The following is a 70899-nucleotide window of genomic DNA, read 5'->3' on the forward strand; positions in this document are numbered from 1 at the left end:
CAACTAACTAAATATTAAAGGATAAAATTAAAAAAAACAATTTAAAAAAAACCTAAAAAAGACCGAAGTCAACTTAAGCTAATCTTTAAAATTGGTGACCCAAGTTATGAGGCTGAGACTAACCCCATAGAAACCAAACCTGAAAAAATCATGAAGTCAAATTCCTAATCAACAAAATTTTGAGGGATGAGATTGGAAAAAATCTCAATTAAAAAATGATAAAAAAAACAAAACAAATAGCAATTAAAAAAATAATGATCAAAATTGACATAAGAATAAAATGAAACAAAACATTTAGGGATGAAATTGGAAAAAAAAAATTAAATAAAAAAAGATAAAAAATAGCAAAAATAATGAAGAGCAAATTTAATTGAGTGTGTTGTAAGGCTTTTAATGCCACTGCAGAAGCTTCAGCTTGGTCGTCAAAAGACTTCTTATGTGTCGCTTGAATACTGTAGACGCCGTCCGCCATCAAGTACGTATGTTGAACACACTAGCCTATTTTCTTTACATGTTTATCTCAGTCCAAATACTTGTTTTATTTTTAATTTTGGTCTCTTAACACGTAATTATTTTATATTAGCTAAATTTTGTTTTATTTTCCAAAACGGAGCTTCAACTACGCACCAAGAACGTCTTTTAATATACAAACTGCTAAGTTAAATTTTAAATAAATTAAAGTAAAGGGATCAAATTAAAAAAAAAAGTTGATGGATCGAAATAAAAAAAATAACATGAATTTCTCTCTTGACCTTGAAAAAAAAACATGAGTGAATATTTCTTTTAGTTTTAAATTTGGTTACGAAGAACAAATTATTTTAAATTAATTAAATAAAAATTTATTTTATAAAATAAAAAATTAATCGAGGAACAAAACATTTTTTTCGATGCCTCAAAAGTTTTGTATACACACGTGAAAAACAAATCATCAAGAAATCGTAGAAAATCCTAGGAAAAAGAAAAGAAAGCCGGTGTTCGAACAGTGGATTCCCTCACAGATGTAGGGCAGGGCCCAAATTTACTTGGAGTACAAACTGTTAGATCAGATAAGGAAAAAAATTTAAAAGGTTCTCTGATTCTCTCTGTCCCATGTAACATATTATTCTGCATCTGCCTGCGTACGCGGGTTTCTGATAATCAGAGTGAGAAAAAGAAAAAAAGAAAGTATTTCTCACCAAAACATCAATGGCTGAACCTGAATCAAAACAAACCCATCTCAGGTACGATTTTTTCAATTCCCCGATCATTATTAATACACCTTTTTAATGGGATAGATGTTACGCTATACCCTCAATTTATGTCATAAAGAAACTCATCGATCCATGCCTACTGTCGACATTGATGACAGCACCCCATCAAAGGAAGAGATTGAGGCTCTTGTTCAAACCAAGATTTACTCAGAAAATAATCATGACGAGAGGCATCGACAACAACCCACTTGCTTCATTACCATTTATATATTACAACTCAATGTTAGATGTTCTTTTATGGGCTCGGATTCTTTCTTATTGTTATGTGGCCTTCTCCTTTTCTTTCAGGCATCAATCTTCAAGATTGGAGAAAGCAGGTGCTTTACTTGATTTCTTTTTGTTGTATTGTCATGGTTCTTATACTTACAATGGATTAAGATGTTATGATGGTTGTGATCTATTGAGGAAGTTCAGCTTATGACCTGTGTACTTATGGTTTGTGTCATTCGGAATTGGACAGTGGCATTAGGCTAAATGACCAACTGCACAAACCTTTTTAGGCTAACTTTTGATTCCTAACATGGGAGGAGTCTAATTCTTATTGTTTTCTAGTAAAAAAAAAAAATTGTTAATCATCACTTGTTATTTCTATTCATATACTGTCTTAGTATGTTCTCACTTTTTCTTCTTTTTATTTTTTATTGAGCCGTATTGAAGCCATGTCAGTCTCAAGGACATAGAGTGGTGAACTTTTGAATGTTTTGGGTGGTAGTAAATGTTAGGTATTTGGATTAGAGGAGGTAGAGATGTTGCTGTTTGTGGCCGTTTTTTCTCTCCGTTGTTGCAGGGGCTCTGATACCAAAACATGTCAGAAAGTTTTTGGTTCTCCTCACTTGACAGTGAGCACTGAGCAGCATCTGTCATATTATACACTGAAGTAGATAACCTTTGGAATGCTACAAGGAAAGCTAGATACTAGATAGCGATAAGCAATAACAATTACAGAAGAACTTGTCAATCTTTTCTGCTGGTACTAACCTGATAAAGATGATAACACACTTGAGGTTTAGGATAGGTACTTGAGGTTTAGGATAGGTAACATATATAGGAGTCTGATATGGCTTCTGACATGAGCTGTATTGTTGTATCTGAAGTTGGAGTCTGACATGGCTTCAATATGGCTAAATAATTTTGAATCAAACCACTTATTTTGCATATATGCTGTTCCTGTATTAGCAGAGAATGATGTCAAGGCAAAGGCACCCAATCTAATTGAAAGAGCAAAGGAAGAGATTGAAGCAATCATTCACCATGGCAAGTCACCAGTCCATCATCATATAGAAACTCATGGAAGGAATGATGACATTGATGATAGTACCCCAATTGATCAAGTCAAAGGTCCAAGCGTTTTCCAACGAGCAAAGGAAGAAGTCGAAGCCCTTGTTCAAACAATCCATCGTAAGAAAGAATCCAGCAATTCTGTGTCTTCTCCGAAGAAGGAAGGTGGTTTTGGAGCTTGTATTGGGAAAGGGTTGGAAAAAATTTGCTCCTTTAACTGGGGTAGTAAGAGAGATTAATTTAATACTTCTGCAGAGCAAAATTTTCATATTTGTTTGTTTTCTGAGAATGTACTACAGCATAGGAAAAATAGAACACAGTTATTGATCAGTAAGAACTCATACCATGGTTGATTATGGAAATTCACTGGATTCATTTTTCCATTTCATTGCTGTGTATTTTATCTATTGAATGTCTAGTAACACAGATTTTCTTGTTTACATTTGGCAAGATTCATGAGTACAGTTTCTGTTTCTGATGGGAAAGCTCCGATATTCTATTTTAATTTTACAAGAAACATTTTGGTTTGATCATTGTTAGCTTTTTTTCCCCATTGACTAGGTGGGTCTGAGCTCAAGACTTAAAGGGGAGGGGGGCCATGCATGCCACTAAACCCGATAATTCTTGTTGAGTTGCTGCGTCTCAGGAAAGTTGGCGAACCATTTTATTCTCTGATAGATAGGAAATAGAATTCTGCTTTTGCACTCCTGTCTCCCCATAATTCTTCCAATTTCCCGTAAGGGATTGAAGTGTAGATTCTATTAGTCAGGTATTCAAGAGAAATCTTACAAAATGAAGATTTAGTCAACTTCAGTGCCCCCCTCATCAGGCTATTATCCTATGACAAAACCTATGCAGTGTAAGCTTCCACCCCTCGTAATTCATGCCATATATTTGAGTAACTAGTAGAGAGAGCTTTTGATGAAGTGGAATGTTTAAGCATGAAGCAGTGGACTTTTCTTAATTCCTCTGTTTTTTCTAGAGCGGTACTGGTGTAGGACATGAACTTTCCAGTCGCATAGTTGAACTCTTCTACTCCTAATTTGTGAAGCCTTCCATAATCTCAGTTGTCTTGTGGCCGACACTCATTTATGTAATCATGTTTAGCCGGCAAAACCATCGTTTTCTTTTATGACCACTTTGCCTACAGATGCCTGTCAGTTAAGTTGAAAATAACTCAAATCATGAAAGCAGAGTCAATTAAGGCAAGAAGAAAACATGAGATGACAGTAGAGCCATCATCATGGCTACCTTATTTTCTGACACTGGAAGCGCGGGAGTTGGAAAATTCTTGACACGGGCTCAGCTGTAGTCTGTCATCAGAAATTGGAAGTTGTGTCTCATCTTGCCCTCTTAGGTAGTGAATGATTGGTCAGGCCAACAAAGACAAATTAATGACAAAATATATGTCCAGGGACGAAGTCTTGTAATGAAAGACACGTAAGATCAGAATCAAAAGCAGTAGTGGCAAAGGCCTCTCCCCAAGTAGTTGTAAGAAAATATATTCTATTTCTTAATTATTTGGATTCAAGTTTTGAGAGATTTATTTACTTTTGTTTTTTTCTGAATACATTATGTTGGTTTAAGAATAGGATTTAACCTTAATTAATTAATGTATGTACGACTTGTTTAAATGAATAAGAAGGAGAGCAGGGCAGGTGACGAAAGCAGAAAACGGACAAAAACATATTTCAACCATGCAATAGCCAATAGTAGTAGCTCCAGCAACAGAAGGACCACTACAAAGTCATTTGGCTGTTAAACACCCCCAGTCGTTTGATTAGGATTAGATCAACGATCAGTATGGAATAAGTTGAGCTGAAACAAGAAAAGAGATTGATGAGGGTCTGATCCTGATGTACGGGAAAAAATCCAGAATCCTTAACTCAAATCATGATTCATGACAACACCCACACAAAAAAAAGAGCTTACTGTGTACCATGTATCTTCTCTCCATGTCTCTTTGTTTACCCTCTTCTCGTCACCCGTGTTCTTAGCTGATCATGGTGCCCAGCTTACCCCCCGCTCTCTCTGCATGTATCTCTTTTAACCTATTGTTTAGTCTTTGATTGATTGAATCAAGTACCGATAGTTTTTGTCCTCTAAAGTTGTTTCCAATTTTTGAATGAAAACTCTGTTTCTCTACACTGACTTCTCATATAGAAAGTTGGCTTCTTTTTGTCTCAAACAGGTTCAATCTGCTCCAATTTTCAATCTTTAAAATCCAAGTTCTATAGTTTCTGGTTTTCTTTCAGTTGTTGATGGATAATAGGATTGGTTTCTCTGATTCTAACGAGATCAGCAATGGAAGTAGCACTTGCTGCATAGAAACTCCCTCAACTTCAAAGCCTTTTACAAACCCAGAAATTGTAGCTCTTCAACAACTATCAGGAAACCTTGAAGCCATCTTTGACTCCCAAGATTTTGACTACTTTGCTGATGCCAAAATCACAAGCTCCAATTACAACCGTGAAGTCCCAGTTCACAGGTGCATTTTATCTGCGAGAAGTCCTTTTTTCAAGAGTGTTTTCTCGAGTCCTGTGGCTAAAGACAGAAGTGGGGTAGCAAAGTTTGAATTGAAGGAATTGGCTAAGGACTATGATGTTGGATTTGATTCACTTATGACAGTCTTGGGTTATTTATATTGTGGGAAAGTGAGGCCTTGGCCTAAAGATGTTTGTGCTTGTGTGGATGATGATTGTTCCCATATTGCTTGCCGGCCTGCAGTTGATCTCCTGACTGAGGTTCTTTATGCCTCTTTTACATTCCAGGTTAATGAGTTGGTGGCTCTTTATCAGGTAAGAGTTAAGAGACTGATTCTGAATTTACTTTCGAACTTTGTTTTATAGTTGTTGCTCAGTGTTTTTCATGTAGCAGTTTCTAAGTGTGTTTGTGTAGTAGTTGTTGAATTCTTCTTCTTCTTCTTCTTCTTCTTCTTGCCAAATACTGCCAACATCACCTTCAAATAGGTGGCAAGAAAGTACTATGGATTGATTTGAAGAAATTAAAATGGCCAAGGACGTTTTCTTTTTCTGAGCATTATTCTTGGAAAAATGCAACTGTCTGTGTGTTTTGCTTAGTGTATTTGGATCTTCCAAAGCTGCACATAATTTAAGACCATAGGCACTGGAAGGGCCATCATCATGTTTCCAAGTTGATCATTGATAGCCCATCAGTTCTGATCATATTGGCATGGTGCTATCAGCTGTACTTAATTCTCATGGAAGGAAATGAATCTCATTTTGAAATTTAATGATATTAGGATGGATATTTATGGTACCAGATACCTTTGAATTTAGTCGAGTTTAAAATGATTAACATGATAGAGTTACATTCCTTTCCAAAGGAACCGGCGATTGCTATTACAGAAGATATAAATGAATGAAACCTGTATGGTTTCTGCTAATGGAATACAATTACGGAATCCAATTACATTTTACTCAGTTTCATCTCTTAATTTTAGTTTGGCTATTTTGTTTGATTGCAGAGGCACCTATTAGACATTCTTGACAAGGTTTCAACTGATGACATCTTGGTGATTCTAGCAGTTGCAAACATATGTGGTGAAGCTTGTGAGAGATTGCTAACAAGATGCGTTGAGATTATTGTGAAATCAAATGTTGATATTGTTACTCTGGATAAAGCCTTGCCGCAATACATTGTGAAGAAAATCATGGATTCTCGTTTGGAACTTGGTTTGAATGTGCCTGAGAACAGTAACTTACTAGATAAACATGTAAAGAGAATACATCGGGCTCTGGACTCGGATGATGTTGAGCTAGTTAGAATGCTACTGAAAGAGGCACATACTAATCTAGATGATGCGCATGCACTCCACTATGCTGTTTCATACTGTGATGCAAAGACTACAACTGAGATTCTTGATCTTGGATTAGCTGATGTTAACTGCAGAAATTCAAGGGGTTACACCGTGCTGCATGTCGCTGCAATGCGGAAAGATCCTAAGATTATAGTATCTCTCTTAACGAAGGGAGCTCGGCTGTCAGATCTTACTTTAGATGGTAGGAAGGCTCTGCAGATATCAAAACGACTTACAAGGGCCATGGATTATCATAAGTCAACAGAGGAAGGAAAAGCTTCTCCCAAGGAGCGCTTGTGTATAGAAATATTGGAACAAGCAGAAAGGAGGGATCCATTACTTGGAGAGGCTTCTCTTTCTCTTGCTATGGCTGGTGATGACCTGCGAATGAAATTGTTGTACCTCGAAAATAGAGGTAATTTTCATTATATTCATATTTCTTCCTTTAAAGTATTATGCCTTGATTATATCTGTCTTGTTACAATCAATATGATCATTTCTTTTTAGTTTTAACCCTTTCAATTGTATTTTGATAGTTTCACGACATGAAACTTGTGTGTTGAACATTTGCCTAGAATATACTATATTAACCTGAAGTTCATGTAACTTATTTCTGAAGTGGAAAAGAAAAACTGGCATCCATTACATATGAGAGCTTTGGAAAGTCATAAAAGACAAATACACAGGAAAGAATTTTCTTTTTTTCCTGCAAGTGAAACATTATTCACATGCTCATTGCGATAATTTTCTATTCTCTCTCACTGGTTCAACCTCAGCTCATTGATTGGATTTGGAATTACTTAGCTATTGCCACTCATGCTTGTTCATCTGGTTGCTCTTTCCTAACTGACAATTGGAGGCGTTGTAAAACTTGATCGTTATACCATTCACTGCAGGATTTGTTATCCTTTAGCTATCTGTTTGCAAACTAATGGTACGATGACACACCTAGTGTCTGTCTTATATTGTACAGCATAAAAACATTGTCTCGTGTCGGCATCCTTTTTCATATTCCATCTAATACATTTCTATCACCATGGAATCTACAATGTGAACGATTTACAGGGACTTATAATCCACTCTTCATATTTATGTCTTCATTTTGTGATTACAAAATTTATTCTGTCTCTTGAAATCTTAGCTTGTACCTTCCTGCGGTTTCTTGTCAAGCATATCCAGTTCTACTTGTTCTTTAGCCAGCCACTTTTGTGGAGTTAAATTCTCTTTACACATCAAGCCTTTCTGCCAGAATGAAATGCTTAAGCCAAAAAACTTTTTAAGTTGAATTGTCTGATGAGATGTGCTTTTGGCGTCTATTGTCTATAGTTTATTGCAAAGAGCATTTGATCATTCTGATTGACTTTTTGTGATTTAACTTTTGAGTACTAAGGATCTGTTTTTTTGTGGTTAAAAAATCTTATGGAAGCTGTGCAATAAGTTTTCTGTTGAATATACGTGGTGCTGCTACTAGATTCATATCTCCAGTCAGAATGCTTGCTTTAATTTTCATTATTCCATGTTAATATTTAGCTTTATATAGTCAGATGCTATCAGTGCTAAAATTCATCTGCTTATTGGTTTGGGAAATATAACAATCGTTTTTCCGTAATTTTTTTGTTTTCTTGCTAATAAAGTTGTTCTTCCCTTTTCTTTCGTGGGAAATAAATCTTTGTTTTAGATTTGCATATTTTAGTTGATGATCCTTGGGGGATGATGGTAATCAGTTATCTATCTTGAAATGGTAGTAAATCCTGTTTCCGTTGCTTAATGACTACGATGAATGAAAGCGAAACGCAGAATATGAAGATTAATGTTATTGTTCTTTCAGTTGGACTGGCAAAACTCCTTTTTCCCATGGAAGCAAAAGTTGCAATGGATATTGCTCAGGTTGATGGTACTTCTGAGTTTCCATTAGCTGGCATCAGGCCCAGCATCTTGTCTGGGGCACAAAGAGGAGCTGTGGACTTGAACGAGGCACCTTTCAGAATGCACGAGGAGCATCTAAATAGGATGAGAGCACTCTCTAGAACAGGTTCTAATGCTTACACATATATGAATTGAAACTGCTTTTCCTTCAATACTTGAGTTAGCATTGCTGAAGGACCTTGACTGCCCTAATTCAATTGGCTAATGCACTGTTCCATCCACACACCACAGGAGCAAAAGCTGGAAACCATGCCATTTGCTTTGTATTCGAACTTCAAGTTTATCTTTCCATGCAGTTCTAGATTGACATCTCATAGTTGATCAATTTTCTGTTAACAGTGGAACTTGGGAAACGGTTTTTCCCACGTTGCTCAGACGTACTCAACAAGATCATGGATGCTGATGACCTATCACAGATAGCTTATTTAGGGAATGAAACTTCAGAGGAACGACTTGTGAAGAGACAGAGACACCTTGAACTCCAGGATGCTCTAAGCAAGGCATTCAATGAAGATAAACAAGAGTTCGACAGGTCTGTCATATCATCTTCATCATCCACCAAGTCAATTGGCACGGCGAGGTCTAATGGGAAGCTTATTGACATGGGTGGTGGTCATTAGGCCCAATCCTGTTCTCCTGTATGATATGGTTTTAATGTTTACCTTGATAATAATAACCTTGAATTCTGTATCTTCTGAATTGTAAACACACATCATGGGTTGGTTATCCAGAAAGAAAGGGAAATAGTTTTTAGTTTCTCGCTCTCGAACTTGGTAGAAACACTAAACAGCTTATTTCCTAATTAACAACCAGTCAAGCTTGTCTTGATTTGCTTCTTTTTTAGAGCAGCGAGATCCCTCCTTGCACCACATTAGTGCCATCTTGAACATGCTACAAGACTCAACTATAGGTATCAAGATTCTTTATGTCCAAACACATTACACTTCACACAAATATTTTAGGAAGTAGGATAAGGCCGCAAGATTATCCACTCTGTTAGATGTTTAGGGAACTTCTCAATCTTGTCTTGTAATAGTGTATCGACAGAAATTCAGGAAACAAAACCATTTAATTTGCTAACTTACATGGATTATCGAAAGCCTACAAGGAGGATTAGGTAAAGGAATTTCAACTTACGATGGTATAGAAATCCCCCCCCCCCCCCCAGCAATGTATCTGAATCATACTCTCATAAATACAAGCTTCAGCCACATAATGTTGTTGAAAGTAAATTAAGATACCATAACAAGTCAGTAACCAGCGAACAGAAAGTTAATTACTATACTATAAAAAGCATTCCTTCTATGAGAACTTCGATGCAGGGCATAACTATGGTGCGTCTTCTATAGTTCTATGTAATGTGGTAGAAATATTTACAATCTGCAGGATTGGACTCTGGTAAGAAAGACGTGAACATTTGTGAACACTAGCATCTCAAATATTGGGTTGAGAAGTTGCTTTAATCTGCAGGAATTCAAATGAAAGGGTCACTTCATCTTTAACTCTCTCACCCCACGTAGATGAAGCAGCACCATCTTTTAAGAAGTCTAGAGGCATGTCAACAATCTGTACATGTGCATAAAGACATGATGTAAACATAGATTGCCAAGCATATTGCGTTTAAGAGCATTAACAGAAGATTAGATGTATATACCAACCATTACAATCTGGGAATTGATCCAACACAACCAGCTGTATGCCCTACTAACTCGGTTGCAAATCCACCCCACATTCGTGGCATCCCAATCAAATCCTCTAATTCAAGGTAGAGTTTTGAGTCATTGACATCTACCTCCTCATCAACCAAATCCTCAATCACCGAACCATCATCCAGTAGCTTCTCTGACATTAGATTATAAGCAGAGGACATATCTTGAGTACTTTTTTCGCACATTATATTTGCATTATGATCTTGAAGTATCGGACAGCAAAACCCATCACTCATTGGAGCTGGAAATACTTTCAACATTTGGCAGGTCTCCACATCCTCAGTTAAAATCTCAGTAATTTCGGTCTGCATTGTGGCCAGTTGTTCCTGAGCATGGTTTTTAAAATGGACGCTTTGGTTGGTATCCACGGCAGCAGGAAAGCTTTCAGGGAGATGGGTTTGAAGCAGTCGTCTTTTCTTGCAAAATTCAATCCCATCTACCTTCCCTTTTTGCTTTCTCTTCTGGATTAGTTGTTGAATAAATCCAGGATTTCTGGCAGCTTTGGTAAAGAAAATAAACATCTGCAATTGCTTGCACTCTGCAGCTTGAATGCGTTCTTCAACAGCACTCAGTTGAGTTTGCGACTCCTGCTGCTTCTGTCTAATTTTCAAGATTTCCAACCTTAAAACATCCTGATCATCCTTCAGATTTTCAAGTTCAGCTTCCAAACGAGGTTTTGTTGAATCATTGACGCCAGTAACTGCTCCGCTCTGCTGTTTGTTATACCTGCTTCTTCTCTTGATGGTCTTTAGCAAATGCTTCTTGGCACCGTGAAACCCTTCATTTGCAAACTCCCATCTATCCGGATCAATCTTTCTAAAGCCCTGTCAACGTTTTTGCACCAATACACACACACACAATATGAAACAAATTAAATTCACAACCATAATGTTTAAAAAAAGAAAGAAGAAAAAACAGCATCATGTGGTCCATTGATGTAGTGGGACACAAAAAGATTATGAAAAACAACCACAGTACTAGGCAGATAAACAATTAGTGTATTAATTAGCATGAAAAAAGAAACTAAAATGAATTAACTCACGTAGGTATTTAGCTGGCGAATGAAGCTGGAGAAATTACTGTGCTTGAAATACTTTGGAAGCAGATTTTTAGAGAATTCATGAGAGTCCCAAACAACAAAACTATCGCGATTCTTGCCCCACGACACTGTTTCATCCGTTTCCGGATCCCCCACCATCTCAAATGTCTTCTTCAGAAACGGAGGTGGACCTGCCTCATGTAAACCCTCCATGGGTTTAGGTAAATCCACAGAGGAACACGAAGACGACGATATCCCATTGTTATTTTTATTATTACCGCCACCGCCTCCTCCCTTCAACTCATTGAGACTATCTACACCATCATCATCTTCTTCTTTGACCGTGACTGCTGTTGCTTTGATTCTTTTCTCCTCCTCTACCTCCAGTACTGCTGCTGCTTTCTGCATTTCTCTTGTATTCATTGATGATGATGATGATGGAGATGAAGTCCCGCCGCCTCCACCGCAACAAGCGGTGTCGTGTAAAGGGGACATATTACTCTCTTGACCCACTTTATGATCTTTCTCCGATTTTATTGCATTTGTCAATGAATGATCATCATCCAAAATGAGTTTTGGTAACATAGCTGTTGCAGAAAATGATGCAGAAGAAACACCGGCAAGAGCGTAGCCGAAAAAATCGCCACCGTCTGGAACCACCATTTTCAAAGACTCGGTGGAGCTTAGAGAAAGAGACCGTACTTATAAATGCAACGGGTGTGTGTGATAGTGAGGTGGCACTGTGTCCATTCAAGGATAGAAGTAAACGACACGTGCCACCTTCACCTTTATTTTTGAGATTGTCTTTTATTTTTAACAATTTCTTCCACAAATAAATTTTTAAGACTGGTTTCAAGAATTTAACGACAACATCGACAATACAACTAGAGTTTAGCAGTAAGTTAATTTTAAAAAAATAAATTAATATTTTTTAATATTTCTTTATTGTTTAATATACTGATATAAAAAATTATAATATTTTAATACTTAAAAAAACATTTTAAAAAAATAAACTTTACTGTATTTTCAAAAATGCTCTGATAAGCAGGTGAAAATGACTCAGGAGGCAGAGATTTTTGTTTCTTCATGCTTTGAGCGATGAACCTAGTAGTACTCTTTTTTATGACAATGCAGTCGGCCCAAGGTGAAATTCTCATAAATTAATATATAAATTGAAAAAAAAACTCTGATCATAAATTTTATATATATATATATATATATATATATATATATATATATATATATCAGCGACAAAACACAATGTGTGCAAGCCATTCCGTTTTCTGTCATTTGGAATCACACTTCCTTTTTCATGCTACCGACAGTCACAGAAACTCACCACCGTCACCGAAAAATAAAAGGAAAGCCTCATTTCTTAATTTAGTCTCCAAAGAATTAGATTTGTTCAATTAAGTCCCACTTCTAGCTCTAAAAACTAAAAACAGTAAGTTGAGCCTCTCGGTGAGTGGAGTTACATTTCTTAACCGTCGGATTACCTCGTGCTAAATCTCAAAGGCCACGATCACTCGGCTAAACGGTTACTTATTGCATGAGCTCCACTTGTCAAGTCAAAAACCTAAGATGTGTCAGGTGAAATGTGTTGAACGCCTACACTGTTGTTGCGGTTCACTAAACGACAAAACAGAGATGCCGTTTTGGTAACAGGAGGAGGAGGGGGGGATAATCTTCTGCGACCGTACAAGTGGAGCTTGTAAGCAAAGAAAGGACATTGATGGTTGGGCTTTAAACAGAGAAATGACGCGGAAAGATCATGGGCTCAGGATTTATTAGGGGTGAACAAAAAAACTGAAAAACCGATTAAACCGAGAAAATCAAGAAAAAAATAACTGAAAAAACCGAATCGAAAAAAAAAACTGATTAAACCGATTAAAATTTTTGTAAAAATTTTCGGTTCGGTTCGGTTTCGGTTTCAGAAACCTGAAACCGGAAAAACCCAAACCGAACCGAACCGGTTCGGTTTAAGGGGTACTATAGTATAAATACAAAAAAAAAACGTGTTATCTTTCTTAACCCTAGCCGTCCTTCTCCTTGCTCCTGAGCCGCTCCCTCAACTCACAATTCACAATTTCACATCTGTAACGAAATCAATCCATCTTCATCTACAGGACCACAACCAGCCACATCCCCATCTTCAAACGCCAGTCAGCCACATCCCTCTCGTCCCTCCCTCACACGGTCACACCCAACCTTGAATCGTAGGACACATAGTCACACACCACACCGGCACACCGAACCTCCAGAGTCCAACTCCAGATTTAGCAAAAAAGACACAAAAAGAAAAAGCAGGAAGGTATTCGTCATTTGTTGTGGGGGGTTTGTAAAGCACTCCACTCCATGTTTTTGAAACGCTGCAGCTGCAATTCCTTCACTAGCTAGATCTACTTGTTTGGCTTTGGACATTCCTTCCACTTGAATCCACAGAGAGGAGAGGAAGCTTGGAGTTTTGCTAAGGAAGTTGCATTTGTTTCTGGATCCAAGCGCCATCATTTGAATCCAAGGATACATGTTTCGCTTTATCTTTTTCTTCGCTTTTAGCATGTAAATTTCTAGTTTTTTTTTTTATAAATTAAATTCGATCATTCTTACAGTAGGATGTCTTGTTGTTGTGGTGGTTAATTGAGAAGTAGGCTTGTTTAGCTTAAAAATGGAGGAACCACTAGGTGACGAGGGGGCTAGAAAGGCCCCGACTTCAGAGAGACAGGTTTTCCGGTTTTTCTATTAAAAAAACCGAACTGAACCGAACCGGAACCGGTCGGTTCGAACCGGTTTCGGTTTGAATTTTTAAGTTTTTTAAAATTTGATTTTGGTTAGTTTTTTAGTTAAAAACCGAACCGAACCGGTTTTGCTCACCCCTAGGATTTATTATTTGAATCAAATTTATGTAGAGTTTGTCTTACATGGAGCTTGTGTTTATTTAAAAAAAAAAAACAAAGAAAAAAAAGGTATTGGTGGGGAATGTTTGAGATTGTAGTAGCGGTAGCGGTTCAAAGTGCTTTTCGTTTAGAAATACATTAAAATAAAAAAAAATTTAAAAAAATCACTTTTTACATTAGCACATCAAAACAATCTGAAAATATAAAATAAATTTTTATTTTAAACAAAAATAAATTTCAAAGTTTTTGGGAACGCGGTTTGCACCACGTTCCCAAACACTCCTTAGTTGTGCACTAGTTGTGACCTGTTCCATGGGGTCGGGTTTTTTTTTATAAAAATAATTTATGTTAAGTGTGTGAACATGTTTTAAAACATGAATAAAAATTTGCAACTCACATCATATATTTAACTAAATTAAATAAGTTGGTTTTAATTTAATTTGATGATATAAAAATTAGGCGGTAACAACAATAAATGGACCAAATTTTTTAAAAAAAGATTTGATCATGATAACTTTAGAAAAAAAATATTTTTCCAAGGAGAAACAAATAATGTATCTCAATTCTTAGCCTATTAAATACGGAAGGACAAAATTAGATAAAAAAAACAAAAAAAACTTGATTCAACTAGAGTTAAAATAACAAACTAATAACCCGGGTAAAAAAGGGTCGAGCCAACCCAGATTAAGCCATCAAACTCGTTGCACAGATCATGAGATTAAGATAACCCGATGTAAAAAAATAAAGAAAATCACAAAGCTTGTTTAAAAAAATATATTGAATGATGAAAGTTGAAAAGAAAATATGTGGAAAAAAAAATCAAATGTGGAATACAAGGTTGTTAAAAACGCATTTTTACCACGGCACGGAAAATATAAAATAAACTCGAATCGTAAAAACGGATCGTAAAATCGTAAAATCATAAGGAATTTTAAAATACATTAAAAAAATAAAAATTCATGCTTCAAATAAAATTTCATACATAGTTCAAGCATCTTAAAATACAAGCTCTTAAGTGAAATGATTATCACTTCATAGAGTTCAAATACATGCAATCAAAAGCATAGTTGACAGAGACGGAGATGGATACCTACAAATCCCAAACCTTGCTGAACTTCATGGTTCACCTAGCTAAGAAGATAATCAAACTCATCTGAGCTCTCCTAAAAAACAACATATCCAGAACCTTTACCCCTCCTCATTCCCACTAGTCTGATCATTACTATAGTTGATTTCAAATGTACACATGAATGACAAACCATCTGATCCACGACTGCTCAATTGTGATGACATGCTGACCTCGCTAGTTAGATCACTATCAGTCATTTGGCCAAGGTCGACAAAACTGCAAAAATCAGATTGACAACCAAGGAACTTAATTCCAAAATCCAATGTTTTCTGCTCTTTTTCCCCCATTTGATATTAGCTATTTAGATAAGAATAGTAACTGGAGTTTGACTTCAGATGTCACCAATAAAAAAGTTTAAATGAACGAGAGATACCTGACCTTTCTTCTGATGGAAATTCTGCTAGCAAACAGATATCAAGCCTTTATTCTAATACCTGCTTTGTAGGAATGATACTGCCAACAAGCACCAAAATACTTTACATAAATCTTAACAGGTATAAATATAGAGTAAGCGTGATAAATGCAAAAATAAAAAAAAAATACTACTTTGAACTGTAACATCTGCCATATGAGTCACTTGCAGCAGCCAAACCTTCCCTGTTTTTGACAGGGCATCATACAGAGATTGAATCTTGATGTCATTGAAAAGTAAATGGGCAAAATTTCCAAGTTGCTCAACCTCATGCCTCATAAAGATTTAGAATAAACTTACTATTTGAACGCTTCATGTTCCTGCAAAACTTACTGCCACAGCTCAGCCAAAACAAAAGGAATCAATTTGAATAAAACTACCTCCGCCCTTTTTTCTCATCACCAAGTTGAGAGCAAAGTTGTGCAACAAGCTTTTCATCTGTGTTGTTGCATGCATAAACATTGATGGGAATCAATCATATATCAAGCAACATATGGCAAAAGAAAAATCAATTACTTACCTTTGAAACCTTAAATATAAGATACCAATGGATCCTAGGAACAAAAACAAATAGCAGGTGTTGTGTAAAAGAATCAAAATGGTCTGGCACTTTTTGGTATTATGGGCATGAATCGCATGATTTAGAAATATACCCATAAAGGGAAGAAAAAGTTCTCACTGGAAATTGAGAAAAAGTAACAAAAATGGTATAATGGGCATGAATCGCATGACTCCCAGGCTCCCCCCTAATTAGTTTCCTAACTAAGAAAACTAATTCAGAAGCTCCATATACAAAAAAAAAAAAAACCTTAAGGTTGCAGATCACTTACCAGTAGGTAGATTGTACAAAAGTGGAATCTGGAAATTGGTAAATGGTAAGTTACGAAAAGATGGAAATTGGAGAGATGGAACACTGGATCTGGATGGTGAGTTACTTAAATGTTGCAGAGATGGTTTGTTTTGAATTTGGAAATTAAAAGTTCGGATTTTGGAACACTAGAACTGAAGGACTTTGAGAAAGAGAGGCGGCTGGCGCGATACTTTTTGGTACAGTTACTGCAGTGCAGTAAGCAGTATATATATTCCTTTTAAACTCGTAAAACAGGGTGTAAAATCGTGATTTTACACGATTTCAATCGATTTCAGCGTTTTCATACGATTTTACTGCGATTTTATGGCTTTTCGAGTTTCCAGACCGATCCAACACGTCAAGTGTATATTAACTCGTAAAATCATACGATTTTACGAGTTGAATCGCGATTTTGATAACTTTGGTGGAATATTTGGAAAAACTTGTGATCTGGGTCATTAGACTTGAAGGACTATATCTAGAAAAATCATAAAGCTTTCCCGACCAATCAAATGTTGAGGATATTAACATGCTGCTTGAAGCATTCTTTGTATATGTTATGAATTGTTTGCATGAAACATGTTAGGAACTATTAGGATGTTGTTGCATAAATATTATTGATTGTTATCATGCTTCATAACAATGTTTGAAATGTGTTCATATATACACTTTAATGAATCATTTGTTTATAATTGAACTATCTAAACTATTTTTATATTAATTCATCCTTATTATGTTTTGTCACAAATCAAACAAATGAGGAGATTGTAAATATTGATATGATTGGCTTTGATTAATAAAGAATTATTTGTGCTGATAAAGATGAATTTGTTTAGAGTATTAGTTTATTCAAATTAGATAAAGATTTAGTCAAGTTGATCTTATAAGTTATAACGTGATTATTTCTGTAATTATCTAGTTTGTTTAGATAAATTATATAAGAAGTTCATATAAGGTTTATCAAAAGAAAATATGAGGCATAACATTTTATTTATAGAAAAACCTAATAACCTTATAAATTATAAAATATCACTTTTCCCATTGAAAATTACCACATATATTATTTTAGAACAATTTTTAAAAATTTATTTAATCAAGTCTCTATTTGATTTTTCTAAGTCTAGAATTGTAATCTCCTGTATTAATTGCATTCTACCCCTTAATTTCTAATATTTTTTTTGCAATTAAATCACACTTGATTAATCATCTTAGTTTAGTTTTTTTTATCAGTGGTTCTTATATTGTGTGATCCATTAAGTTCCCTAATATATTAGTTTAAATATAAATTACAATCCTAAATAAAAATAGAATTAAATAATTTAATTTATTATCAATTCAATAAAAAAAATTTATATTTAGGTAAAAAATAAATTTAAGAAAAAATCATTAAATCCAGTTGAGTCTATAACTCAGGTCGCAGGTTTGACGAGTTAATCTATAAAGTCCAGGTCGATATAATATTTTGTTTAAATATTTTTCTAAAAAACAAATGTCAGATTGACAATTTTTTAAGCATTTGGTTTAATGTGAATTTGTTTTCATGATGTTTTTTTTGTATTAATTTGTTCTAATTCTATTTTTACATGATTGTTACAGTCTCTTGATCCAGGTTGCAATTATAGCGAGTTAACATGGGTTGATCCGGACCACTTCAGTATGTCACCATATCAATATTTGTTTTTTAAGTCATTTTGTAGATTTTTTGTTCTTTTAATTTCTTTTCTTTTAGTCTCATCCTTTAGCTTTTTTAAAATAAAAAGAATTATCCTATTTCTATCCTATAATTAGGTAAGAAATAAATTAAAAAGAAAAAAAAAATTGTTGGATTCCATTAGGGGTGAGCAAAAAAACCGGAAAACCGATTAAACCGAGAAAACCGGAAAAAAAATAACTGAAAAAACCGAACCGAAAAAAAAAAACCGATTAAACCGATTAAATTTTTGAAAAAACCGGCCGGTTCGGTTCGGTTTCGGTTTTATAAACAAAAAACCGAAAAAACCGAACCGAGCCAAACCGAGCCAAAACCAAGAAAACCGAGCCAAAACCGGAAAAACCGAGCCAAACCAGTTTGAACCGGTTTTTTCCCTAAAAAACCCGAACCGAACCGAAACCGGTCGGTTTGACCCGGTTTCGGTTTTTTTTTTCAAAAAAAAAAATTCGGTTTGGTTACTTTTTTTGATAAAAACCGAACCGAACCGAAAATGATCACCCCTAGATTCCATGACCCTAATCATAGGCTTGGCGGGTAGGTCATGAAATCCAGGTTGATCAAATATATTGTCGTCTCATAAAAAAACAAAAGATGCGACACTGATTTTTTTTTAAGTGTTGGTGTATTTTAAATTGGTCTTCATGATATGTTTTGTTTTGGCTTCTGTAGGATTAATTGGTTTCGATTAGGTTTCTATTATGGTTTTTCTGTTATCATCTTGATTTTTTTAAAAAAATCTAAACCATGTTATTATCGGTCATCGAGTTTTCCTAGTTTAATAACATTAAAAAAATCCCACAATCTTGACATTTTTTATGTGTGTGTGGCAAAATACATTGATTTAAAGAGAGATATTGAAACTTGGGTTTCCAAGATTACAACTAATATGGTGTCTTCTCAGAGACAATATAATGATAAATGTTTTATTCATTACACTAAAAAGAGAATGTTTAATTACTATCTCTAAACAAAAAAGACAACGATGATAGAAATAGAAGAGACATGTTTCTATGCACCTCTTACTCTAAAAGCACAAACATTCTCTTCAAAACTATTATAAAAACATATTTATTTTATATCTTTTCTTTTGTTTCTCCAAATAAACACGTTTATATATATATATATATATATATATATATATATATATATATATATATAACCAAACACAACTAGAGATAGCATAAGACACTTTCATTCTTGTTCTTGTTAATGTACATGCCATATAACTAATCGGTTGGTTACATGTGGCATTTAACTTTGTTCATGTAAATATATTTAATTTATTTAATTTTGTAGGTTATTTTTTAGAATAAATTAAATAGTTAACAAATGAGGAAATTATGTGGCTAACTCTTTGGCAAAAAATGCTTATTTATCCTTAACATTCATTGGATATTTGATTAATAAATCTAGAATAAAGATAAGTTATTGGGACAAAAAAATATTTTGCAAAAGAAATTATAAAGTTGTTTTAATCATTGAATCTCTATTGCATCAAAGCATTGTTCCTAAAATATTCATGATTAATACTTTATTAAAATTGGATATTAATTAGAGTTGTTAAGAATAATACATATTATCAATGTTATCAAAATCTCATTTTGACTCGTAAAATCGTACGATTTTACTAGTCAAAACATATAAAACGTGTTAAATCGGGTTAAAAACTCAAAAACCAGTAAAATCGATCAAACTCGGTCAAACTCGCTCAAAATTGGTCTGATTCGTAAAATCGGACCGATTTCACGATTTCACCGTGAAAATCAAATAAGGTGCCGAGTGTTGAGTTAGCACTCCCCTTTTCCCCATAAGTCCCCAGTCTTCTTGTTTTTGTTATATACAGAGTCGCATCTTATATTTATCATCCCCAATCTTCTTGTTTCTGGTCCAAGTCTTTACAGTGAGATTGGCAAGAAGGCCAGAGGTGCAAACCCCATTTCTTTCTTTTCTTCTTGTTTTTGTTATATACAAAGTCGCATGTATATTTATTTGGAGGGTTTTTCCATTTTTGTTGATGGGTTTTAATAGATCTCTTGTACAAGAACTACCAGACTGACCACAAGTTCACTCTAAACACCTCCTCTCCTACTAGTGCTGTAAGTTGTTTCCTTTTTCCTTTTTTTTTTATCTCTATTCCTTCCTCTCGTTCATTTTACCCAGTTTTTTTTGTCTCATTCTTCTGCTTCTCATTGTTTTTTTTTTAATTTTTCATAACCCTTTTGTTTATAATGCCCACATTGTGTTAATGTTTCAATTGTTAGGGTAGAAGATATAATTATGGGGGAGAAGTGGGTTTTCTTTAATTTCCTCAATGTTGGGTTTTTATTCTGTATTATTTATGCACCAGGAAACTAAATGCTAGACAATAGACATTGTAAATCTTGGTCATTAGTTTTTGAACGCTCTGCTAAACCAAGCCAGGTATCTTTAGTCAGATTGGATTGGAGGTCTTGTTCTTACACTTGTAAATCTTGATTGTGTTACTGGGATGTCTCAGTTTATAGAAGAAAATTCGTAGTAATTCATTTGCTATGGGTGGATTTCGAATGTGGGTTGTCATGGATTAGTATTTTATCTTTAAATTTTGGTATCTTCACCCTATTTTAATTTTTTGACTTTTTTTCTCATTATTTTGCAGACTATCACATCCTCTAGAATAAAGAAAGGTGACTTGCTTGTTGTTGATGTCAATACTCAGCTGAAAATGAAACTTAGTTTTATGATTTTTTATACGAGAGAATTGAATTGAGTTTTTAGAATTGACAATGAAGGATGCTAGTGTTTGGAACCCCCAACCTGTCTTGTTCCTCTTCCTGGAGGATATAAACGCCCAATTGAGTGGCCTGCAAGCAGGGAAAAGGTACGTTCTATAAGTTTATGCAAGTTCATTGACTGCCTATCATTTTCTTGCAATGTTGGATGAATACTCTGTGGTGTTGCAGATATGGTACCATAATGTTCCCCACACCAAGCTTGCACAAATTAAGGGGCATCAAGACTGGGTGAAAGTTACTGGTGAATTCCTCACTTTCCCTAGTGATGGAACCCAATTTAAGCATGGCGCTCTTCATTACATTGACTTCATAAATTAGGTGAACCTAGTTATATGTTATTTTAATGCCCTTTTTTTGTGTGTTTTATAAATGTATGATTGTTACTTTGCTACTCTCCTCCCTTTGGGTTGCAAGCATTCTAGGGTTACTAATGTGATTATGCATACCTGGTTGTGTATTATCATTGCAAATATTGTTGTCTTTAGTTTTCTGAAAGTAAACTTAAGATTGTGGTTGAGTGGTAAGCTGTCTTAAGATCTTTGCCTCATGAATAATTTTGACCCCCTATTGGTGGTTATTCTAATCAATTATTAGTTAATGAAAAGTTGCTTAAATTATATAAGAATTTATATTTGAACAATGTATTTTAAGGTATTTGAACTATGCATGAATTTTTATTTGAACCGTGCATTTTAAGGTGCTTGAATTTTATATATAAAAAAATTTCCTTACGATTTTACGATCCATTTTTACGATCCGAGTTTATTTTACATTTTCCGTGCCGTGTCAAAAATGTGCTTTTGACAACCTTGCATGTTATGTTCTTTCCTTTATGAAATGAAGTTATTGTTCATATAGAACTAATATGTAAGTGTTTATCAGATAACATGTATATTAAATTGACCTGCATGAGAATTCTATATGAAGAGATCACATGTGTATATAAAAGTCTCATGTGATAGTTGTATAAGTGATTCTTATACTTGAAATCACTAAATTATCTCATATAGGGAGTGTTATGTTTTGATTTTGTTATACGTTGTCCTAATTAAGGGTAACAAATAGCCAAATATTGGGTGTAACATGACTTCTATGAACGTATTTAAGTAATCAAGAGAAGATTCATCACCCTGGGTGAATTAGAAAACATATTTCATCTTTTCTCAAATAGTATTGATTGTAAATCTTTGCACAAGGTGGAATGAGATTTGAAAAGAATTTCAAATCATATTCAAAGAATTAATAGCTATGATGTTGAGAACAAACATGACTTGACATACTTCATGTTATAATATCTAAATTAAAACATTATTAATGAAATGATAATAATTACACTGTGAAACTAGTCATTGAAAGGTTAAGTCAAATCACTTATGACTTTTCTAATATTTTAAAGATCATGCTAAGTTGTTAAACATTACACTTAATTTTCAAATATAAATCAATTAATTGTTAAATTGATAATAAATTAATTAATTTTACACATAACCATGTTTGCATTTTTCTTTTGGTTTGATAATAAAGTTCAATGTATCTTCGACTAACTATATAATAGGAATATCTCTTTCTTATCTCCAAATTTATCTCAATTTTTTGTTTATAGGATTTAAACGTGCAATGAAAATCTCAAATTTTTAATTTTTGGACTGGCTCCACAAGGACCAACATAAGCAAGTTAATATGCTTAAGACTAAGTTATAACAAGTTTCAATTAGCATTAACTAAACCTATCTGAAGCCAAGCAATGGCTTTGCTCCTTTATGACAATATTATTATCAATAATATTGTTGGCGTACATGTTATTATTGAAAATGAGTGAGTAGAGTGAAATACTTCTTGAATTCATGGCCTTTTAATCTAGGTCTTCATGCATGCATGCAAGGTCAAATAACTTATCGGTGCATATCTTCCTACCAATTATTATCATTACCACTCTCTGCATTCCTTTCAAAGCTAGTCGAACATAAAGATGGAGTTCCAACTTCATTTGAGCGGTGAGAACTTGCTGGAGATTTGAAATGAGTGAAGGAGGAAAGAAGTTGTTCATCACTGAAGTTCTCATTCTTTTTCTTCTTCTTTTTTTCAGATTTTTATCACAGAATTCGGAAAGAGTTCAGAGACCGTTAACAACATAGATGTTGTTATATGTTATATTTCCTGGGTTGGGTTCCAGACCTATTACCTTTCAATGACATCAATTAACTCACAATTTCACAAGCTCCTGTCCTCCATTCATAACCCAGGGTGCTGCAAAACAGAGCGATGCCAGCCGGAGAATCCATATTGCCTGCCAAGTAATTGGAATGTGTGCTTCCAAGAAATACGTAACAAAAGAAAGGAACAAACTGAAATCGTTTGCCTCATAGACTTTAAAAATGCAGCCATCAATATTCACCTCCGTCACAAACTTACCAGCAGTCGGCCTCTTTCCAGTCAACAGAATAGCTGCTGAATAGGGAAGAGCAGTGACAGCTAGGGGACGTGCAAACTGCACCTCCTAACTAGTACTGAAAAAATTTGGATGAAGAATAACAGTTAAATTGCCAATAAATGATCAGAGTATGGCCTTCGCTTCTTGTTCGACAGCCAAATGCTTTTGAATTAGCTCCAGTTCCCAGTCTAAAGACATGTTATGTTCCCAGTGATACCTAGTTGGCGATAACAGGTTACTGCTTTGTTTCACCACCAATACCAGATAAAAAATCCAAAACTTTTGATGCCTTTTCTGAGTCAATCTGTAAACCTCTAGGTGTAGTACTATCCCTGCTTTCCTTGCTGACCATGCTACTGACAGCAAAAGCACCACCAGTGGACTGATTCATCTTCATTAGAGATTCAACCTTTGTAGCAAATGCTAGTGTTGACATAAGTGCCTTCTGAGCAGATATTGGTTTGTTTTTCAAACATGCATGTGCCAACTGATCAGAAGATTGACCTGAACCAAGCGGTGAAGCTGGCAACCTCCCTTGGAGTGCACTCAACTCTACATGTTTATTGGATGCAATTTTACTTTCTTGAACAGATGCATGAACACCGCTACCAGAACTTAAAGGCAAGCTAGCCTGCTGGTTTCTCCTAAAACTATCTGCTGAAGCATCTTGAAATGCTGTAGGTTCAGTTTTCTGCAGCATCTTATTCAACCCATGCGCCGCCATATTTGACACACTTTGGTGTGTCTCTTTGCCAACTAGGACACTATTATCCTTATTTGAAGATGAGCAAGCTTCTTCGTGCACAGCGAAATTTTTGGATGAAAATAAGTTGACACCATTTCCCTGATTAAAGGCCAAGCTTTTTAATTTCATAGTACTTGAACATTTATCCAATGGAGCTTTGCCAAATGAAAGGAAATTTATCCCCTTTGGTGCAACAACGGAAGGAATTTTCCTAGGAATCTCATTGCAGCTTTGAACTGTGACGGATGCACATTGATCTATCTGGTTTCCAACTTTGACAAACACGTTACTCTTCAGAGATGGGCTGCTTGTTTTAGGACTAGATTCAACCATTGACTTCTTCCCACCAGAAAGAAAGCTAAGACCTTTGGGCACCAGTGCAGGCAAATTCTGTACAGTCTTTGCCACATTTAGTGCAGCACGTCTATCATCAGAAATAACTCCTGTGGAATCAGGCAAGGCTTTGGCAGTCTGGTTGGAAGTTCCACTAATATCCAGTTGCCTCTTAGAATTTGAAGTGCTCGGCAAAGATGGAGGCTTCACCTTAGGAGTGCAAACATTTGAAACGTTTGATGTAGATGCAAGATCTTCCTGAAGTGGAAATTGAATCAACGATAGTCATTAGAAGCTAAACACAACAAGAGTAACAACTGAGGTTCTGCGTGTGCTACAACAGAAAAAGTGGCTGAAAAGGAATAGTATTTAGCAAGGGCAAGAAGGTACCTTGTGTGAAAACATACAACTGTCCCCCCTGATACAATAACCTTTTGACACATAGTTTGTACAAGGATACTTGGAGAGCTGATGATCATATGGACAATTGTCACCTTTCATGCATTTGTGACGTGCAAAATGATGGCATGGCTGCAAAACCAGAACACAAGACAAGACATGCTTAGCTAATAGAAATTGGCAACAACAACAATCACCTTACCAAATCAATTAATAAAAAATATAGCTAATTAAATTAAGTCTATGATTTCGCAACAGGTGGCTAGATAGGAGAAAATGAATTGCTGGCCAGATAATTTGTGTGAGTGCTTCCTTTGAAGCATGCTTTTCCAGAATGAACCTCAATTACTTGCTACTTTTTCTCTCTTTTCTATGGCAGTCAAGATAAAATGTGTCTTGTTCTTAACTGTGGCAAAATCTGACGATCACGTGTGAGACCTGTGTAGGCTGCACGAGCATCCCACACCCAAACTTCTCTTGGCCAAGGTGGTGTTGGGTTTTTGGGGCTTTCAGTCCCAAATGCCAACTTCAGCTTGAAAGCCAAACACACACTTATACAGGTTGGACAGTCTAAGCAGTATATTCATTTCTTAAATCCAAGATGAAGAGAAAAAACAGTATATAAGTTCTGGCTTTGACATGAGATGTAACCGAGGTGTTGTTGGGTTTTGGGGCTTTCAGCCCCAAATGCCAACTTCACCCCGAAAGCGAAGCACACATTTATACAGGTTGGATAGTCACAGCAGTATATTCATTTCTTAAATCCAAGATGAAGAGACAAATATCAGTATATGAGTTCTGGCTTTGACATGAGATGTGTTCAAGGCCAGTCAGAAGCAGAAATTTGTAGCCAAGCTTCAGTCCAGTTTCTGGTTGGGTGGAGGAGAACCACTTCCATGGGAAGAGTGTCTCACATGTTAATGTTCATATTAATGTGATTTTCTAAACCACTAGGCAAAAGAGATTGGATAACTGGCCGTACAAAATAAAGTACTAATTTAAATGATTGTACCTCAGATTTTGTCAAAGGTATTGCATCATGGGAAAATTTGCATTTTTGACCCTGTCAAATAAAAAAAAAATGCTAATGACAAGTAGCAGGATATAAAACTAAAACCAGATAAAAATAGAATACAGAGCACCAAAACAATATACCACTATTGACAAAAAATACACCACTTCCAAGTGCAACCTAAAATTGGAGACTCGGTTAGATAGTGATAGCCATTTGAATAATTCGTCTTAAAATCTATTAAATTAAAGAGAAGTTGAAGAAACAGGGATGTATTTCGTGTTCAGTAGAAAGTAAAGAAAGTAGAAAATGAAAATAAAAGCATTCCCTTTCATTTTACAACCATGAAAGATGCTCTGGCACTGGGCAGAAAAAAAAAATACAAGGGAAAACGTTAAACAAAAAGAGGAATTTGGAAGAACACATAATTGTTTCTGCAGGAAAAAAAATAAACTATAGACTCAAATATGCTAAACAGTTATACTTGACAAAGACCAACAAGAGATCAAGATAATCACCTTCATCAAAGCTGTCTACTTTAAAATTCATCAAAAAAGCAGAATATTAGACCATAAAGACCAATTTCTTAGTTGATTTTTTCAGTAAATGACTAAAGCAACTTCTCAACACGACAAAGTTGTTGAGTCTTTGAAGCAGTTCAGAAATCAATATAAAGATATACTAGGTTATAGAATTGAGTGTAGAGAGAACACATACCTCCCGGCATCTCCCCTTGAGAAAATGACGGCAGGGTGATACAGGTTTCTGATTCAGCACAGGAAGTAACTTCATCCTTTTAACACCAAGTTGTCTGTTCTTTTCAGCCCGTTTTTTTCGTTCTTTTTCCTGCAAAATAACATTAAATGATGAGTGAAAGTTGTTTATTTTAGGGACAACAGAGTTACACTTTAGTAAAGATTAAGTTTTCAGATGGAGGAATACAAAATTAACTGGAAAAATAAAAAACAATAATAGTTTGCTAACAGAAAAAAGAACCCGACCAAACACGAGAAAACAGAAAGGACAAATCAAAACCTTCTTCTTTGCTTTCTTTTCCTTAGAAGGAGGACCACGCTTTTTCTTATTGCATAGACCAGCATCCTGTAGAACAACCAAAAAACATAATGGGTTAAATCTGGATTCATTAAGAAAGCACTAGGGGTATGTATTTATGAGAGGGTACACAAAGAGGACAAGAGGAGGGAAGGAGAGCAGAAAAGTGCCAGAATCAACTTTCTGGTTTTGGTGCACTATTAATAAATTAACCCTCAAATTCAAGAAATTTTTAAATCAGTTAATCTAGACATAGCTATTCCAGCGTCATATTAACAATGCCAAAGATATCGAGGAGGCAAAAAGCCCTGGATCCAACCCCCAGCAAAGAATATGAAGAAAACCGTGCATATAATCTTTAAATGATAATCCCCGCCACATACAGAGAGGAGAAAAAAAAATGAGGATGTTCTTTTTTTAAAACCAATACTCGAAGACTCCATGCTGCACTAAAATTGACTCTGCTAATGAAATAAACAACTATAGCAGGAGAAAGCAAAAGAAAATCAGGAGAATAATTATACCTTTTCTTTCGATACAATTCCTTGGTTTGCAGATGCAGTTTGATCTGAATTTTCTGTGAACGACGCCAGATTGTTAGGACAAACCACTGGGCAGCCAACACCATCATTGGCAACATTCCCTTTCTTTTGTTCCTTAACTCTGCTGTCTCTTTTTTGGTCTTTTGCTGCACTCCCATCATTTTGCTCCCTGACTCCATGGCATTTCTTTTGTTTCTTACACCAGACACCCTCTTCAGCTAATATAGGATCTTCATAAGTTACAACTTTCCGTTTACATGCCATTTCACTTGAGAAACGTTGTTGGGCTTCCACTTCTCTTCTATCTTTAGCATTCTCAACTGTGTACGCCATAGAAGAAGAAAACCAGGAGTGCTTCTTGTTTGCTTCATTTTTTTCATTAATAGGAAGCCTATTTTTATCAATAATAGCTTCAGAAGCTTGCTTCTCATCAACTTTCTTCTCCTGTGGCGCTACAGCATCCTCAGAAAACATATCGACTGATCCATCATCCACCTCAAACTCACCAGAAACTTCTCGCTCTTCTATCTCACCATCTTCAGGAGGATAACCCATTGTGGCATCGGCACAAACTGATTTGTCCGATTGTATCTCTTTCTGTTGCATTTCATTATTTACTTCCAATCCATTAGTCCTCGACAATGAACTTTCTTCACAATTATCAACTGGTTTTGAAACTTCACTGCTTATTTTGTTATTTTGACATAGGGTTTCTTCATCAAGTTGTAGCTGGCCGACACCCCTGCATTCTTTGATAACAACTGGATGGCGCTCAAAATGTTCATCTTGGTTGTTTGAAACCGCAACAACATCACCAGCAGCATTCCGATTCCGGTTAGTCACAGGGCCAGAATTGTTGTGACAAACAAGCTCCACGTTTCCTTTCATGAGATGCTCTAACTCATCAATTAGCAAATGTTGCGCCTGAATTAAATCTCTATCTTGTAAACCAGTTCCACAAGCAGTTTGATCAATCACCAAGTTCTCATCTTCTTCTATTCCCATTATGTTCTCTACCTCATTGATCACCGCTTGCGTGTCACTAAACCCTCTTTCTTGGCCATTTTTATCCAGCAAACTTTCATGGCACAACTCCACATGCCTACTGCATACTTGGTTTCCCAACACATGCGGCCCTCCATCACCACCATTACCTTAAAGAAAAACAACATATATAAGTTACTAACACTAGAACAAATAAACATAAATACATATAATTGAGACTGAAATTTAAAATTAAAATACCTGGTGGCGGAGGAACAAATTGACAAAGCTGAGGGTGCGATAAAATTCGAACAAGAGTGCGATAAGTTTGACTTTTGAGATGCGATTTGCGTAGTGGAGAAAAAGTGAAAAGAGGAGTCTCTGCCATTGGATTGAGGAATAATGATCTCTCTAAATCACCTTCGCTTAAAAAGAAAGAAACAGAAAGTAGTAGGTTTTCCGTTTTCCTTCTGGGTTTTAGTTTGGGCAGGCAGGGGTGAGTTCATAGACCTTTACTAATTGAATGATCAAGAGTAAGCTAGAGGAAAAAAAAATCAAACTATATGGAAAGCTACAGACAGTTGTATAGCAAAGAGAATTCAAAGCGAATACTTTGAGACTGTTTTTGATACAAGGTTTGATATAGCAGCCAGCTCAAAAAATGGCAATCCAATCTTTATTTTATTGCAGAAGAAGATACTGAACTGGAGGACTTTGACACCCCCGATTAAAGCCTAAAACCCCTGAAAAAGAATGCCCTTTTCCTTGAAACTCAGTTCAAGTTCAAGAACTCAATGCAAGAAAACCTGATTCTCTCTACACAAGTGGGCACCAAAATCTTCCTCTCACGCTGACTTCTTAAAGAAACCCACACACAAAAGACCAGTTTTGTACAAAGAAAAAAAAAGGGATATAGGATTGTTTTGCAGAACAAAACCAAATTCAACGAAATTGGGTACGCAGGAGCTGGTGCTTTAATACGTGACACGGACGGGCTTATGGCTGAGTGGTTTTGCAGCTATTTACGGGTTCTGTTCTTCAGTGAAGGCAGACTTAAGGAACTTTTTTTGTTTGGGCCTCGATTTGGGTTTCGAATCATCCGTGAATTTGTAGTTGGACTCTGCTGTTTGATTGGTGCGGGTGCTCAAGAAGTTTAATGCCAATATTTTACCTCTTAAAACTAAAGGTCTGGACCCATGCTACGTCACGAGGTAATATTAAAAAAAAAAATAGTAATAAATAATATTTAAGTTACCGCAAGTATATTTTAAATAAAATATATGTGATTTAGATTATAAATTCGACTTGATTGCATAAGTTTATTTTATTTTAATTAAATCATAAAAAAACAACAAAATTAGATGAATTATTTAAAAAAATAAAATAATCACGATAAATGATATAGCTTAATTCACAATACATTAAATATAAAAAGATGAAATGAGTTAAAAAAATGACTTATAAAACTCAGCCCTAGTCAACCTGAGTTAGCATAACAAACTTATAACCCTAGTAATCAGGATCGAGCCAACCCGAGTTTTACCATCAAATTCACGGACCAGATTATGAGATTAAAATAATCTGATAAAAAACCAGCAATCTGATGCTAACACACATTGCCTAAAAAAAGAAGCGGTTGTCCTTCCAACGAAACGGTAAAATGACACTTTTGGTCGTTAGGAGGTGTTATACGTGTCCTCCAAAGGACGTAGGCTCCTCTCACATATTGGCATGTGCTGGCTAATTTTTTTATTTTATCTATTTTATTTCTTTATGAAGCGATCCCCCCCTCCCCCCATTTAATCTCATAAAATGAAAAAATCTTTGGAAAATGACAAAAAAATCTCCATAAGGCTATTTTTTTTTGTCTTGCAATGGTATTTTGGTTGTTTCATTGCACATTTTAATTTTTTATTATTTTTTATGCCTAGTCAAATACCAAATTGCCCCTCGTTTGATATGACAATTAAGTAAAAATCATTATGAAAATACAAAAGTGTCATTTGACTCTAGTTTTAAATTTTTTTTAATTCAAATAGTGTTTTGATAATTTTACTATGCATTTGAAATGCAAAAAGACTTATCGTACCTAATCAATTTGGTAATGACTAATGGATCTTGTGAAATTATTTTAACACCTTCAATTGCCAATGTTAGATTTTTTGGTGTGAGGGGTAAAACTAAGAAAACATTGTTCTAGTGAATAGTATTTTCACTCATAAGCTACGATATTTTCATACCTAGTCTGACTTTTAAGAATTTTGTTTTAACATATTTCAATTATTAAATCAAATTAATAAATAAAAAACATATTTAATTTTGAAACAAAAATAAATTCATCATTTACAAAAATAATAAAAATATTAAATCAATTTTTGTAATAAATAAATAAAATAAATAAGTTATTTTACTTAAGACATCAAATATAATAAAACTAATACTTTTATTTTTTAGACTAATCAAATATGTTATAAGGAAAACAAATAATTTAAAAATGAATAGATTGGTTTGTTTATTTTTTACATGGAAATAATAACGAATTATATTTGATAATGAATCATAACATAAAATAAATAATTGAATAACCATAGGAGAATAATTATTTCTTTTGAAAATTTAAATAAAATAATATAAAAGGACTTTTTTAACATAAATAGTTAGTTTTATTTATAATAAAAGAAATTAATAAAATAATTATTTCATAGAATTAATTAAAAATTCATTTATTTTAAAAATATTTAAGAAATTAAAATTATTATTTCTACATAAGAGAAGATAAAGGTATTATAGTATTCATTATTGATAATGTGACTTAGAGATAATTCTATTGAAATCTATACCTTAAAGATTTGAACATCTTGAGCTAAAAGGAATGCTACTTATTGATTTTTTAGGGCTTAATAGATTTGTAATTTTAACAGGGTCATGTCTAGCTAATTGAAATATTGATTGAGGTATTGTCAATTATGGATGTTGATGTGAATGATATTGTTATTTAGCACAAATTTTAAACTATTGAGTTTGTTTGTTGTCATTTCTAATGTCAATGCTAGCTGATGAACTTAGAGATCATATATTCATCATATCATATCAAAACCATAGTTTGGATCCTCATCAGCAAGAGTAACATCTTTATCATCTAAACTTGAGATTTGAGAAAGTACTTCTTTAAGCCTTTTCTTATATTTTGATTTTAAGATGGATGAAGCAATATGTGCCTGAAATTTGCTTTTTGGAGGTTAAAAAGTTATATTGACCTGACGACGATAATGTTGATTGTATTTGTTGAGATTAATAAAACTGTAACCAAGACTAAACATCTTGAGAGCATGCTTGGTTTTCATTAAATTGAGGCCACCATTTTTCCTTAATATCTCTCATGAGATATGGGTAGTAACCAATTTCTTCATCTATATCATGCATTATCATGAAATCTCAACATAAGATTTAAGGGATCCCAAGGTGCAAATAAAGTATAAAGAGGCAGGGACATATTTAAAAGTTTTTTTATGCAAATAGTTCTAAAGCCCATGAAATCTTTCGAGGAAGAATATCAATGGTGAGAGAGAACTATTGTCACCATCGGTTTGAAAACCATATTAGAAAATTCTCTAGATAAGTTTTCTTAAAATGACCAAACTAAAAATGATCATAATTTTTAGGTAAAGTGTATTGAACCATACTTGTTAATAATCAAGATAAAATCCAGGAGGTTAAAAGTCTTAAGAAAATCTTTTATAAATATAAGAACTTTTATTCCAGTCTTGATATGTTAAGACCTTTAAAATATTTATTTTTGAATATGTAATTTTGGAAGGACTACTTGCATCTTGATTATGAGATACCTCAATCGATTTAGTGTTAATCAAGATGAATTCATAAAAATTATCTGGTCATTTGCAAATTTTTCGAGGCAAATTGGAATTGAAGAGGAAAGATATCAGGGATGATCTTATTAGAATTTTCATCATAGAACTTGTTTTTAATTGGGCAAATATACATATGATAGTTTCTTGATTTATATAGGTTGACAAGTTTCTTTTAAGAACACCTTGATGAGTTGTTTAAAATAGATTTTTGTAATGAGGTTTGTATGACTTCAGTGTTGTTTGAAGGTCAAGTGGTAGAAATAAGAGAGTTTGAGGAGAGGATTGAAAACTGATGATTGAGGTTAAAGTTGGTCTCGTATAAAGAGACTTGACTAAAGTTGAATTAAGAAGACTGATAGTTGAATGAACTGGTCTTGAAGGGGTTATGACATATAACCCCTTTTGTTTTCTTGACAAGTGTGCTCATCTTGAACCATGTAAATATTTTTTAGAAAGAAAATCTGGAAGATAATTAGTTTCTACTTTTATAAAATCAATTCCAAAATCAAAGTTTGAAAGTATTGCTTGTCATTTGACAAAAATCTATTTTGAAACAATATTTTAAGTATTTGTTTTCAATATCATACTCTACATATTGATAATTAATTATTAAAAGAATTTTTTTTAGAAATAACCTCTTGAAAAGATGAAGTGCATAAAAAAATTGATAAAATTTTCTTTTTTTATAGTTGAATACTTTTCTTGAAGACCCAACTAAATGTTAGAATAATATCGGACAACCTGTTCATGACCTTGAACCTTTTGCTTGAGGATACCACCATAACTAATATTGGAGGCATAATTTTCAACAACAAGAAAAGTGAAAACCAAACTATTGAGACATTAGTGACAACCAAGTTAAAGACGATAATTTTATAATAGAGTTTGTCTTGTGTAAAAAAACACTTAAAGTAATAATCACATTATATAATTTGCTCTTGCAATATAAGAATGCTATACTAGAGCTCTTTAATGCACTACGAAAAGTTAGAGATGAAATCCAAAGAAATATCGATTTCAAAAGAAAATAATTAATAATGAAGTCATATTTTACGAATGCCTTGTAATTGAGTCATGTGTATATATAATTCATTTAAACATGAAGTTTGATAGTATTAGCCGTTAGAGTTTAACAATGTTAGCTATTATCTAATCATGTTAGCTATTATCATATTTGGTATAAGAGTAATTCTATATAATTTAGTCTTGAAAAATTCTTTATAATCTGTATCAATCATATTGGTAAATGTCTATGTTAAATTTATGTCAATTTTAATAGTTATACACACATACATACTCAACATCATCGTAAGAACAAAAATTCATAGAAAAATGATTCAAATCCATGACTTGTAAAAACAATATTAGTATGATTATTTCAAAATAAAAGATAGCGTAAAATTTCATCCAATTATATGACTATATGTTTTGATTAAGATTATCTGAAAGTTCTTAAACAAATTATTATTGTATATGTTGACACATTTTTATCCAGAAAAAGCAATCCATGTAAAATCATCTTAAACAAATTATTATGTGAGTACTAGTAAAGTTTAATAATGTTAAATGTTAATGTATATGTTGGTTAGTTTGTAAGTGAATAGAGAAGAAAAAAGTTTTACTCTGCATTGAAAAAAAACACTTCCTTTTAAGTATTTACAAGTATGAGTTTTTATTTGTAGTAAATTAAATGAAAGTTATGGTTAATGAGTTTTCTTATTGAAAAATAATACTTAACACTTGAAATTTAATTTGTTAGTACGAATAATTTTTTATTGAGTTAATTTGTTTTAATTTTTGTAATTAATTTTGATATTTATGACTTCTAAAATAAAACTAAATAATAGCTATTCAATTTAATTCAAAATATAATTATCTTTTTAACAATCATAAAATTTTATTAAAATGTTTCAAATCTATATAAACATGCTATTACACAAGGAGAATATATACAAAAAAAGTATTTTTTTTTGTCTTTTCTTCTTATTCTTTTAGATAACTTAATTATATCATGAAAGTGTTATATCTACATGGAATAAATAAACATCTTAAAGACAATGTTTTTACGTTTCTAAACTGTTTAATTTTACTCTTTATTTATTTTCATACCCAAAATCTTACTAACATTATAACCATTGGAGGCTTAACTTAGTTGATTACAGATTGCTTCCCATGTTCTCATTTAAGGTTAGAACCTCAAAGGGGGCCATACAAAAGAAATCTTGTTAATGCATCGGTTCGAGTGTGAGTGGCTTGCTCGAGTCCCAATGGAAAAATAATTTAGTCTTGAGATGTAAAAAGTAATTCAATAACACTCGGAAAAACTTATGATTATTTAGGTCTCGTTTATTTGATGGAAAGTAGTTTTTTTTTGGAAAGTGATTTCCTAGAAAGTGAATTATTTTTCAATGTTTGGTAGTGCCATGGAAAATAAGTTGGAAAATACTTTTCAGTGTATGGTTATGTCATGGAAAATAAACTAGAAAATAACTTATTAATATTTTTTTTCAAGTTTATTAAAATAATGAGGAATAAATCTCACAAATTAAAAAATTGAATGAGAATGATATTGAAAAAAAAATCTAATTTCATAAATTATCTCAAATAAAATAAATAACAATCAAAATAATGGAGATCAAATCTAACAGATAAAAAAATTAAAAGATGATGAAATTAAAATAATAATAATTACAATTTCATAAATTATTTCAAATAAAATAAGCAACAATAAAAAGAATGAGGACCAAATTTGATAGATAAAAAAAATTCAATTAAAAAAATAATAAGAGAAAAGTAAATAACAATCATAAAAATAATGACCAAAGTTAATATAAAAATAAATTAAATCAAATTCTAAGGGGTGAAATTGAAAAAAATTCAAAACAAAATATATATCAATAAAAAGTTTGAGGATCAAATTTTTTATAATCAGCAAATAATATGATATTTTTAAATTGTTTCACAATTTCTGGAAAATATTTTCCGTCCAAAATAAAAGGAAAATACTTTCTCAGAAATCAAGCCAAATTTTTCTTTGATTGAAAAGTGTTTTTTATTGACCAATTTTTCTAATAACAAATAAATACAGAAAAATTTAAAAAGTAATTTCTAAAAAATCACTTTCCGCCAAACAAATAAGATATTAATAATATTACCCATCAACAAATTTAATTTAACAGTTTGCGGACATATCCACCAATCAAATTAATAAAGTTCTAATGAATTTGAAACCTTTTATATTGAAAAAATATTTATTATATAATTTATATATCGGATGTCATGAAAATGCATTAAAGTTGATGCAAATTAAACATATTAACTATTTTCTTTTATATATGTGAATAATAAGGATTTGGACATGGAATCAGAAAACTAGCTCAATGATACCATTATATAAAGAGAAAAAAAATCTATTTTTATTCATTAAAGATAGCTTAATCTCGAGAATTTCTCAAACATCTCCATCAATAATCATATTAATAGTTGCAACATTACATACTATAATTTTACAAACATGTTCATTTATGAAATTAATAAAATTAGTAAAAATTATAATTACTTCAAAAATCCTCAAATCCTCACATCAAAAGTCAATAGTAATTTGTATGCTTAACTTATATTTTAGAAACATATCTTACATGTAAAAAAAAAAAAACAACACTAAAACACCATTTAAGTCAAACCATTACATTTACGTACTTGTTCAACAATATCATCATTTTTCTCTCTCGAAACATATGAATTTAATTTAAATTCACAAATCATGAAGGAAATAGCAATATAATTGTTTTTTTTAATAAAAAAGAGTCAAAATAATTTTCATAAATAAAGAAGCAAAGACAAAATAGAGCAATAAAAAATAAAAAGAAATGGAAAAAAGAATTTAATTTAAATTCACAAATCATGAAGGCAATAGCAATATAATTGTTTTTTTTAAATAAAAAAGAGTCAAAATAATTTTCATAAATAAAGAAGCAAAGATAAAATAGAGCAATAAAAAATAAAAAGAAAGGGCAAAAAGCACCTTTTAAAATGTTAGTATTCTGGATAAGTATTGAATCTAATTAGAAAAGAAATTTTTAGAATTTCTAAAAATATATATAAAAAATTAATTTAAAATATATATATATATTTTTAAATTTCAAAACCAGACCCCTAAGACCGTAGTGTGTTAGCGAAGGCAGCTGGACATGAAGAGGCAAGTGAGGGTCCCGAGCATACAGATGCTTTAGGTAGTAAAATTATAAAACACGAGCCAGATGCTAAGGTTTTATCCTTTGATTTCAAGTAGAGAGAGAGAGAGAGAGAGAGAGACTGAAGGGAGGATTAAAGAAAAGAGAAGAGAAGGTCACGTTTAGAGCATCTCTAACGAAGAAGCTACATGGATACTTAAAAATAAAAAATTAATAATTTGATTTTTTTTTTATATTAAAAAAAAAAAACCAAACAAAATATTAAAATATTTTTTTTTCACAAATGCTATTACTATATATATCTTTAAAAAATTATATTTATATTATTCAAAATGCTACTCTATTAATTTAACTTTTCAAAATAACATTTTGCATCAGAGATTCTATTATAAACGACGCCATCTCTCTCAACAGACCCCAGCCAGCCAGGCTTCCCTTTTTATCTTTCGCCTCTTCCCTCTTTTTTCTCCACAGTTACCCAATCTAGGGTTTTAGCTCTTTGCTTCTCTCTGTCTCTCCGTACTCTTCCTTGTTTGCTCTCTCAACATGAGTAACGATAAGGATAACTTCAGCATGGCTGATCTCACCGCCGGTAGTTTCCAAAACCCTAATTTCTTCCTCTCTGTCACCTTTCACTCTTTTTATTTTTATTTTTATATTAACAAGTTGTTTTTTGGTTGCAGCTTTTAACGACGAGGATAGAGCTGGCCTTGTTAATGCTCTTAAGGTCTTTTTTTTTATTGTTGAAATATTAAAAATAGGAAATTGATTTTTCTCTTCTTAAGTAATCAATCGGGGTTTTCTCCTCAAGCTTTATGTTTGTGTTTGGGTGGTTAGGCTTTGAGTAACCTCTGTCTGGTCACTCTTTCCTAGTTTTTTTTTCCTTAACGTTTTTACCTTTTGTATTAGGATTTGGGATTTTGTGTTGGCTGATAAGATTATGGTTTTTGCTGTTCGTGCAGAATAAGCTACAGAGTTTGACTGGACAGCACTCTGAATTGCTCGAGAACCTATCTCCGACTGTTAGGAAGCGTGTTGAGGATCTCAGAGAGATCCAGGCATGCCCTTTTTTTTTTGGCCAATCATGATATTATGTGCTCTAATTGATTTTGATCTGATATATTCTTTACCTGGTTGTGTTCTCGTAGCTTATGGTTTATTGATTTTCTTTATGATCTGTGCCTAGTTGTGCTCTGGTCGCTTGCAGTTTATTGATTTTCTATATGAGGTTGTGTTGCTTACTTGTTTGTAAGTCTGCCTGTTGTTGTTCAAAAAGCTTTCCGTATGTTTGAGAACTTATTCTTTTTACTTAAGAACGCATTTTATTTGGTCTTGCATTATGGTTGAAGCTTGCTTGTCAATCCAGTTTTGATATTTTTACTCTGCAAGCTGTTCCGAATTAATTTTTTGTCGGAATGAAGTTTAATTAAATTAGATTTCATTGGTACAATGATTTTTTTTGTTCACTTAAGTTTATGTGCTTGGAGTAGAACCTAAATGATATAATTAAATTGAAGTTATTGTTTTGAATCTTGGTAAAATTATTTCCATATCATTATCCCTTTTTGATAATTCTATACAAACAAGGAATTGAGGATGGAATCATTTTTGAGAATATCCCATAGAGGTTTCCAAACATGGTAATTGGACCTAATGGACTTCAACTGAATTAAATATCATGCTTCAACAACTTTCCAAACAAAGCTGTTTTAGGGGTTAGCATCATATGGGAACAACCAAAGTTTTGAATGGTATACTTTGAGAGTTCTCTTTTTGTGAGATGCCAAGGTGGAAAGAATGCAGAGATTTGAATGATTAGGCCAAAGGTTTACCTTCTCTTAAAAGTTATTTTTCTTTAAAGGTACTTCTGAGATCCTGGATGGAAGAATTTTGAGGTGGTCCAACACTTCTAAGAATTTTGCATGACATTGTTGCTTTTGAGACTTGAATTTTCCCTTTTGTGTTTTCTGTCCTAAGTTGTTGGGAGATTGAATTATAACTCTTCCTTTCTCTCTCTCTTTTTTACTTAGTTAAGGAAAGTTTGTTATCCTTAATGAAAATTTACTGTATCATGAATTACTTATGGTTGTTCATCTTCGTTCTCATTCTTGCATGATAAAATGGTGGTTATAGTCTTCTATATATAAAAGATCTTTCAATTTGCAGAGTGAACACGATGAATTAGAGGCAAAATTCTTTGAGGAGAGAGCAGCCCTTGAAGCGAAATATCAGAAATTGTACCAACCATTGTACACTAAGGTACAACATCCTAGTAGCCCATTGTTATTTTGATCTTATATTCTTGTCACCTGAATTCTTCAATGAAAAAATGTTTTCAACTCTGCTTCTCCACCTACTTTCAGCGATACGATATTGTGAATGGTGTTGCTGAAGTTGAAGCTACAAATGAAGTGGCAATGGATCAAGATGGGGGAAAGGCTGGAGAAGGTACCCATATTCTGCTTATTTTTCATGGATTGTCTTTTTTCTTGGCAAGTATGTGTACCTTGATATTTAAATTCATCAAATACAGAGAAAGGTGTTCCTGATTTTTGGCTTGTCGCAATGAAGAACAATGAAGTGCTAGCTGAGGAGGTTTGTTTTTTGTGTATTTTCTTGTATTGTTTGTCTAAATTTCAATGCTTGTGAAGATATGATTTCAATTTTTTTTTCCTGTATTGGCATCAGATTACTGAGCGTGATGAAGGAGCTCTCAAGTACCTTAAAGATATTAAGTGGTGTAGGATAGAGGATCCCAAGGGATTTAAGCTTGAGTTCTTCTTTGATACTAACCCTTATTTCAAGAACTCTGTTTTGACAAAAACATATCACATGATTGATGAAGATGAGCCCATTCTCGAGAAAGCAATAGGGTAAGTTCTATTTTTCTACCTTGTTATTATGCTGACAATGCTCTTACCATGTTTACTGTTGTGATGCTAATATTGAAGAAGGCTTGGTCTAATACTGATATGTCATTGTTGTTGTTACCTGGTGTGCTGTAGAACTGAGATCGAATGGTATCCAGGAAAATGCTTGACCCAGAAGCTTCTTAAGAAGAAGCCCAAGAAAGGATCCAAGAATGCCAAGCCAATTACTAAAACTGAAGACTGTGAAAGTTTTTTCAACTTCTTCAGTCCACCACAAGTTCCTGACGATGATGAAGACATAGATGAAGATACTGTAATGATGAACTTCATTAAATCTATTGAAATGATTGGTGATATTTCATTTCTTCTTGTTTAAATTCTGGGTTCTGTTTTTGTTTGATTTTCTTGTTCTTGAACAGGCTGAGGAATTGCAAAATCAGATGGAGCAAGATTATGACATTGGGTGAGCTCTTTTTTTCCAAATATTTCCTTATTGTTATGGATTGGGTTTCTAAGTGACAATCAGTGTTTATTTTTAAACGTTATAGAGTCCCGCAACTGCTAGCCACCAATTTCCATACTTGTTTTTCCCTGTTGAACTTCTTTCATTTATTTGTCTTTGCTTTCAGGTCAACCATTCGAGACAAGATCATCCCCCATGCTGTGTCATGGTTTACCGGGGAGGCTGTTCAGGGGGATGAGCTTGGACTAGATGATGGTGACAATGACGATTATGAAGATATTGATGAGGATGATGACGAGGAGGAAGATGAGGACGATGAAGAAGTTGAAGATGAAGAAGATGAGGATGAGGATGAGGATGAAGGCAAGACCAAAAAGAAGGTTAGATTATCTTGAAATCTGAATTGGCCATGTTGTATTTCTTTTCCTTTTATCTATTTGAAGTTTGGTGCAATACTTACTTTTTGGTTATTTGGGATGGGATGTTGCTGCAGTCATCTGCTGGAAACAAGGTATTGCCCCCAGTTCATTATATTTTTCTCTTATTTCTGTTCATTTGCCCTTTATTTTATCACTCAATCACAGCTGTAAATCACGTGAAACTTAACTTGGGTGTTACTGCAGAAAAGTGGAAGAACACAAGTTGGGGATGGTCAGCAGGGTGAGCGGCCTCCAGAATGCAAGCAGCAGTAAAGTTTTCGCCGCAGCGTATTTGTGAAGTCCTTAATGCAATGGTTGGAAGAGGGGGGGGGTATTTGTGAAGTTCTTAATGCAATGGTTGGAAGAGGGGAGTATTTGTGAAGTTCTTAATGCAATGCTTGGAAGAGGGGAGTATTTGTGAAGTTCTTAATGCAATGCTTGGAAGGGAGATAGGAAGGGGTGTTGAATTTTTGGATGTTTATTCTTTTTTCTCTCTCTCTACATTAGTATGCCATATTCTGAACAGATGATTTGGACTTCTTTTTACCCTGTTGGTTTGGAGGGAATGTGGTCAAATAGGTTATAAGATGTTTATGCTTTTGATTTGTTCGTGTATGCTGGGATTTCCTTCTACTGTTAAATGGTTAATGAACTCTTCTTCTATCGTGCCTTTTTCTCTTTTCTTTTTCTGTGCTCGTTCGCCTTAATCAGTTGTCGCGAGGCTTCACCCTAGGAGGGCTTGTTATTGATTGAAGGTCCTGTGGAGTGTTGCTTGCAGGTGGTCTCTGGGTATTTATTTTTAACGTTTCTTGTTTTTAACTGTTAGTGGGCCCATAACCCCGTAATCTGGTGCTTGAATCCTTCTTGTTAAAACTTTATGATTAAAGTTGTGAAATCCCATAATATAAGATGAAGCCCCTTTAGCCATTAAATCCCTAAGACCATATCACATCCACCCAACTGAATCACGAAAGCTTGGGTTTAGAACTGGATGGATCCCTTGAATTGCAAATTCAAAATCTAAACAAATAGGATCCTAACTCTAATTGGATGATGAGTAGCGACATTTTACATCGTGGGTGCTTTCAGTATCATTCAAGGCTACACTTTTTTTTTTTTTATCCACTATCCTTGGGTTAGGACTTTGGAGACCGTTTGTTTACGCGGCTGCGGTAGTTTTTAAAGCAAACCGTGTAAATAATATGTTTGGTAACATTAAAACTCAAATTACTGTGTATGTGGGGGCCTGTTCAAACTGTCGGTTCGTCAAAAGCAGCTCTCAATTGCTTCTCACGCAGCTGTGTCTATGCTAGCTGAATATTCATATGGGCATTGTTCACTTCTTGCTGTGTCTTAATTGTTCATTGGATCGTGTTCGACTCGGTAATTGTTTTTTAAATTGTGTTTTACTCGAAAAACTAGTGTTTAATATTATTCAATAACACTACATAAATTAGAAGGATATCGCATGATGACGTAACATTTGCAGAATTTGATCGCAATTTCAATTTTGTTTCTGATGATATTTTACCTGATTTTGTTGCACGCTCAAAATATCATGAAAACTATAGTCCTTATCAGATGAATTTCATACGTGATGAAATTGTAGATAAGTTAATGGAATAATAAAAAAATATTTGATATAAAGCATTATTTATTTAATGATGTGATAGTGGTAGTTAAATCTACAATATTTAAATTAAAAACCATCAAAATTAATATATATCTTTTTTAGTTATTTTATAACCTAAATTTGAAAAATATTTTTAACCAAACACATTAAACTACTTTTTATTCAACCTCAATTTCAACCACAGTTTTAATCAAATATATATAAATATCAAACCAACATCAACTAAAAGTATTTTTTATAAAACAACTTTTTTAAAACCACAACTACAAAAGCTACCACAATACCGAATACACACGTACATGTAGCAAAATTTCCATTTCTTCCTTAGTTTCTCTAATAGCTCCTCTAAGTCAATAAGATCCTCTATAGTTGTTGAATTGTCCTCACCCTCTTCCTCCTCATCATCTTCTAATAGAAACTATTTTGGTTCACCATACTTGTGACCTAGGCTCCTATTATTATTGCACTTAAAAGCAAAGTCCTTTATACTTCTTTTCCTCTAGTTAGGCTGGCGTCAACTTCTAAAATGATGGGTTTATGATCAACCTGACGTTAAGCATGCATGGTAGGTTGGGCTTATTAAAAACCCTTAAGAGATTGGGATGTCAACTTCTCCTAATCACTGTAAGGTTCTGTTCTTGCATCCTCACCCTTTATTATTTAAGGACTTAATTACGAAGAAAAATGATTTAATTGAAATAAAATAAAAAGTTTCTAGGAAGATTCGATGTAACCGAAGCCTCCAAGGACTAAAGAAATTGTTTAAAAAACTTTATCATGCCTTATTATTCATCAATATTCAATTCAAAAAAACAACTAAATAAGCAACTAAAGATTTGAGATCCAAATTCAAAAATAAAATTTGATTTTTTAAGATCCTGGACTGCACTGACTTAAGATCAAGTCTTCCTTTCAAAACACCAACGTTTCTTGACTTCTCAAAACACTACTGTTAATCACAAAACATTGTCGTTCATTTATTCAACTGTCTTCAACATGTATCAACTTCCCCAGATAGTTTATTTATTGTCTAAAAACATAAAAAAAGAAGAAGAAGAAGAGAGAGATATAGATTGTGCCAAAACTAGGAATGGTTTTTCCACTTGGAAATGCTTGTTATGGTATGCTAGCTACTGTTAAAACTTTTTTGACATGTCTTCAGTGTCCAAGGATGTCTCAATAAGAGATGGTTAGACTGTTTTTGTAACTATAAGTGAGTTTTCCATCTTCATCTTTGACAAAAAGGTTTTTTCTTCCTTCTCTTCTCTTATTTTTATATCTTTTTTCTTCATTCTCTCTCTTTACTTCCTTTCTTTTCCTCCATTTTCCTTTTTTTTTTCCTACCTATACTTTCCCTTCTTTTCTTTCTTGTTTTATTTTGGGTATGGTTTGAGAGGGGTATTTAGAGGAAAATAAATAGGGTTTTTAGGTCTTTGTGTTTTCAAGATTATCGCTACAAACATTGCGGTGACCTAAGAAAAAGAACAAAGTATCTGTTTTTTTGAGGGGAAGGGTCTAATCTTATGAAAAAAAAGTCATCACCTATTATTATGGTCACTAGAAAACCCTAAGTAATCATCAGAGATCTAAGGTAAGAAACTAATTATGTTAAGGAAAGATATTATCACCATTAGAGATCTAAGATAAGAGACTGGTTATACTAAAAAATATTATTACCCCTAAAACATCCTACCTGAGATAAGTTGCATTATTGTTCTTGTCTTGGATTGCTTAGGTATATTATGTTTAAATTACCAACAATCTATCTATTAGGTGCATGCAAGTTTACTACGATGCGTTAAATCCTGATTGATATTTCTAGCTTAACCATTCTGAAATCTAGTTAGTTTACTTTTTTCATTCCTAATTGCTTGGTAAGTTTACAACTCTAAGTTGGTCATCCTAGATCACAACTCAAGTTATGTCTATGAATGTACCAATAGGCCTATATTAGGTTCATGGAACCCAACCTAAATTCTGAAGAAGGTCCATGGAAAAAAGCATCGATAAAGTTCACCTAACCTATGGTACCTCAATACTCCCGACTTTCATGTTAGTGAATATTCTCAAATTAAAAATTCTTATTTATTAGAGGTTTAGGAACTGAATCTTTATTTATTTTTTTAGATTTGAGGTAACAACACATTGTGAGTCTATTTACCTTAAACAATTTTTTTTATTGGGGTTTTAAGATGAGCATTGAACCCGCAAAGATGGAAAAAATGATCTTTTGCCCATTCATTAAAAAAAAAACTTATCACTTATCAATTAAAAATTATTATTATTGTTTATTTTCCAAAACAGGATGAATTTTTGGTTTTTTTAGCTTTGTAGGCCTAATAAGCCATATAATTTGGGCCAAACTTTAAATGAACTTAGACCCCGTTTATTTGCTGGAAAGTAGTTTTCTTTTGGAAAATGAATTCCGGGAAAGTGAATTATTTTTCGATGTTTGGTAGTGTAATGAAAAATAAATTGGAAAACACTTTCCAATATTTGGTTATGTCATGGAAAATGAGTTGGAAAATAACTTATTAATATTTTATTTTTTTCAAGTTTATTAAAATAATGAGGAACAAATCTTACAAATTAAAAAGTTGAATGAGATTGAAATTGAAAAAAAATATAATTTCATAAATTATCTCAAATAAAATAAATAATAATCAAAATAATAGAGATCAAATCTAAAAAATTGAAAGATGAAGAAATTAAAATAATAATAATTACCATTTCATAAATTATTTCAAATAAAATAAGTAAAAATAAAAAGAATGAGGACCAAATTTGATAAATAAAAAATTTCAATTAAAAATGACAAGGGAAAAGCAAATATCAATTATAAAAATGAGGACCAAAGTTAATATAAAAATTAAATTTTAAGGGATGAAATTGAAAAAAAATATTCAAAACAAAATATATATAGCAATCAAAAGTTTGAGGACCAAATTTGATATAATCAGCAAATAATATGACATTTCTAAATTTTTCACAACTTCCGGAAAGTGTTTTTCGCCCAAAATAAAAGGAAAACACTTTCCTGGAAACCAAACCAAATTTTTCTTTGACTAGAAAGTGTTTTCCTTTGACCAACTATTCTAATGGCAAACAAATATAGGAAAGTTTGGAAAGTGGTTTCCCGAAAACACTTTCCTGTAAACAAACGCACCCTTAATAAACTTGTTATTAAGCTAAAAAATACATACAAAAAAACATTTTTGAAATATGCCATAACAAATTATTTTTTCCTTTTTTTAAAACATTAAAATAGTATTTTACAAAAAAATTAATTATGCAAATAAATATTTTTTTTATCCTTTTTTAAATCTTGGTTTAACCTTTTTTTTTTACTGTTTCTCGATGTTTTCTTCTTCTTTCTAATTGCTTCGACATTTAATAGTAAAGGGGAGGCATGATGGAGGTCGTGTAGTGGTATGACTATTTCTAGTATGATTTAGAGGTGTTTGGAGGCTAAAAGAGGTAGTGGTTCATATGTTCTGATCGATGGTATTGGTGGTCGTGGGTAGGTTTGTCTTGGCTGGAGGAAAGGCAACATCAGTTGGTTTGTTGGGTGACTCACTGTGGAATCCATAGGTTGAAGGGGTTTTGACTGATGGGTATTTGAGGAAAGATCGAGGTTTGTTTTTATAAATCATTGATAAAAGTAGATGGCTATTATGTTTATTGATAGCTTGAGTCCATGGGTTTTGGTTGGTAAGGTTTTGGCTAAAAGTATGGGCATTAAGGTTGTTATGTCGATGATGATGGTTGGTTTTGTTTCAGCCAATGACATCAAGAGAAAAAAGGTCGGATAAACGAAGTTGCTTTTATGTGGAGGTTGTCCTTACTGAAAGTGATCTAGAAGATGAATAGTCAACCATTGTTGGTGGCTCTCAGTGGCTAGTTGAAGGCTGATGTTAGTGTTATTTATGGTGGGATTAAGGTTTGGATCTGTGTTGGCTTCAATATTGACACTAGAGATGATTTTTTGCTGGTGGTTTTGGGTGTAAGTGATGGTGGAAAATGAATGGTTATTGGGTATAGTGGACAATGAAAGAGAGAAGCTCGACTATGTGGAGAGCTTGAGCCTTTGTGGAATATATAGAGGTTGAAGTGGACCTTGCTATTGGGGAAGATAAAGGGTTTCAGTGGGAAGAGAGGTCGAGATGGGTCACAACTTTTTTTTTTGTTGCTTTTAATTCTTTTTTTTAGATAGTGTTTCAGTGTGTATAGAGTGTTAGTATATATAGGGAAGGATAAAGATGAATGTTTTTAGTGTGGGGCTTTTTTTATGGTAATGCTCTAACTAATTTCTCTCTTTCCTTTTGTGTGTGTATAACAACTTATTTATGTCCCTAAAAAATATTCTTTTCACATTTAATCTCTAAAATCTTTCACACTTATCTATTTTTTTTATTTCTCTAAAAACTTCTACTACCTTCTAACTTTTAAAAATCACATCTCTTTTAAAACAACACTATGCAATTCAAAATTGTTTCTAAACTGGTCATTATTATTATTTAATCATTAAAAAATCTTTTTTTTTGTGTAATTAATTTTGTTTTTGAAAAATATATCTATACAAGAACAATAAGCAAAACAATAAAAAATACCAAATGACCAGAAATTGGCAAAATCGCAACGAAAACATATATTTTTAAGAATTTTGGTATTTTTTAGATTTTTTTTTTGAAAAAAAGGTTAAATTTTAGGTTATGACAAATAAAATGATGCATAGAAAGTTCAGAAGTCATAGATTTACGTCAAGTAATTCGCTATTAAGTCTGAACAAATCACTTTGGATGAGATTGATACTTATCGGTCCAAATAGTCTACATTTGAAATGAGAAAAAGGCCTTTTTTGCCTTCCCAATCATAAACAAAATAAATCCCTTGTTAGTCCCCTCATTGAGCTTGGAAAATTTGTTCTTAAAAAACCCTGACTAGGATTACATTCCATATTGGGGGCATAAATGAATCATTAGAGATAAATAAATATCTGAAGGTCTCTAAAGCAATCACAATTGAGAAAAGTATATCAAGCAAAATGCTAAAGAGGCATACTAAAAACAAAAGGTTAAAGTAAAGTCGAAGCCAAAAGAATGCATTATAAAGATAAATTCTCATATAAGAACAATCATATAGCAAGATTGAATAGTTCAAAAATATCCTGAAGTGATCATGGGTTATCTAAACACTTTAAACACCTTTTAAACTTAAGAAATCCATTATTTCATAGCCTTGAATCATATCCGACATTACGTGTATTTTAAAGTCTTTTCTAATAAAGAAGCAGACTTCTAGAAAAGATAAGCAATGATCTTAAACAATACAGATAAACTCTTCAAAATTGGGTCATTTTTTTAGAATTCTATACATTATCATCATGATGTTAAGATGAGTGACAAAACCTCAAAAAACCTTTTTTTTTCACAAAAAAAAAATCAGTACACCTCGAGATCTGCTAAAGTAAGATGCCAACCTTCAACGTCTTTTCAACAAAATCAAAACGCCTCAAGAGACATCACAAGGTATTTTCTAGAAGAACCACCTTTTACTTCTGTATAAAACCTTACAAGGTATATTTTGATTGTCAATCATTAATTTCCCTGATTGAAAGATAAATATCAAATCAAAAGCATGAAAGTTTGGAGAATTAAGATCATGATGTCATTGGTCATCAAACAATTAAAATTTAGGCGGGAAGTCCAAAAGATCTAAGCAATCCTATGTCTCTTGACCCATAAACACCATTTGAGTCTCATGATTATCCATTCTCTTATAACCGTAAGCTATAACCTATATTATATACCTTTAAAAGTCTTTTCTGATAAAAAAAAAATAACTTGTTTGTGTTGAAAAGGTATTAGCCTCTATAAAGAGAAAAAGAATTATGACCTAAATGTGCACCACAAGTCATTTTTATGTCATTGAATCATCCAATTTTTACCAATAAATGGACAAGCTTAATGCAATATAAGCAAGATATTTTACATTTTGAAACCCAAAAATTACCTTTGGATCCTTTTCTTACCAAATCTACCATGCATTTAGATCATTCTTTTTTTCTCACGCCTAATTAACATTTGGCCCATATACCAACAAAAATATCTATTGTACATCCTAGCATTGAATGATATGTTTTGGGTTCTCAACCAAAAAAGTTTAATCTTATGAAAATACTTTCAGATTTGCATATTGATGACTTATTTTCAACAATTAAATTTTAAAGAATATAATTTTTAAAATTTATAGTCTGCTCCCGATATAAGAAAAATGATTTGAAAAAATGGTCATTAATTAAATTTGCAAAATTCTTCGCAAAGAGAATGTTGATACATCTTGTGGTTGTGTAATGAAAAGTTGAGTATTCGAGTCAACTTAAAGGCAATTCTGTGAACCCTATGATTACTAATGGAAAACAACTAGATTAGTTGAAAGGCAATCCAATTTGAAAAAATCTCTTACAACAACAATAGTCAAAAGATGATTTGACAAATTCCTTCAAAGCCATGAATGGCATTTGACGATGATGAGTGCCTTTTAATGATAGAAAAAAAAGAAGCATAGCTAGATCAACTAGGGGCAATATGGCTTGAAACAGTCCAGGTGTAAACCCTCGCATAAATGAAGAACCGAAAGTAATGAGACCTCGACCAATAATGAAAACTCAAGATGAAAAGAAATGCTTCATTTGTGTATCCCTTGGATATATTATTTTTACCAATTTGATCCTTATTCTTTTTATTTTTTTTCTTTTGTTAAAGTGATTTTTCTTTTCAATTTCACCTTTCAATTAAAAATTTATTTTTATTTTATGTCAATTTTGATCCTTATTTTTTTTTATTTTTTTGATCCTTTTGCTAAATTGATTTTTCTTTTCAATTTCACCATTCCAATATAAAATTTATTTTGTATTTTAATTTTAATTTTAATTTTTATAATTGTTATTTTTTAAAATCTTTTTGTATAATTGAAATCACTTGAAGAATTAGACTTCATGATTTTTCTAGTTAGGGTACTTTGGGTCTAATGTCTTAGGCATATGTTTGAAAAATTAACACAAGTTGATATTTCTTTTACAAAAAATAGGTTTTGTAATTCTTTTTATTTTTTTTTCCACCGATTTATTCCAATCTCATGATCTAGATCGCAAGTTTGATAAAATATTTCGGGTTGGCCTAACCCTAATTATCAGGGTTACAAGTTTGTCATGCTAACTCATATTGATTAGGACCATATTTTTATGTTTTTTTTACCTCATTTTATTTTTTCATATTTAATAGGTTGTGAATTAATTTGAATTGTTTGTCTCCTTTTAATTTTTTTTCCATAAATTTTTTTGGTCATTTTTTTAAATTTGATCTACTAATTATTATTTTTTATCTAATTAAAATAAAATCAATTTATTCAACTAAGTTAAATTTATGTCTAAAGACACCTTTTTATTTATTTAAAAAAAACATATTTGCCACACTTGAATGTTATTTTATGTAGAAAAACAGTTCGACACCACGATTAAGAGGATGTTTAGAAGTATTTTTTACTCGGAAATGCTTTAAAATAATAATTTTTTATTTTTTAAAAATTATTTTTGATATCAATATATTAAAATGATCTGAAAATATAAAAAAAATATTAATTTAAAATAAAAAATAAAATAAAATAAATTTTTTAAAATATTTTTAATCACAAAAACAAAATACTCAATCTAATAATTTATTTATTTATTTATTGATGGCGAATACAAGTTCCCTCTCTTTCCTCAGGAGGAGCTCAGCACAACAAATCAATAAAGGAGGGAAACCAAAAGGTAAAACCCTAAAACCAGAACTCAGAGCTCAAAACTCAAAACCTCTTTCTCTTTCAATGCTGTAAAATTCCTGAACTCTATTTTTCTATTTTCTATCCATACTCTTTGGTTTTTTTCTTTTTTCTTTTTCACTTTCTCTCCCCTCTCTATTTCAATTCCAAAACAAAGAAAGAAAGAAAGAAATTGTTTTCCATGGCGAGGCTTCTTCGAAACGCTTCGTCTCTGAGACGCGCTCTTGTTGCTCCCGAGGTACCTTATCTCTACATTTGTTGACTCCCTCCGTCTCTGTTTTTATGTTTAATTAAGGTTTCTGTTGATTGGTTTTCGCAGGGAATAAGGAGAGGGGTGTTGGGAACATCGACTCAGATATGCAATTTTGCTACAAAAGGTAACTGAAAGTTGATGACATGAATGAGTTTATTTTGTTTATCAAGTTGTGTCAAGCAGTAAAGGCATGGATTTTCTATTTTAATAAGGTAAAAGAAAATCCAAGTCAGATGGGAGTGAGTCTGGTGAAGAAAATATGTCAAAGAAAGAGTTGGCCTTACAACAAGCTCTTGACCAAATTACTAGTCAATTTGGAAAGGGAGCTATCATGTGGTTTGGCCGTTCCGAAGCTCCCAAAAATGTCCCAGTCGTGTCGACGGGTTCTTTTGCTCTTGATATTGCACTCGGATGTGGTGGATTTCCAAAGGTATAAATGAAGATTTTTCGTTCGACCATTTAGTTACTTTGCAAACAATATTCTGTTTTACAAAGCATACAATTTCTTAAACTATAAAAGATTTGACTGTTTACCGGTCTGGTTCTACATTGGTTGTCTTTTCTATTTTGATGACTTGAAAATGGAGATTGTTCCTGTATTTTTTAGTCATTGATATAATTTAAAGTAATGTTAGTTTATGAAGAGATCCATTTTGCATTTACTGTGCTTTAACCAAATGTTTATGGTTTGAGTTGATGGTTCATTTCTGGTTTGTGAATTCAGAACTTCCATATCTTCAATGCAAGCAAGAAGCAAACCCCATAGTTTAGTGTGCGCGCGTGCACGTATGCTTGTCTGCTTATTACATATCTGGATTGGATTTGTGCAGGGTCGTGTGGTGGAGATTTTTGGTCCTGAGGCTTCTGGGAAAACCACTCTTGCTTTGCATGTAATTGCTGAAGCACAGAAGCAAGGAGGTTACGTCTTAAATGCCCACAAGATTTCTTTTAATTCTGTCGGCAGTAGTAGCTACTAGCTAGGACTAAAGGGGCTATTTTCCCTCCCATTTGGCTGTTAGGAGGTGTACACCCATGGCAACACTTATGTTTTCCTTGGGCTGAATCCCACAAATATGATATTTCTTATGAAAAAGAAAGAAAGGATATGATATGTCAATTTTCATACAATTTGTAATCATGTTGTCAAGATATTTTAATAGTAAGTTCGAAACAATTTGAAGAATTAATCACTCTAGTATTATGTACTTAGAATGTTGGCTACAATCAATTGCTTCTGAGGATTTTTATGTCAAAGTAATTTTCTGATTTGTCGAGGACTCGACCTCAATTTTTCCATGGTATTAATATATCAGCTTCTTTGCAGGTTACTGTGTCTTTGTTGACGCCGAGCATGCCCTTGATTCATCATTAGCTAAGGCTATTGGGGTGAACACTGAGAACTTGCTTCTTTCGCAACCTGATTGTGGCGAACAAGCTCTCAGTCTTGTGGATACTCTCATACGGAGTGGTTCTGTTGATGTTGTTGTTGTTGATAGTGTAAGTAAGGTGCTTTATTGGTTCGTACTCTTACTTGCTATCAAATCCTCTTTTAGTTAAGAGTTTCTTGTATTCAGCAGGTCATGGTTTGTATAATGTAATACTTGGTAAGATAATTTGTTCCCTTTTTTACTCCCTTCCGCCCACCTTCTTCTATGTCCTATGTAATGGTTATCATCTTAGGAGAGTTCTGTTAGCAGGTGTCCCTGCAGCTTTCACTGCAGATAGCACACCCATGCATTAAACATCAATGCTTAATTAAATTGTTTTTGATTAGAGTTATCCATATTGTTGAATTTAAGGGCACAGTTTGGCTTGGAGTCTAGTTTTTATTTTTCTACTCTTATTAATGACAGGTAGCTGCACTTGTGCCTAAAAGTGAACTTGATGGAGAGATGGGTGATGCACATATGGCAATGCAAGCCAGATTGATGAGTCAGGCACTTCGCAAACTGAGCCACTCTTTATCGCAGTCACAAACTATTTTGGTCTTTATAAATCAGGTACCATTTTGTAGTTTTGGTCCTATCATTGATAGGATTAGGTTTTTTTGTTTACATCCGTTTATGAGATCGGTACTGATTTACTTGAAATTATAGTGCTTTATTTGCTCATTCATTTTAGGTTCTGGCTTAAAAGATCCTAAATTTATTTGCATTCAAAACTAACTAATGTTTAGTCATTTACCAATTATGGTTCAGATGTCATGCTGAATGCTTAGATTTTTGACCCAGTCAAAGAAACATCTCTTGGAGTTTTCATTCAGGCTGTCAATTTGGCTGAGCAGAGTATAATAATTGCATGCTAGGATGGTAATTGAGTTGATAGCATACTGTTCAAGTTTGGCTTGTTCAAATTAAAATCAAGTGTTGAACTCAAGTGTAGTCCTGCTCAAAAAGTGATCAGGCTTCCTTTACACCTCCTTGAATGAATTTGAGCTTGTACATGAACGTAATGATTAAATAAACTTAAACAATGCCAATATATTTTTTCCCTCTAAAATATATGTCTGCATTTTGAAAATCATTTGCTACTCTGTTCTTGTCTATCTTGTAATCATGTTTTGTTAAGAAAAGAAATGAATATTTAATAATACTTATAGAATTAATTAGTGCAATTTCCAAGTTTCTTCATGAAGCTAGTTGAATTTTAAATATTTACAAGTTTGGTTTCTTTAGGTAATGAATGAGCTTTACTGGTCATTTTGACGAGCAAACTTGAATCAAGCTCGAATAGTTTTGTTTTATTTCACGGTCCTACTTGATGCTTGTTGAGGCTGACTTGCATTGGAGCTTGAGCCAAGGCAAGTTCAAATTTTTGGTTGGAACTTATGTATGCTCAAGATGGATGTTGGCCTGGCCTGACAGTTGTAAAGCAGAAAAGAAAACTACCTGGCCGAATGCTTTAGGGCTACAAACAGATAAAAGAAATTTGACTTGTTAGAGTACTATACTTTCGTAGGATGTTAGTATGCACATGCACTATCACTTTCTTTTCTGTGTCTTCAGTTCTGGTTTTTAAAATAAAAGGAGTCCTCATCCCAGCAATGATAGTCTAATGTCAGAATACATAAAGTTTTAGTACTTTCTTCTTTTTATCTGCAGTTTACATACATTTGCACATATTTGAGAGACTTCTTTTTCTGCATCTTCAGTTCTGGGTTTCAAAATTAAATATATAGCTGTTGAGGAAGGCACTCTGCATCCCAGAAATAATTGTCTGATGATATAATTCACAGATATTTAGTGTGTTTGTTTTATCTCTGTTTATATTTAGGTTGCATTTGGTAGAAGGTTAAAAATGAAAGGGGAGTTCTTACAAGAGTAATTGTTAAGGGTGTAAAAATTGGAGTTTAGGGATGTTTGGTGTATTAATATAGTGAATGGTAAATTGTTATTGTTTATTGAAAGAGAGAAAATACTTAAAATATTAGTGTGTTTTCTGTGAAAAAAGAAAGGGAGAGTGATGATAGGAGATAATAGTGGTTTCTAGGGGTGTTTTGTGTGTTAATAAAGTGAAGAGTAAATTGTTAGTGAAAATACAGAAATTAATTGAAATATTAGTGTTTTTCGAAGACAAAAGGAATAATATTGGTTGGGAGGTTAACACTACACCCATGGACAAAGGGTAAAACTTACCCTCCACAAAGACCATTTTGGGTTGTAATTATAACCCCTCTGCCAAAATAATGAACCAAACAAGGGTAGTTTTCCCCCAGTTTAATTTCAATCTAGTGAGCTGGACATTTATTAATTATAGGTTTGATGCATGGTTATGGAAATCCTGATTTGTATCAGATGATTTTGGATCTGATCCAAATCACCACAATTCAACTCCCACAAAAAAATTGTAAGTTTCTAAAATCATAATGGGATTGGCGTTTCAATTCCTTGGAATCATTAAAGTCCTGATTTCAGATGATCCCAATGCTATATGTTTTCATTGAGAAAACAATGAAAATACTGCCAGGTCTCTTAAATAGCTGTCTTCTAACTCCCTATCATCTCTCTCTCTCTCTCTCTCTCAAATTGTTTTTGTGGTGGTGCCGATGCCATTATCAGGCCAAGTCCTCTTTTTTTTGTTTCAATTTCACAACCCTGGCCTTCACAATTTTTCTTCCCTTTTCTGGTCTCTCTAAATTTCTCTCCATAGTTAATCTACCTCTTTGCACATCTGTCTTGAATGATTTGGTCTTGTATGGGTTACCTTAAGCAATTTACATGCTATATGCTTTATGGTATTGCTGGATTTGAGTTATTTTTTCACTTGTTCTTTGCAAATTTGTTGGGTTTGTTAACAATCTTGTCCTCTTTTCCCCTTGTTTAGAGTAATGAATATGGTATTCATGGAATGCAGTTTATTATTCAATCTATAAAGAAGAATCTGGACAATATTTCCTTTGATAATTCAAACCCTAGCTCGTATTGGACCTTCAGGCCCCTATGTTACATAGATCTGGCAGCATGCTATTCCACAATTGAATGAAATTTTTTTTGGAGAACATACATAATATGTCTGTTATTAGTTTCTTATATTATCCGGTGTATGACTTGAGATGGTGTTTTAATTTTTATTACATTCTTTATTATTTTTCATCCAAATTATATTATGAATTTAATTAGTACTATGACTTGTATTTGTGCTTTCATACATGTTATATTTATTATCTTTTTTTTAGAGTTTATGTAAAATCTTATGATTTTATGACCTGATCTCACAATTCAATATTTTTGACCCTCCATGGATCCTATTTAAAATCCTGATTTTAATAGCTTTGGTTTGATGTGTTTCTCTTATGCTGTAAAATCTGCATAAATGGCCTACTTGAGCTCTGCCTTTTGCTACTGCACTAAGCTGAGCTTGATCTGATTGGGCAAGGCCTGAGCCTTGCCCTTGGTCATCATTTATGATATCGTAAGCTTATCCTTGGCTGATAGCATAGTCAAAAGTAAGCAGTCAATATTGAGCTTACCTTTTCTTGATAATAATGTCTTCATACTTCAGAATATGAAGTTTATTTGCACTCTTAAATTCTTTTTGTGGTCTGCAATGTCAGTATGATAATAAAAAATTCATTTGGATCCATGTCATATAAAATTAGTGTGCTGACCATGAGTCCATTGTATTTGAGCTCAAGAATGGCTCTGCTAGTATTGGCACAAAGTCATACCAACAACAACAAATTTAATTTCAATTTGATATGTGGATTTATAATGCTTGCTTGTTGACTTTATCTGTCTATAGGTGAGGGCAAAGCTTTCAACTTTTGGATTTGGTGGGCCCACTGAAGTAACCTGTGGTGGTAATGCTCTGAAGTTCTATGCTTCAGTTCGCCTAAACATTAGAAGGGTGGGGTTTATCAAGAAGGGAGAAGAGGTACGGCTGTTTTATCTCCTCAATTTGTGAATTTGGACATTGTGCCAGAAGATAAGGAATTTTGGTGATACTTCTTTTCAACACTTGGTGGAATAGACTAAATTTGCATGAGCTATTGAACGTTTTGTTGGCTCCTCTAGACAATATATTCTTGGCTTGGATTCTATACTTAATACACTGTTTCTCAAGCAAGGCACCAGATATGCAACAAAGCAATAACACTTGCTGGTGTAAGGTTTGCTTGAAAAGGATATAGTCTTGACCTATAAAGGAAGCAAAAATAGGGGGAAGAGAGAAATTATAAAGGGAGGAATGGGTTCCTCTATCTTGCAATTCAATACATCTCCTTGCAGAGTTTTCTGGAAGTGACTGTTAGTCCCCTCGCCCTTTCTTGTCTTGAGATCTGTTTGTTTTAACGACCTCTGCATGCTTAGTTGTTCTTGAAGACCTAGTTAGAACATTGTTATTTGCAATTAATTTATGTCTCATTCAAAATAGGTAAACAAGTGAAATAAATGCCCTTGTATCTTGTGACTTCTGACTATACATTCTGTCCTCGGATATCGTGACCTACTGTATATTTGGATTGAAGCTGCTTTTGCTCTTTATTTATTTATTTTTGCGAACCACATTTCATAATATAATGGGTAGGTTTGGCTCTGGCACAAATGGTGAAAGGGATGAGGCGGGGAAATTGAACCTAGATCATTAGGTTCAAATATCAACATTTATACATTATTGGTTACAGAACTCATTATGTTGTCATCTTGGTGTCAAAGTGTCTTTTCATACTTTTGTGTTTTGCAGACAACAGGAACTCAAGTCCAAGTGAAGATAGTGAAGAATAAGCTTGCTCCTCCTTTTAAAACAGTTCAATTTGAGCTTGAGTTTGGAAAGGGAATAAGTCGTGAATCAGAGATCATAGAATTGGCGTTGAAACACAAGCTCATCAAGAAAAGTGGCTCATTTTATGATTGTAATGGTAAAAAATACCATGGCAAGGAAGCATTCAAGGAGTTTCTAGCTCATAATGATGATGTACAGGAAGAGCTTATGATGAAGCTTAGGGAGAAGCTACTTGAAGGTGAGACAGGTCAGGAACTGGGAGATGAGTCTACAGATGGAGAACCCACTCAAGAAATCATCTCACCTGATTCTACTGATGAAGAAGTTGCTGCAGCTGAAGCATAGCACGTGAATGACTGCAAAACTGTAGATGAAGTTTATTCTGCTAGATTCCATGGCATCGCCCAGTTTTCTATGGAATCCTGCAATCCTATCTCCTGCTCATCCATAGCATCTGGGTTTTCCAGTGGGGCACAAACTGAAGGAAAGATTCAAAAGGCCTTGGATTTATTATAATCACAAGCTACCCTTGCTCATGACCGAGCGAATGGTTTTTGATTGTGCTGTAATTGAAATGTGTTAATCGTTATAGTGCACATTTTGGTTATAGAATGGATGAAAGTCTTGCGAGGTCAAGATATGTTGCTGCAGAAAATGCAGGGCAATTGTCAAATTTCTTAAATGTACACTATAAGTTATATCTATTTTATTTATATTTATTTTTTTCTTTACAGTGAGGTCAAGGAGTAATTAATTGGATATTACTAATTATTAATCAATTAATAAATCAATTTCTTAAGTTTGTTTTAGCTTATAAACCTAATAAACGCAGGTCAGCAACTCGAAAATATTTCGGACATGAATAAACGCTGTGGCTTGCAGAGTCCGATATAGAGTAAAGGTTAACTGAATAATTGATTAATAGAAGGAAAACAAGTAGATCCTTAAGTAATTTGCATAGTTTTGAAACTCGTCCTGGTGGGTTAACCCGGGACCTGGCCGATCCGGGGCTGGAACCAGGCTGGGTTGAAGAAAAAAATTAGGAAAAGTTATGACCTGGTGACTCGGTTGACCTGACAAAACCTGGTTGCAACCCGTTGACTTTTTTTTTTTTACTAAAACGACGCCGTTTTGATTTTTTTTTTAAAATAGGGATTGACCCGGTCAAAACCCGGAACCCGGACCTTGGACCGGGCCGGGTTTAAAAACTATGGTATTTTGCATTTGGAAACGCGGTTGTATCCGTGTTTTCAAAAAATTAAAATTTTTTTTTGCTAAATTTTTTTTTTTTAATGTTTTGAATTGTTTTGATGCGCGGATCTCACAAATGATTTTTAAAAAATAATAAAAAAATATTATTTTGATGTATTTCGGCACGAAAAACACTTTGAAAAACAACCGCAACCATACTCCCAAACATGCCAGAAGAATTTTGGCTCTTGAAAGGTTAACTCTATATATGTGATTTTCACGAAAGAAATCAGGAAGTCTAGGTTTTATTTGTTAATCCTGTTTGGGAGTGTGGTTGCGGTTGCGGTTGCTTTTTACTTAAAAATACATTAAAATGATGTTTTTTTATTTTTTAAAAATTATTTTTGATATTAGCGTATCAAAATGATTTGAAAATACCAAAAAAATATTAATTTGAAGTAAAAAAAAATAAAAAAATTTAAAATTTTTAAAAGATATTTTTGAAACACAAAAGTAAAGATGGAAGGATTAAAAACTTCATCATTTGTTTTTAAATTGTTAAGAGACGGGTGTCAATTTATCTAAAGAATTCAAGATGCATTTTGAGGGTTTTTTATTTTTTTTTAGCCAATGCTCCAAACATTACGTGGCAAAGCTATGAAGCATGGACACGGATATGGAATACGAATATAACATGATATTAATATGATGATAATCCAATCTAAGAAAAATCCAGAATACCATATGACATGATATGAATATGATGATATAAGACAATTTCAAGAAAATCAGAATAAGATTCGTGAGGGATAGACTATTTTTAAATTATTTTATATATTATATAAAAATTGTTTTAAAAAGTAAATAAAAATATATGAAAGAATAAACTATATTCATGTTATTTATATTTTCTTTATAATTATAAATAAAATTTAGAAGTCTAAAAATTAATTTATCTTGAAAAAGATTGTAATAATTATGAAAGGATGGATCACAATTTCATTTTTTCATTTTCAGCTACTCATCTTTCTTTAATTTATCATTTATAAAAAAATAAATATATTTTTTATCTAGAAATAATGATGTCATCTCTTATTATAAAAAAAAAATATAGAAAATAATGATGCTTAAGTTTTACTTGAATAATTCTTATGTAAAAATATGATCACCATCAATCATAGTATTGTATTTATTTCATTGATTTACAAAATAATAAACAAGTTATTGACTTTTGACTATATAATCCTTGAATATGAATCGTGTTGAGCTTTTTATTAAAAAGTTTGGTATCAACTCTATGTCTTGTAGGGGTTACTTGTACATCTCTCTTGGTTGGCGACTTAGCCTATTGGTTTGGCTAGTGCTTGAGTATAATATAATATTTTAATGGCGATATTAGGTAGATACACCAATTAGCTATTTTGTTTTATTTTTGTTAATGTAACTATCTTTCATTGTAATTTATATGTAAATTGTGTATTATATTGGATGAATATGAACTTGTGTGAATGATGCATAAGAAATTGATGGATTAAAACGCTGTTTGGTAATGTGGTTGCGGGTGAGGTTCACCCGTAGCCACATATACTAGTGTTTGGTAACAGAAAAAAAAACAATTTTTCTTGGTAGGACCCACCAATTTTCGCTGCTGTGCCACAGGTTTGGAGAAGCAGCATTTTGCTGCTTCTCGTGGTAATTTTCCAATTAACAGCATGGCTCCATTGTTTAGTAACAGTGGAGCATGCGTGGTGATTTTCCAATTAACAGTGGAGCATGGCTCCACTGTAGCACTGTTCACTAAGTGAACAATTAGTTTTTTTTTTTTGGAAAACCAGTGTAGTTAATTCATTTTACTCGAACTGTTCACGTGAACGTGAATAACAATTTTTTTTTAAAAAAATTAGTTTAAGGTGAATTAAATTTACTCGTACTGTAATCTCAATTTTATTCCTAATAATATTTTACCTAATTTTATTGCACGCTCAAAAAATCATGAAAACTGTAGTTCTTGTCGAATGAATTTTGTACGTAATGAAATTGTAATTTTTTTTTAAAAAATTGAGTTTTACTTGAAAAACTAGTATTTAATATTATTTAATAACACTACATAAATTAGAAGGATATTGCATGATGACGTAACATTTGTGGAATTTTATCGCAATTCCAATTATGTTTTTGCCGGGTTCGACCCAATTAAAAAAAATTCAGTTTTTATTTTAATTTTAATTGTGTTTTATTAAAAAAATTAGAAGGATATCGCTTGATGACGTAACAAAAAATTCAGTTTTTGTTGTTGCGTGCTTAAGAAACCATGAAAAATATAGTCATTGTTGGATATATTTTGAATGTGATGACATTGCATATAGTTTAATGGAATAATAATAAAAAAATTGATATCAATATTATTTATTTCATGATGTAATAATAGTAGTTAAATCTACAATATTTAAATTAAAAATATATATTTTAATTATTTTATAACCTCAATTTGAAAAACATTTTTTTAACCAAACACATTAAACTACTTTTTGTTCAACTACAATTTCAACCACAGTTTTAACCAAACACCTATTTTTTCAAACCAACCTTAACTAAAAGTACTTTTTATAAAACAACTTTTTTCAAACCACAACCACAACAGCTACCGCAATACCAAACACACTCTAAGTTGCCTAAGGCCAATACTTGAGAATTGATTGTTGTGATGTGGGAAATTGAAACTTCCATTGATTATTATACAAGTATTTTAGATGAAGGAAAAAATATTTAGAGATTCAGACAAAGAAAACTCTATCAAAATCTCGATAGGAATTAAGAGATATAAATTATCATTGTATGAATTGTAGTGGGATTAATTATATATATTAAAAAAAATTACCCTATTTTTCTTTGAGTTCAAGACTTAAAGGGTGGTTAAATTCTAGGTTGCTACAATTCATGTACCAAATATCATATCACTCTACTTGACGATAATATTTTTATTGGGACGGTGGCTTAGTAATAGTATCTATAAGATTCTTTTTAGTGGGTACTCACTCTATCTTTACATGTTTTCTTTCTATGATTCTCTAATCAAATAAAATTATCTAAGTAAATTTTTGGATAATTGATGAGACCTTGGTTTCTTTGCTTGTGCAATGACTCCATTGTTATCATGGTATAGGGCTACTGGATCAACAACGCTAGGAACCACTCTTATTTTAGTGATGAACTTCTTGATCAAAACGACCTCTTTTGTCTCTTCAAATGTAAAGGTTTACCTAATTTTAGTTGTAGAATCTACTTTGATCTTTTATTCAGGGTTCTTTTAACTTATAACACCATTATTTAGAGTAAAAACATAACTAGACTGGATTTTCTGTTTTTAATATTTGATTGAAAACTAGCATCCAAATAACCTTGAACTACCAGTTCATCTCATCCATAGACAAGAGTTCTTTTCAACTACTAAAGAATGTTTTTAACTATCTTTTTGTGACCTTTACCTGGATTAGATTGATATCTACTCGTTATGCTTAAAACATAAGATACATTTGATCTTGTACATAACGTTACATACATTATGAATCCTATATCCAAAGTATATGGAATCATTTCCTCTCTCAATTTGTGTTTTAGGGAACATATCATTGGAGAAATGTATCCTATGCGAAATAAGTAAGTATCCTCTTTTGGATTCTTCCATGCTAAACTATTTTAACATGTCTATATATGTGGATTGAGACAATCCAAGCAACCTTTTCGATATATATGTCTATAGATGTTTATTTCCAATATATAAGTTATTTCTCTTATATCGTTTATGAAAAAAATTCTTGGATAACCAAATCTTTACTAACTACAGTAAAAAATATTGTTTCCTATTTAATAATATTTTGTCTACATTTAATATTAGAAAAACAACTCTACTTCCAATAACCTTTTTATAAATTAAATTAGGCACATAACATACTTATCAATCACATTTTTATGACTCTTAGATCATTTAGGTGACAACTCTTTATCTAAACATATCATATATGTTTTTCTAACCCCTCTAATCTTATATGATCAAAAGTAACTAATCTAAATCATATAAGTTAGTTATGTAGGACTCAATTTTATAGCATTAAACATATTCAATTTACGGTAACTTTGAGTAGCTCAACATGTTATCCATGAACAGAACTATGGTTTTATGCATATAAAATAAAAAGGGAACAAATCATGTTCTCAACATGTACTTAATATATAAATGAGAGATTTATTATTTTAATTAAGTCTCATTCCATGGCATAATGATGTATCATACATAACAATTATATATAAATATATGCCTCTAGCATGCTATTCTAATTGAATAATTATAGACATATCTAAACTAATTTCCTCTAGCCATCAAAGGGAATTAGGTGGTCAAAACCTAGGTAGCTGCTACAAATTTTTATAAGTCCTTTTCTAGCACCATGATTATAGCTTTTTTTGTTGTTCTTTCTTCGTCTTGGATTGCAAAATAATTTTTCCTATCTAAATTCCTATATTTCTAAATTACATAACATTTACATAATTGAATAATAAACCTCGAGTTACATTCGAGGAGAATTAAATGAGAAAAGAATCTTACAACCTTATAAGAAAAATAGAGAAAAAACAGAATAAATAGATCCTAATTAATATTACAACAATTCAATCATAAAAAACACAATCATATTGGTCTTTAAATATTCATAACCATCCATCATGCATAATAACGTATTAATATGCATACATAAATATATTGAATGCTTCAATTCTAATTATTGACTTTATGTAAAATTTTAAAAAAATATTTCTAACACGTAAAAATATTAAATCAAATCCAATTTGATAATTTTTCAAACATAATAAATTTTATTTAATACAATTTTTCTTTGAAAAATAATATTTTTAAAATTTAATAAGAAAATTAATAACATTAAAATTCTTATTAACATTCTAAACTATTTTAGGATCTATTAAATAAAACTTCTCAGCTTAGAAACTCTTTTCATTTAGAAAAACCATTTTCCTATTTTTTAATTAAATATTTTAATTAAATCTTAATCCTATCATGATATTACAAAACTCAATAATTTTAAATTAAACATTTTAATTCAATCTTAATCCTATTAGAAAAATTGATTCTATAATTAATTTAATTTTGGTTTCAATTTTAAAATATAAAATTAACATTTTATATATGGAGGGGCAGAATTATAATTCTATCATATATACTATATTGTAATAAGGAATAAATTGCATATCTAAATTCATAAATTACACCCCAAACCCTATTGTAATAAGTTGTAAGGTACAATTCTACCCTAAAAAAACTCTAAAGAAGGCTCTAGGGGTAGAATCATAATTCTGCCCCTTATCTCTTCTTTTTTCTTAGAGTTTTTTTACCCCATAAACTTTATTTTTACTCTAGATTCACTAATCAAATATTAGATTTATTAATAAAATATTTGATGAATATTAAATATAAATAACCCTTTACTAAACATTAAATATGTTTACATGAATAAAGTCAATGCCACGTGTAACCAACCAATTAACAATAGTGTATATACACTAACAACAAGTAGAATCCCCACCTTTTGTTTTTATCCAATTGTCTGCATAGTGATCATTTATCAAAGAACAACTCTGATTATCAAATGATTGAAAAGCTAGGAGCAATTTACTTATGATACTTAGTTGATATTCATTAAAAATATCTACCGAGTTGGTAAATTGTCATTCTTTAAAATAGACAATGTATTGTATTTTATATGTTTGGTTATAGTTGGAAATTTCTTAGATTTTATAAAAATGAATAACTGTAGGATAGAGTATTAGAATAGAAAAATTCATTAGATAATGAACTCTTTGTTGTAAGTTATTTCTGTTAACGAGTTAATAATTTAAAGTGTAAAATTGAGCACCAAAGACTTTCTAATAGATCTTTTTCAATCACTGATATGGCCAAGGTTGTTAAAATCGTGATTTTAACACGGCACGGAACATGCAAACCAAACTCGGATCGTAAAAACGGATCGTAAAATCGTAAAATCGTAAGTAAAAGTGAAATAAACTAATAAACAATACAAATGTCCAAACACTTAAAATACATGATTCAAATAAAAATTCATACATGATTTAAATAACTTAAAAATACAATACAATACAATTATGTCCATAGAATTTCATTAACTAAAAATTAACAAACTTAAAACAAATAATTTGTTGGTGTGTTATATAAACTAAACATGACCTCATTGCTTTGATCTTCCTCGGCATGTATCCAGCAGTTCAAGAATTAACATATACACCAATTCGGATGTATAGTGCTGAGAATTGAATAAAATATAACATAAAAACCAACATGGCAACAAATAGATTTTTTAAATGAACTAAAATGAAACTATTTTAAAATTATAAACAAAATGTAGCCTACCAGGAGATAAATATGAATTTTGTTCATTAGATTTTTTAAACAACAATGCCGTCATAAGTTGTTCTTTTATCTCATTATTTATCAGACTTTCCAGGGAATACCGAAAGCTAAAGCAACACATACAGAGACCATTAGATCATGCTCTGCCCTTTTGCAAATATTAGAGAAATAAAAAGAGCTTTTAAAGAGAATGGTAGAGCTTGCTTCACTGACAAAACAAGCAATGATCTTGCAACGTGAAACTCCAGTTTGACTAAGATAATATGAATTCCAATAATCACAAGTTGTGGAGTATGTTTCTTCATCTTAGATATGCTAATATAGGAAGCATGGGCTCGAAAAATACAGTAGAAAGCAACCAAAATTCAGGACAGTATTAAGCATTCATTTCATGCTCTGCCCTTCTGGTGGGAATTGCAATAAAAAGAAAGATGGGTTTTGGAGCTATATATGATGTAGCAGCATTGTAGCAATCTCCACATTGTTTTCGCCAATAGTTAACAGGATACTCTAAAATTCCTAGCTGTCCAAAGTGGTTGGCTTCAGGATTCATTCAAATTCTATCACGGGATCACTCCTGTTAGAGCTTAGAGGATTCATTTATACATTTTAATTATTTGCCGAAACCATTAGATATTTACAAAGGATCTTGGACAATTAAAATTATGAAAACCAGAAACTGAAAGCAACCATTTGAAAGCAACATCTTTGGTACCGTCTATCAGATTAGGACACAAACATGCAAAGATTGCAAAAACCCAATATGGCAATATATATATATATATATATACATACACATACAAGACTTGTCAGCACAGTTAATAAGGCATGCGAAATTACAAAAGAGAAAAGATCTTATGATTCAGCAAATGAGCAAATGTTAATATGATAGGCACTCAAGTCTTTTTCTATATCAGACACTTCATCGCCATGGATGAGGAGGAAGAAGAAAAGATTAACAAAAAATAATGTGTTTACCTGGAAGATTTTCAGCACCAGTTGCAAGATTAACAGCAAGTTCAATATTATTTAACTGCCAAATCACCCAAAAATGATATAAGATTGATGGCCCTCTTTTGTATAATAAAACATGATAGAGAAGGAGAGAATCCAGCAAGCAAACCTGACCACTAATGAAAGAATCCAGCAAACAAAGCAGAGGAGTGGAGACTGGAAACTGGAGACCGGAGAGGCGGAGACAATCAGATCAAAGGCAAACGAAATAAAGAAAAAAAATAGGGGTTTTGAGAGAAAGAGAGTGGAAGGCGTTGGCTTCTGCTGGGTTTAAGATTTGAGAATAAAAGAATGTGAGATCTGCTTCTGCTAGGGTTGATTTGGGGAAAGGGAAAAGGAAAAGGGGGGATTTTTGTGAGACTAATGGGATGGAGAGGAGAGGACTGAGAACAGTGAGAAGATTCCATAGTTTTTGATAATTTTGTTAAACTCGGTAAACTCGGACCGAGTTTACCGAGTTTAACCGATTTTAACCGAGTTTGACTGAGTTTGACCGAGTTTACTGATTTTCGAGTTTTCTACCCGATTTCACACGATATACCTGAGTTGACTCGTAAAATCGTACGATTTTACGAGTCAACTCGCGAGTTTGACAACCATGGATATGGCTACTGAAATTGTGAGCATCAACATGTGGGTTCCAAATCCAAGTGGTAGTATCAAGACTTCAAGTAGTGGGTACTATTTACACAAAAAACAGACATCCATATATCAATCATACAAGAAAGTTAATTATTCACTATTGTACATGTAAAGATAAGCTGTTGATCATGAGTTGTATGATCAACCAAGACGTTCATGATCGACTAGAGGCAAGGAAGACAAGATAATGATCAATTAAGAGGAAACAATCTACTATAGGAAGAGTCCACATAATTGACCAAGATGAAGTGATCAACCATGAAGGAAAAATTCATATGATCGACCAATCCAGGCCTAAACAGAATATGAATCCTTAACGTGTATAACTAGTTAGGATTCATGTATTTATATATATAAAAAGAAACTATGCTTTATTTTTAATATAATTTTTATTAGGATTCCATATACAAATTCATTATCTTATATGAATTGTTTTTATAAGATTAGGTTTAAAAGATTACTTAGGAGTTTAATATATTGTATTAATATAAATAGGGCTATACAACTATTATAAAAGATGACCAACCCTACATATGCAACTTCATTCAATTTATTTCTCTTACTTTTATTTACAACTTTTCTTTATTAAAGATGGTCAACCCCACAGGTCAACCCCACAGATGCAATTTCATCAAATTTATTTTTCTTACTTTTATTTACAACTTTTCATTATTAGTTTCTTTATTGCTTTTATTATTTTCCAATACCTTTTATTTTCCTTTCAATTCCCCTTTCTCCTCCTCCGCTTCCTCCCCATCCCCCTCCTCCTCCTCCTCATCATCATCATGCTCTTCTTTTACAAAACATTTAACCTTTTTTCCTTTTTAAGGTATGGTATTCCCACACTCCATTTTCTTAGACATGAAGAATTTGATATTACTTCATCACCATAAATTCCTAAAGATCAAACAATGGTAAATATGACACGAGAAGGATCTTTAATGTCTAACTCACCCTCACAACATAGAACTACTTATGAACATAACCTATTAACTCTATATCGCCGATAACATTTCCACCTCTTCTAACCACATCATTACCACCAACTATAAATTGACATGTAGGTGTATCTATACCTTAAACACTACCATGCACATATTCCTTTTATGAGTTAGATGGAGTTATAAGGTGGTCACAACTAGCTGCGATAAGTTCCAGACAACCAGTCATGTCTGTTCTTAAAGAAACATCTTTTAATCAGCCTTTAAATATCTTTAATCATGTTATGAGGGCCATCTAGATGAATATGGAAAATATAGAAAACACAACTTACCACAAAAATATTATGGTAATATCTAGAACAATGTATGCCAAATCTGATCAATTAAATTAGATTTAGAATCAAACAATGATAAAGTAGGTCTAGAGTTTCGTGGGTCTATAAGCTTTATAAATTCCATAGCCACAAGCACTCCAGTAAGGGTGTTTGAAGCTACCATAACTTATGTGATAAGACATATACCAACATATAAGACACCACAACAACAACCCAACCTAGGCATGATAATCTTTAATACACCAATTACCTTATACATACAAAACAACCACATTTATATGGCCCCATATCCATGTTATCTTAATACCCTACAAGCTATTTTACAACAAGGGGACCTCTATCCCCTTGCACAAGAATCCCATATTAGCAAGTAAGGGAAAGAATACATAGGATTGAACTATACCTAAGGGAGATGATGTTAGAAATTAGACAAACAATAAAAACTATATACAATCATCCATATCCTAAATGGGTTGACATGTTGAACCCCATTCATAGAGGAATAAAGATTACAAATCTCAAACACTTTTCTAGGAAAGACAACTAATCTATAAGAGAAAACATTGCTAAATTCACAAACCAATATGATGATGGTGTAGTGAATCCCTTAATGAAGCTAAGTTTATTTGGTTTATCATTGGTCAAAACAACTTTTTGCTGGTTCTTTACATTGCCACCTACCTTCATTAACAATTAGGAAAAGCTGAAGACCCACTTCCTTGAACACCCCTACAGAACATAACTAGAGGTAACATTGACTGACTTAGCTAGGATTATCCAAGACCTAGGGAGACAATTGAGAGTTATGCTCTTCAATTAAGAACATTTAGAACTACGAGCACTATAACTATAATAGAGTATGATAGTGTTAAAATCACAATTTTGAAACCCGGCCCGGCGGATCGACCCGGGACCCTGTCGATCCAGGGCTGGAATCAGGCTGGGTTGAAGAAAAAATAGGGGAAGGAAAAACCCGGTGTGACGCGGTCAAAAACCCGGTTGCAACCCATTGACTTTTTTTTTACTAAAACAACATCGTTTTGATTTTTAAAAAAATTGACCCGAGCGACCCGGTCAAAACCCGGTGACCCGATTAAAACCCGGAACCCGGGCCTTGGACCGGTCCGGGTCTGAAAACTATGGTTAAATTCATTCTAGAAAGGATGTGACACGATCAAAAGATTGATGTCTTATCCTAAGTGCAGGAGTGTCGAAGTAATAAATAACCCGGCAAGACCGGGGTTGAACCACATGGAGGTCAACTATATAAATTATAAATAATAAATGAAAAGGAGTTGAAGAGAACTTTTGAGATGTGATATTGATGTGAGTATTAATCAAAGATAAAAGCAATTGTCAAGGTTAGAGAATCCACTAATAGTATTAGAAATAAGTATAGTATAAACTCTTTTTATTAATCAACTAGAAACCACACACAAAGGAGGTTCCAATTGGATGATTTATCCTTAATAATTCATTATAAATTTTTAACATGATCATATTAATTATCTTATTTTAGTAACACCATACTTTAAAATATTGTCAGGAATTCATGATGTTAACTTATGTTAACAACAAATCAAGTTCCTTTTATAGCACAGGTGTCGGTTATACCATATAGTAGGCTATGAAAGTGCAAAGTATTTGTTGTACCAAGGGTTGAACAACACAAATCTAGATTAATCATTTAACAAGCAAGGTATTAAGAATTAGTAAGATAAAAAGATAAGATATGTTCATAACAAACTTTCTTGGATATAAACATTGAAGTCCATGTTGAGTTTATATTGTACCTATTCTAACGTCATTAGTGAAACCTTTTCACCTTGACATAATAAACTTAGCTAAACATTGTGAAGAAGAGAAACATAAATAAACTAGATAAGAATATAATTATGATGAAAAACATAAACAAGAGATTAATGAAAACAAAACTTAAACATTACAAAAATACAAATAAAGAACGCAAGAATATGATCTTGATCTGAAAAGATGTCTAAATGTATGGCAAATGCTTCCTTTTATAGGCTAAAATTTGAAACTATTGATTGATGACTAATTATTGAGTGAGTGACCACCTCTTGACTTGGTGACAACCATTATCTTCTTGTCTGAACAAAGCATCATTGCTAATGTTAGAATTTGAACAGATAGTCTTCATGAAAGTTCTGGGAATTTGTCTCAGCTTTCCAACAAAATAAGAATGAGCTCGTTTGGACTTCTAGAACTCGAGATATGGTCTGAACATTGAATAGTGTCTGGGCTGCAGGACAGATTCCGACTTATCTTTTGTTGCTACAATTTGAACTTGAAAACAACCGGTTTGAATCTTGGACTCTCATGAAAGTTTTAGGCCTATGTCTTAGCTTTCCATCCATATAAACCAGACCTAAATCCAAGTTCTACAACTCCAGTTATGATCCAATAACCGAATAGTGCTCCAGTTTGAATTTAACTAGCATCTGTTCTTGAAGCTTAGCCCTCTCTTTGTCTTCTCAATTTCAATAATTAAACACATAAATCAATCCTTTGAATTGTGAGATAAGCCTGCATTTAAAATGAGCATTTACCATAAATTAAAGATATCTTATATTATCAGTCTTGTTATTATAAAACATGCTCAAGTTAGGAAATTTAATGATACTTTAAGTGTAATATGATGATATAAAACCTTGATAAAAATACACTTTTAAGTACTAATCAAGATGCATTGAAACATAAAGAAGTAATTTATAGTAACAAAATACTTAGACATCTACATCATAATGGATGATGCTACTTGTTATGGGATGATATTGGTAAAACAAGTAGAGAATAAGCCATTCAGGTACATATATCTAGTTATTCAAACAATTTCATGAATGCAAATTCCTTGATTGATTCAGATTCATAAAAAGAGTTTGAAAAGGTCTAACAAAGTTTATATCAATTACATAAATTAAAAACAAAGACCATTTGAGATCAAAATATTAAAATGGTCTAGATAAGTTATTAAACCTGGTAGCAAAGACATAAAGGCTTTTAAAGTGGTTGAAGAAAACAAGGAATACTTTTTTGACATAAAAAAGTTGAGGAAGTCTTTGATTAATTGATGCATGAGGTAACAAATAGGATAATTGAAAATCATTCCATCCATATTGCTGACCAAATCAAAGGAAAAAAGTATTGCAAGGGGCATAACTCATGGAAATATGACTAACAATTATGTTTTCTTTAGAAACCATTGACACGACCAAAAGATTGATGTCTTCTCCCAAGTGCAGGAGTGTCGAAGTAATAAATAACCCGGCAAGACCGGGGTCGAACCACAGAGAGGTTAATTGTATAAATTATAATTAATAAAACAACAACAACAACAACAATAATAACAACAATAATAGTAACAATAATAGTAATAGTAATAATAATATTAATAGTAATAATAATAATAATAATACTCAGTACGTGGCGTTGTTATACCTGAGAATGATCTAAAAGATCGGGTCACAAGTTTCCAGCCTATATACTGAGTTTATGAAAAGATCAAAGAGATATATTATATAATATAAACAGATTTCTGATGCGAATGAACAAGGCAAGACCAACAATGTCAGGATCCTTGATCAAACACAGAGCATACTTAACGTACATAAAATATAACAAGAATGTAAATAATAATAATAATAATAATAATAATAATATTAGTAGTAGTAGTAGTAGTAGTAGTACTAATAATAATAAAGAAGAAGAGGAAGAAATTGATGAGAACTTTGAGATGGAAGATTAATGTAAAGATTAAACGATGATAAAAACAAATGTCAAGGTTAGAGGATCCACCAATGGTATTTCAAACAAGTATAGTATAAACTCTTATTACTTAATTTGGAAACCACACACGAAGGAGGTTCCAATCGGATGATTTGTCATTAATAGCTCATTATAAATTATTAACATGATCATATTAATTATCTTATTTACATAACACCAAACTTTTAAATATTGTCAGGAATTCATGATGTTAACTGATGTTAACAACAAATCAAGTTCCTTTCATAGCTCAGGTGTAGGTGATACCATACGGTTGGGCTATGAGAGTGCCAAGCATTTGTTGTACCAAGTGTTATACTACACAAATCTAGATTAACCATTTAACAAGCAAGGTATTAAGAATTAGTAAGATAAAAAGATAAGACATGTTAATATTAAACATTAAGGTCCATGTTGAGTTTACACCATACTTGTTTTTACACCATTAGTATAACCTTTTCACCTTGACATAATAAACTTAGCTAAACATAATGAAGAAGAGAAACATAAATAAACAAAACAA

The 70899-nt window shown here is 32.6% G+C and overlaps 6 protein-coding genes and 1 long non-coding RNA gene across 19 annotated transcripts; 4 read left to right on the forward strand and 3 right to left on the reverse strand.

Annotated features, from left to right (window-relative positions):
- Window positions 1-963: 963 nt before the first annotated feature.
- LOC7484661 (uncharacterized) lies at window positions 964-2916 on the forward strand. Of its 4 annotated transcripts, none has more exons than XM_024603238.2 (4): window positions 964-1220; window positions 1349-1420; window positions 1539-1567; window positions 2427-2916. In XM_024603238.2, the coding sequence occupies exons 1-4, from the start codon at window positions 1186-1188 to the stop codon at window positions 2765-2767; spliced, it is 477 nt and encodes a 158-aa protein (XP_024459006.1). In that variant the 5' UTR covers window positions 964-1185; the 3' UTR covers window positions 2768-2916. The 4 variants fall into 4 exon arrangements, with proteins under 4 accessions (XP_024459006.1, XP_024459007.1, XP_024459008.1 ...); XM_024603239.2 differs by having other exon boundaries at window positions 968-1220; window positions 2430-2916; XM_024603240.2 differs by lacking the exon at window positions 1349-1420 and having other exon boundaries at window positions 973-1220.
- Window positions 2917-4259: 1343 nt separating this feature from the next.
- On the forward strand, window positions 4260-9030 carry LOC7497604 (BTB/POZ domain and ankyrin repeat-containing protein NPR1). 3 transcript variants are annotated; one of them, XM_002308245.3, is made up of 5 exons: window positions 4260-4565; window positions 4720-5326; window positions 6016-6763; window positions 8177-8380; window positions 8614-9030. In XM_002308245.3, exons 2-5 carry the CDS (start codon window positions 4790-4792, stop codon window positions 8892-8894), a joined length of 1770 nt encoding a protein of 589 aa, XP_002308281.1. In that variant the 5' UTR covers window positions 4260-4565; window positions 4720-4789; the 3' UTR covers window positions 8895-9030. The 3 variants fall into 3 exon arrangements, with proteins under 3 accessions (XP_002308281.1, XP_024460251.1, XP_052309579.1); XM_024604483.2 differs by having other exon boundaries at window positions 4260-4534; XM_052453619.1 differs by having other exon boundaries at window positions 4260-5326.
- Window positions 9031-9477: 447 nt separating this feature from the next.
- On the reverse strand, window positions 9478-11753 carry LOC7497605 (heat shock factor protein HSF30). Its single transcript, XM_002309178.4, has 3 exons — window positions 11026-11753; window positions 9933-10807; window positions 9478-9840 (listed from the first exon to the last, which is right to left on the reverse strand). The coding sequence occupies exons 1-2, from the start codon at window positions 11683-11685 to the stop codon at window positions 9935-9937; spliced, it is 1533 nt and encodes a 510-aa protein (XP_002309214.3). The 5' UTR covers window positions 11686-11753; the 3' UTR covers window positions 9478-9840; window positions 9933-9934.
- An 11058-nt stretch (window positions 11754-22811) lies between these two features.
- LOC7497606 (uncharacterized) lies at window positions 22812-29308 on the reverse strand. The gene is made up of 7 exons (XM_002309179.4): window positions 28553-29308; window positions 27290-28461; window positions 26748-26813; window positions 26430-26558; window positions 25713-25763; window positions 24692-24832; window positions 22812-24559 (listed from the first exon to the last, which is right to left on the reverse strand). The coding sequence occupies exons 1-7, from the start codon at window positions 28677-28679 to the stop codon at window positions 23459-23461; spliced, it is 2787 nt and encodes a 928-aa protein (XP_002309215.2). The 5' UTR covers window positions 28680-29308; the 3' UTR covers window positions 22812-23458.
- Window positions 29309-36723: 7415 nt separating this feature from the next.
- On the forward strand, window positions 36724-40768 carry LOC7484663 (nucleosome assembly protein 1;2). 3 transcript variants are annotated; one of them, XR_008059405.1, is made up of 13 exons: window positions 36724-36945; window positions 37037-37080; window positions 37316-37411; window positions 38520-38612; window positions 38717-38801; window positions 38887-38948; window positions 39042-39226; window positions 39359-39536; window positions 39643-39686; window positions 39853-40066; window positions 40180-40197; window positions 40310-40434; window positions 40477-40768. XR_008059405.1 is itself a non-coding variant. In XM_052453620.1 (13 exons), exons 1-12 carry the CDS (start codon window positions 36900-36902, stop codon window positions 40376-40378), a joined length of 1134 nt encoding a protein of 377 aa, XP_052309580.1. In that variant the 5' UTR covers window positions 36724-36899; the 3' UTR covers window positions 40379-40407; window positions 40451-40768. The 3 variants fall into 3 exon arrangements, 2 of the variants coding, with proteins under 2 accessions (XP_052309580.1, XP_024460206.2); XM_052453620.1 differs by having other exon boundaries at window positions 40310-40407; window positions 40451-40768; XM_024604438.2 differs by having other exon boundaries at window positions 40310-40768.
- Window positions 40769-49468: 8700 nt separating this feature from the next.
- Window positions 49469-56762, forward strand: LOC7497607 (DNA repair protein recA homolog 3, mitochondrial). 6 transcript variants are annotated; one of them, XM_024604639.2, is made up of 9 exons: window positions 49469-49548; window positions 49717-49797; window positions 49879-49936; window positions 50025-50242; window positions 50643-50730; window positions 51137-51318; window positions 51666-51812; window positions 55054-55185; window positions 55993-56762. In XM_024604639.2, the coding sequence occupies exons 2-9, from the start codon at window positions 49741-49743 to the stop codon at window positions 56374-56376; spliced, it is 1266 nt and encodes a 421-aa protein (XP_024460407.1). In that variant the 5' UTR covers window positions 49469-49548; window positions 49717-49740; the 3' UTR covers window positions 56377-56762. The 6 variants fall into 6 exon arrangements, with proteins under 6 accessions (XP_024460407.1, XP_024460404.1, XP_024460406.1 ...); XM_024604637.2 differs by having other exon boundaries at window positions 49512-49548; window positions 49717-49796; window positions 49875-49936; XM_024604636.2 differs by having other exon boundaries at window positions 49490-49796; window positions 49875-49936.
- Window positions 56763-63312: 6550 nt separating this feature from the next.
- Window positions 63313-65065, reverse strand: LOC127905425 (uncharacterized). Its single transcript, XR_008059406.1, has 3 exons — window positions 64782-65065; window positions 64637-64691; window positions 63313-63551 (listed from the first exon to the last, which is right to left on the reverse strand). It is a non-coding gene; the product is annotated as an uncharacterized LOC127905425 (long non-coding RNA).
- Between the last annotated feature and the right edge of the window lie 5834 nt (window positions 65066-70899).

Source organism: Populus trichocarpa, chromosome 6, assembly GCF_000002775.5.
Source record: "Populus trichocarpa isolate Nisqually-1 chromosome 6, P.trichocarpa_v4.1, whole genome shotgun sequence".
Lineage (NCBI taxonomy): Eukaryota > Viridiplantae > Streptophyta > Magnoliopsida > Malpighiales > Salicaceae > Populus > Populus trichocarpa.

Coding starts and splice junctions, on each gene's coding strand:
- LOC7497604 (XM_052453619.1), top strand. CDS start 4,790: ATGGATAATAGGATTGGTTTCTCTGATTCTAACGAGATCAGCAATGGA. Junction 5,327..6,015: donor AGTTGGTGGCTCTTTATCAG/GTAAGAGTTAAG, acceptor GTTTGATTGCAG/AGGCACCTATTAGACATTCT. Junction 8,381..8,613: donor GAGAGCACTCTCTAGAACAG/GTTCTAATGCTT, acceptor TTCTGTTAACAG/TGGAACTTGGGAAACGGTTT.
- LOC7484663 (XM_024604438.2), top strand. CDS start 36,900: ATGAGTAACGATAAGGATAACTTCAGCATGGCTGATCTCACCGCCG. Junction 37,081..37,315: donor GCCTTGTTAATGCTCTTAAG/GTCTTTTTTTTT, acceptor CTGTTCGTGCAG/AATAAGCTACAGAGTTTGAC. Junction 38,949..39,041: donor ATGAAGTGCTAGCTGAGGAG/GTTTGTTTTTTG, acceptor TATTGGCATCAG/ATTACTGAGCGTGATGAAGG.
- LOC7497607 (XM_024604636.2), top strand. CDS start 49,741: ATGGCGAGGCTTCTTCGAAACGCTTCGTCTCTGAGACGCGCTCTTGTT. Junction 50,731..51,136: donor TGAAGCACAGAAGCAAGGAG/GTTACGTCTTAA, acceptor GCTTCTTTGCAG/GTTACTGTGTCTTTGTTGAC. Junction 55,186..55,992: donor TTATCAAGAAGGGAGAAGAG/GTACGGCTGTTT, acceptor TGTGTTTTGCAG/ACAACAGGAACTCAAGTCCA.
- LOC7497605 (XM_002309178.4), bottom strand. CDS start 11,685: ATGGTGGTTCCAGACGGTGGCGATTTTTTCGGCTACGCTCTTGCCGGT. Junction 10,808..11,025: donor TTCGCCAGCTAAATACCTAC/GTGAGTTAATTC, acceptor AAACGTTGACAG/GGCTTTAGAAAGATTGATCC.
- LOC7497606 (XM_002309179.4), bottom strand. CDS start 28,679: ATGGCAGAGACTCCTCTTTTCACTTTTTCTCCACTACGCAAATCGCAT. Junction 24,833..25,712: donor TACCTTTGACAAAATCTGAG/GTACAATCATTT, acceptor CTGGTTTTGCAG/CCATGCCATCATTTTGCACG. Junction 24,560..24,691: donor GTTGTATGTTTTCACACAAG/GTACCTTCTTGC, acceptor TTTCCACTTCAG/GAAGATCTTGCATCTACATC.
- LOC7484661 (XM_024603238.2), top strand. CDS start 1,186: ATGGCTGAACCTGAATCAAAACAAACCCATCTCAG. Junction 1,221..1,348: donor TCAAAACAAACCCATCTCAG/GTACGATTTTTT, acceptor CATTGATGACAG/CACCCCATCAAAGGAAGAGA. Junction 1,421..1,538: donor GAAAATAATCATGACGAGAG/GCATCGACAACA, acceptor CTTTTCTTTCAG/GCATCAATCTTCAAGATTGG.